The sequence below is a fragment of the Miscanthus floridulus genome, chromosome 5, assembly GCF_019320115.1.
Source record: "Miscanthus floridulus cultivar M001 chromosome 5, ASM1932011v1, whole genome shotgun sequence".
NCBI classification, from domain to species: domain Eukaryota; kingdom Viridiplantae; phylum Streptophyta; class Magnoliopsida; order Poales; family Poaceae; genus Miscanthus; species Miscanthus floridulus.
Genome location: NC_089584.1, coordinates 7953580 through 8025668, shown reverse-complemented (window position 1 = coordinate 8025668; position 72089 = coordinate 7953580). Strand labels below are relative to the sequence as shown.

Sequence of the window (72089 nt, the reverse complement as noted above, 5' to 3'; positions counted from 1 at the left end):
AGGCCATGATGTCTCCCCGGACCGTGCGCCAAGCTACCTTGTAGAAGCTGGGGCCGATCCCGTTCGGGCCGGGTGCACTGTTGGAGTTCATAGACTTCACTGCTGTCCATGCTTCAGCCTCAGTAAACGCGGAGGTGAGTGCTTCTGCATTCGCCACCGCTCGCCCTTCATATATGTCCTCAAGACTGAAAGCCCAGGAGGTGGAGTCCTGGCGGCCAAGAATGTTCGTGTAGTAGGCGGTGAGCGTGGCGACTTTGTCGTCGTGCGCATACAGTTCCGTTCCATCGACCTCCAGGAGCTGAATGCGATTGTGCCGCAGCCTCCCTGATGCACAGGCGTGGAAATAACGGGTGTTTGCATCCCCCTCTTTCAGCGCCCTACATTTCCCCCGCTGCTTCCACCAGGCAACGCGGTCCTTGATTACCTGAGCGACTTTCTCCCTGCACAGGAGGCGGAGCCTGTATTCTCCCACAGAAAGTGATCGAGTCTCATACAAATCCATGAGTAGAATAGTGAAGGAGCAGTTATGGAAGGTAATGGGTGTCTGAAAGGTCCTTCATTTGGTTTTGATAATTGAGTGACAACCTAGGTGAGCTAATTGCATTTAATGTGAGATACACAAGTGATTAGTCCATAAGTATTTGTGTGTGAGCAATACTTGCCATGGAGGTAAAATGGCTCAAAGATGTTGCAAAGCTCGGACATGTGATGAAGGAGCTCATTGCACATGAGACATGACATTGAGTCATGTGATCAAGGTGGAGAAGATCAAGACATTATTTGGCTCGACGGACCAGTTGCAAGTGTGAAGGGCAAGTTGAGTGATGACTTGGCGCTGATGGACCAAAGCAACGGTGAAGAATAAGTGAAGTCAAGATCGATGAACCAATATGATCACGTGGTAATATGAAGTGGATCATATCATTGTTGATCGTGTTGGTGCATGTGTTGTATCGACATTGGAGGAGATGGAATGAAATACGTAAGACAAATGTATAACCTAGGATATTTTATTTCACTAGTCATAGATGTGTAGAGAAGTTGATGACCGGGTTTAGGATAGATGACCATACTATTAAAAGGAGCAAACTTGTTTGCATATCGGTCATCTAGTGCCACTTGAGCGATCTAACTTTGCATACATGTTAGGATCGAGTGGCGATGAGAAAAGAATGCTAATCCTTTAGAAAAATATTTGTGAAAAGCTAACACACGTGCATAAGGTGGTGATCACTTGGTGGTGTTAGCACATTTTCAAATGAGATGTGTTTGGAGTTGGTGTGGATCAACTCGAAAAAGGAGGCAAAAAGGGCTCACTGGGCTACCTCTAGGGGGCACCGGACAGGTGTCCGGTGGCATCGCCATCCCCAGGGCCGTGCCTGCCTGAGCTGTGGTCGAGAGTAGGAAGTTTGGGGCTTGCACCGTCACCCCTGATCCAGTGGCACCGTCACCCCTAGGGCGGTGCCCACCTGGATTCGATCGAGGAGGGCTGTGTGAGCGTGGCCACCGGAGTGACCGGTGTTCACCGTCACAGAGAGGGCGGTGCACTGCCTAGTCACCGCTGTTGGTGGGGAGGTGCCACTGCCCCTTTATTCCCGAGAGCAACCAAGTAGGGTTGGTCACCGGACAGGGCACCGCCACCCTGTGTCCGGTGCCCCTACGCTAGTCAAACTAGCCATTGGGGTGACCATTGGGGAGGCACCGCCACTCCTAGGGCAGTGCCACCACTGTCGTGTCCGGTGCCCTCGTAGAAAAGGGATCTTTACTCCAACGACTCTATTTAGCTTGGAGGCTATAAATAGAGGTGGAGCTCGGGCATTTGGCTAGTTGAGCACCCTTGGGATTGAGTGTCCATGCTTGGGGAGTGCTTGGAAGCCCTCTAACTCACTTGAGCTTGATAGTGATCATCCGATCGAGTGAGTGAGCGGTTCTAGTGCAATTGCACCATGAGGTCGCATCGAGTGTCACTAGGTGATCGAGTTGCAAGCCAGTGGTGCTTGTTACTCTTGGAGATTGCCACCTCCTAGATGGCTTGGTGGCTTATGACTCTATTGAAGCACATGAGAGGATTGTGCTCACCCCGCGGAGATCGCGAAGAGCAACTCTAGTTAAGCATGTCATTGAGCTACCCTCACTTTTGGGGTAGGTTCTTGCGGTGTCCGACATGCGGGCTTGGCGGGTGATGCCAATTAGCCATCGAACCACCAAGTGAGTGGTCGACACAACGGAGATGTAGCTTGGTGGCAACCAAGTGAACCTCGGGAGAAAATCACCGTGTCAACATTGTCTTCATCATCTTCTCGGTGGTTTACATTCCGCGCAACATAGGTTTGTATTTATATTTCATACATTGTGCTTGTGTAGTTGCTCTTGTGACTAGTTTAGCTTTAGTAGCTTGCTAGTTACCTTCTTGCTTGTGTAGCATAGAAGTAGCTTCCTTGCGTGGCTAATTTGGTTTTAGTAACCTTATTAGTCACATTGCTTAGTTTGTGTAGTTAAGTATTTTGCGCTCTATAATTTGGCTTATGTAGCCTTGTTATTGAGCATTGTTAGTGAGTTAGGTGGCTTTGTGCTTTTGCATCACTAGTTGTGTAGGAGCTCCCCGGTTGTGTGAAGTACTAATGCATAGGTTTGTATGACCTTGCTCTAGAATTGATTAGGTGAGCTCTAACTAAGCCTGACACCTTAGTTACTTGATTAGTATCTTTTTAAGGTGCTTGTGAATTTAGATAGAGGGGTGTAGTCTTGGCTAGACCGATAGTTTTAATTCTGTATTTGTTTCGGTTAGCCGGTACAATTAATTTTATAAAGGACTATTCACCCCTCCTCTAGTCCGCCATCTCGACCCTATAGTTGAAAGCTCTAGTTTGGTTTTGATTAATTGATGAAACCCTAAGTGCCAACCTAGTATATCAAAGTGATTATGAGATAGGTAGCACTACTCTAAGTAATGAAGCAATGAAGATTATGATGATGGTGATGGCATGGTGATGATTAAATGCTTGAACTTAGAAAAGAAGAAAGAGAAAAACAAAAGGCTCAAGGCAAAGGTATAAATAGTAGGAGCTATTTTATTTTAAGTGATCGAGACACTTAGCGAGTGTGATCACATTTAGGATCAATAGTCGTACTATTAAGAGGGATGAAACTCATATCGAAATGCGGTTATCAAAGTGCCACTAGATGCTCTAACTCATTGCATATGCATTTAGGATCTAGTGGAGTGCTAACACCCTTGAAAATATTTGTGAAAATATGCTAACATATGTGCACAAGGTGATACACTTGGTGGTTGGCACATTTGAGCAAGGGTTAGAAACTTCACCAGCGGAGTGTCCGTCCGTAGAGTGCGGACAGTCCAACGGTGCCACCGGTGCCCTAAACTTAGGTGAACATGGTCACTGTAAGTGACCGGACGCTGGTCTCTAAAGGACCGACGCGTCTGGTGTGTAGCAGCAGAAGAAGCACAGCGTCGGTCGTCGACCAGACGCTGGTGCTGAAACGATCGGACACTGACTGGCTGCGTCCGGTCATGAAAAGTCTTCTCTGGATGCTTACTAGAAATGACTAGATGCTAGGGTTCAGCGTCCGGTCACTTTGAGCTGCTGCGTCCGGTCATCACTTGGCCATTGAGATCGGACGATCAACATTTGAAGAGAGGGGACACGTGGCACGCATCACGTGACCGGACACTAAGGTCTAGCGTCTAGTCAATATGACCAGAGCATCCGGTCACCCCGTGTTGTGCCCAGTGAAGGGGTATAATGGCTCTATTTTATGGGGGCTTTTATTTAAGCCCCATGGCCGGCTCAAGCTCACTCTGTTAGCCATTTGCATTGACATAGCAACCTTGTTAGCTTAGCAAAAGCCCTCCTGCTCATCTCCATCATTGATCCATCATCATTGTGAGATTGAGAGAGAATCCAAGTGCATTGCTCGAGTGATTGTATCTAGAAGCACTTGGTATTTGTGTTTTACTGTGGGATTCTCTTGTTTCTCTTGGTGGTTGCCACCACCTAGACGGCTTGGAGCAGTGGAGAAGGATTGGCACGAGTTGGTGATTGTTCGTGGCCATCTTCAGTGATTGTGAGGGGATTTATACCTTCCCCGGTGGAGTGCGAAAGGTAACTCTAGTGGATTGCTTGTGTCATTGAGTTACCTCACTTGTGGGTAGGTTCTTGTGGTGTCCAATTATGTGGACGAGGTTCATGCAACACCTCTTAGCCACTGAACCACCAAGTGTTGGTCGACACAATGGGGACATAGCGTGTTGGCAAGCACGTGAACCTCGGAAGAAAATTGGTTGTCTCTTGCCCTTTGGTATTCTCCCAGTGATTGATAAAGTATTCATCTTGTGATTGGTTCACTCCTCTACGCGACGGTATAATCACCTCACTTACTCATTTATATTTCCACAAAGCTCTTTAGTGTAGCTAGAATTGAGAGCTTGCTTTGTAGATTAAGTTCATCTAGTGAAGCTCTTTAGTGTAGCAATCATGAGAGCTCTTAGTGAGTAGTGACCTTGTAAATTATGTGTCTAGTGATCATAACAACTAGAATTGTTGGATAGGTGGCTTGCAACCCTTGTAGAGCTACAACAAGTTTGCATTTCGCTATTTGTTATACTAATCAAATTGCTCTAGTCAGTTTGTAGATTTTTAAATAGGCTATTCACCCCCCTCTAGCCATATTAGGACCTTACAATAGTGTGGAGCGATGCTTACGTGCCTAGTCCCTCGCCGCACACCGAAGAGCCTTGGCCCGAGCCACCAGGGTGCCTGCGGCGTCCAGGTTGGGCGACACGGTGGATTCCCATGTCAAGGTGACAGTGGGGAGGAAGTCGGGGTGATTGAGCCAGGTGTTCTCTAGCTGAAAGGTAGCAGGTTTGGGGATAGCAGTTGGGATAGTGGTGACTAATGGGACATGGTCAGAGGTGATGCCCACTCGTGAGTTGAGGGAGGCATTGGGGAAGGTGGAGCCAAAGGTGTTGTTAACAAGAGCGTGATCAAGACGTGCATGGGTGGGGCGCTCGCACTTGTTACTCCAAGGGAAGGAGCGATCAAGGAGTGGGAGCTCGAGGAGAGCCATAGAGTCGATGGTGTGGTTGAAATGGGCAGCGAGGCCACCATTGAAGCCAGGGATGTTCTTGTCATCCATAGTGCGTGTGAGGTTGTAGTCACCCACCAAGAGCCAAGGAACATCAGCGTCTACCTCATGCGATGCTAATTCGGTGAGGAAAAGGTCCGTGTCTCTGTGGTCTACCGGTGCATATACGTTGGTGACCGTGAACACATAGTTAGAAATTGTCAAAGTGAAAGGAATGGTTAGAGTGTAACATTTCCTGATTGGCGTACCCATAGAGACCACCGAGGGGTTCCAAGCGGTGACCATGCCCCCTCTGGAGCCATCGATGGGGCATAATTCGTTCATGAAAAGTTGGGCAGAGGAAGGATCTACATTTGTTAGTGTCGAGGTGCTGGAGTTTTGATTCCTAGAAGCATGTGATGTGGGGGTGAACAGCTACTACCGTATCGCGGACGAGGTCACATTTGTCAGTTTGGCCGAGGCCACACATGTTCTAGGACAAAACGATATACTCGACGTGCTTTTGATTCATTAGACGACGATTACAACAAGCCGGCCTACAACATGGCAGGGCAAGGCACTAGACAAGCCTAAACAAAACACAAACATGATGGGGGAACAAAGGTAGCCACAAGCTTGTGGGATAGCATGAGAATCGTGGACGACGTCCTGCATGTCGACAAGAACTAAACTACCTTGACCAGTGACGATGAGGGGGAGCACTTTCGGGATCTTGGGCACACTCACGGGGGGAGTGTGCATGTCAAGGACCAATACTAGGGTACCCAAAGAGGAGGGGCTAATGGTCATCAATATTAATTCATCCGAACAGTCAAGAGCATGACTACAGCTCCAACCAACCCCCAGGCGTGCGGGCTCTGCCTCGACCGACCTCTAGGGAGCCTCTAGAGAAGGACTCCACCTCGCCTGACCCTAAGGCCATAGGCTCTACCTCGCCTGACCCTTGGGTTTGCGCTTCGCCTTGCCCGACCCTTGGGTTTGTGCTTCACCTCGCCCGACCCCAAGGCCACGGGCTCCGCGTCGCTCGACCTCTAGGGGAGGGCTCCATCTCGCTCGACCCTTGGGTTTGCACTCTGCCTCACCCTGCCTCTAGGGGGAGGGCTTCGCCTCACTCGACCCCAAGGCCATGGGCTCTACCTCGCCTGACCCTTGGGTTTACGCTCCGCCTTACCCGGCCTTTGGGTTTGCGCTCTGCCTCGCCCGACCTCTGGGGGAGGGCTCCACCTCGCCCGACCCCAAGGCCATAGGCTCCACCTCACCCAACCCTTGGGTTTGTAATCCACCTCTCCAACCCTCGGGTTTTTGCTCTGCCTCGCCTAGCCTCTGGGGGAGGGCTCCACCTCACCCAACCCTAAGGCCGTGGGCTCCGCCTCGCCCGACCCTTTGGTTTATGCTCCACTTCACCCGGCCTTTAGGGGAGGGCTCTGCCTGGCCTGACCCCAAGGCCATGGGCTCTGCCTCACTCGATGGAGACCCATGCCACCGCCAACCACTCTAGGTCCAAGTGCATGAGCCTAGGTCAAAACTCTAACATCAGGGAGGCGATCGGCATGCCTCGATGTAACCCGTGGCCATGATGGTCCATACCCAAAGATTCACTTTAGGAACAGCGTTGGGCGTACTATTGCTGTTCTACCTAACCCTCGTATGAACACTAACAGATGTGTCAGTTCACCATGATGTTCGCTAGGATAGAGTGGAGTGCCATGACTAGTAGATGATGCCTATGTATGGCACCAGTGACGAACAGGGCCACGACGTGGAGCCATCCCTATTGACATCTGTAGGGTCGGTAGGACCCGCATGAAGGATAAGAAGGACCCGGTGACCCTAAGGGTCTTGGGCTCTCTCTCTGGTTCTTCTCTTTTCCCTCCACTGTAACCCATGCTTTCCCTTGGCCTATAAAAGGGAAAGCAGGACGCCCTATTAGGGGGCATTGGATCGATCCAGGCTAGACCTGATCGAACCACCATGAACCCATCGAACCTCAAACCGACTAGAACACAACACAAGCACATGATTGAGCAGCAATCGAGCTCTCGGCACCCGTTCATTCTTTTCACTAGAGACCTAGGACATGTCCCTCTCTCACCTGTTTGTAACCCCTACTACAAACTTTTAGTACTAGTAATGCGAGTAGCAGCGATGAATTAGATGTAGGGACATTCTGCCCAAACCAGTATAAACCTCATGTCCTCTAAGCACACCATCTGAGCCAGACGCGCAATACTAGAAATTTACTCATTGCTGGTAACTTGAAACATTGACATTTGGCACGCTAGGTAGGGGCCTTTGTGTGTCTCGACATCCACACCAGGCCTCAGATGGCTAGTCACAATGTCAGTTGGGTCCTAAGCGTGCACGTGCTCTTTGGGGACCTAGACTTCTTCATCATGATGGAGGGAGAGTTGGCGCTGGCTCCTGCCACCATCCAACCTCTCCACTCCACTGGCCTCGACACGATCACCAAGGCACTTGAGGAGCTGTAGTTGCATGCACCGGAGGCCCATGCCCCCGAGAGTGACTAGCTCCTTGGCTTTGACTACGAGAGGTTAGAGCACCAGCTCAGCACCTTCCTAGGACCCCAACCATCCTAGGAGGACTTGTGCCACCTCACCTTCTTGTTCGGCAATGTCATTGCGTAGTTTGCCGGAGGAGAGCCGCTCTCTCTGGAATACCTCATCTAGAGCGCCCCAACAGCGCTCCCCCTCGGTCTGCACAATGCCACAGAGACCATTGGCCACCTTGTGGCACAACACACTCCTCTGTTCCTTGCGAACGATGAGTTCATGGGGATGATCGAATATGTCATGGAGTCCTTCCATGACCTCCTCGTAGAAGAATCAGAGTTGCCCTCTAGCTCTTACTCCAGTAGGGGGAGCCATCACTCCTCTCGTGAATGTTTCGTGGCAGGTACCCCCAAGGGACACATCAAAAGCATTTATGAGGAAGAGGCTACCCTAATGAATGACCTTGATGATGAGGCTGAGGGGGATGCAGGGGGCCCACCTTGCCTACGGGTGGAGCAGCTGAAGGCCCGGCACTAAGAGCTTGAGGAAGCATGACTCTAGCTTGAGCATGAACATGTGGAGCTTGAGCGAGAGATCGAGTGCCATGGAGATGGTGAGCACATGTGCCATGGCCCGCAATATGAATCGGAGGATCATTGAGGACGATGAAGCACTCCCACACTTTGCCCGAGCAAGCCAGAACATCACTGCTGTGGCGGCCTTGCTCTAGGTGCATCTGGGGCCCATGACACCCTAGGATCATCAGGCCCATCATGAGATTCGCATGCTACTCGAGCATGTGGCGATGCAGCAGGTCGAGAGCTCACTGTCCTAATGAAATGAGCTCGACGCCAGCCAGCGCACGCCCTCAGAGCGACCTAACAAAGATGCATCAGTCCACCAAGCACCGTAAGGTGGTAGGCCACACACCACGGTCCTAGTGCATGAGCGTCTTGGCTGCCACCATGACGCACGCAACACCCATGATGCCCGTAGGTGTGCCCACAGCGATGAGAGAGGGGGCTAGCCGTGGCTACCACCCTTGTCGTGGCGGACGCTACAACAGAGCGAGGACTGAAGCCCGAGCCTCGGCCTTCTGGGACCTTAGGCCTTTAGCTAAAACATCCTCAAGCCGCCTTTCCACCATGGTACCGACCGCCAACCAACATCTTGAAGTACTTTGGGGAAACGAACCTCGGACTATGGCTTGAGGATTATCAGCTTGCTTGCCAAGCTAGTGGAGGGGATAATGATGATTTCATTATCCGTAACCTTCCATTGTTCCTGGCCAATTCGACACAATATGGTTGGAATACCTTCCGCCCAACATAATCCAAAGTTTTGTAGGCCTAAAAGAGATCTTAGTGGGAAACTTCTAGGGCACATACAAGGGTCCTGAGAACCCATGGGATCTCAAAAACTACCGACAAAAGGTTAGGGAAACCCTTTGTGGATACATCCGATGCTTCTCCCAGCAGTGCAACGAGCTGCCTAATGTCGCTGACACTGACGTCATAGGAGCTTTCCTATCTAGAACCTCCTGTGAGTCCCTAGTCCATAAGCTAGGACCAAGGAGCTCCTTGACATCACCACTAGCCACGCCTCGGGCGAGGAGGTGGTCAGAGCAATCTTTGATCACCTCAAGGGCAAGGTGAAGTGGGACAAAGACGCTGGCGAAGGTGTCTCTAACTGCCCCAGTAAGAAGAGGAACAAGTAGCGGTGTGAGGGCTCGCTCGTGGCCATCGCCGACCGCAAGGGGGGTCAGAAGCCCATAGAGGGTACCTTGAACCACTTTGAGAAGCTACTCAAAGGGCCATGCCCAAACCATGCCTTCCCCGTCAAGCATCTCTACAAGGATTGTGGCCTCATGAAGCGATTCTTGTCTAGAGGCTCCAACAAGGGGGAGCACTGGGGGGACCCCAAGCCGGCTATAGACAACACCGAGGGGAATAATGGTAGCTTTTCGACGCTAAATGGCTGCCTCATGATCTTCGAAGGGTCAGTGTCCTTTGACTCTAAGCACCGCCGAAAGCTTGAGCGCTGTGAGCTCTATACGGCTGAGCCGGCCGCGCCTGCCTTCCTTCGATGGTCAGAGTTCGCCATAACCTTTGATCGAACTAACCACTCAGAGAGCATCCTGCAGCTGGGTAGATATCCGCTCGTGGTTGACCCGATCATCGACATGAAGCATGTCACCAAGGTACTGATGGATGGAGGTTGTGGCATCAACATCATGTACGCTGAAACACTTGATGCCATGGGCATGACCGATTGCACATCTGACCAACCGGAGCGCCTTTCCATGGCATCGTGCCTAGAAAGCAGGCTGTGCCACTTGGACAGATTGATATGCCCATCACCTTCGGGGATCCATCCAATTATAGGACGGAGACCCTCACCTTTGAGGTGGTCGGGTTCCATGGAACCTACCATGCCATCCTAGGACGTCTATGCTACGTGAAGTTTATGGCCATCCCCAACTACACATACCTAAAGCTGAAGATGCTAGGATCATGCAGGGTCATCACCATCGGCACCTTCTTCCAACACGCCTACGAGTGTGAGGTTGAGTGCTGTGAGCACACCGCGGCAATCGTCGCCTCCAAGGAGCTTGCGGCCATCAGGAAAGAAGTCGCCGAAGAAGCGCCTGACCCCAAGTGGTCGGCCTTTCAAACCTGTGGATGGCACCAAGGAGGTCCTCATAGATCCCAACGGCTCTAAAGGCAAAGCGGTGTGCATTAGCACCACTCTTTCCTCTGAATAGGAAAGTGTGCTCATCGACTTCCTTCGCGCAAACAGAGATATCTTTGCATGGAAACCCTCGGATATGCCAGGCATTATGAGAGAAGTCGCTAAGCATGCCTTGAAGATCTGGCTAGGATCCAAGCTGGTGAAGCAGCGCCTGCATCGCTTCGATAAGGGAAAATGCAGGGCCATCAGTGAGGAAATTGTGAAGCTTTTGGCAGCCAGGTTCATCAAGGAAGTATACCATCCCGAGGGGTTAGCCAATCCTATTCTTGTACGAAAGAAGAGTTGGAAATGGAGAATGTGTGTTGACTACATGGGTCTTAACAAAGCATGTCCAAAGGATCCGTTTCCTTTGCCACGCATAGACCAAGTAGTTGACTCAACCTCAGGGTGCGAAACCCTTTGCTTCCTTGATGCGTACTCCAGGTACCATCAAATCACGATGAAAGAGTCCAACCAGCTTGTGACATCTTTCATCACCCTATTCAGATCGTTTTGCTATGTTACAATGCTGTTCAGTCTGAAGAACGCTAGGGCTACGTACCGGTGTTGTATGGTCAAATGTTTTAGGGCCTCATCGGGTGAACCATTAAGGCCTATGTGGATGACATCGTGGTCAAGTCTAAATGGGATGACCAGGTCTTAGCCGACCTTGAGCAGACCTTCACAAAACTCTGAGCAAATGGCTTTAAGCTCAACCCTGAGAAGTGCATTTTTGGGGTCCCAAGGGGTATGCTACTGGGTTTCATCATCTCTGAGCGTGGCATCGAAGCCAACTCGGAGAAGATCTCGGCCATCACAAGGATGGGCCCGATTCAGAACATAAAGGGGGTAAAACGAGTTGCCGGGTGCCTCGCTGCTCTCAGCCGCTTCATCTCGCGCCTCGGTGAAGGAGGTCTCCCCCACTATCGGCTTCTAAAGAAGGCCGACCATTTTGAATGGATGGCCAAGGCCTAGGAGACACTTGACATGGTCAAGCATCTTCTGACGAAGGCCCTGATCCTGGTCCCTCCAACTGATGGAGAACCGTTTCTACTCTACATTGCGGCCACCACGCAAGTGGTCAGCGCCACTCTGGAGGTGGAGCAAGAAGAAGAGGGGCACACCCTCAAAGTGCACTGTCCCGTATACTTTAGTAGCGAGGTCTTGTCTGATTCCAAAATCCGCTACCCCCAAATCCAAAAGCTCCTATACGATGTCCTTATCGCCAAGAGGATGCTGCATCACTACTTTGAGTCACATACGGTGATGGTCGTGATGTCCTCCCCCCTTGGTGAGATTGTCCAAAACTAAGATGCCACGGGAAGAATCACAAAGTGGGCACTTGAGTTGATGGGTCAAGGCATTTCGTATGCCCCCCAAATGACTATCAAGTCCCAAGTGCTGGCTAATTTCATTACAGAGTGGACCGAGGTCCAAATGCCATCGACAGTCGTCAACTAGGAGTACTAGATGATGTACTTCGATGGATTGCTGATGAAGAAAGGCACCGGCGTGGGGCTGGTCTTCGTTTTGCCCCTTGGGGTATGCATGAGGTATATGGTTCACATCCATTTTCCCTCCTCCAAGAATGTGGCCAAGTATGAGGCACTCATCAATGGCCTATGCATCACCATCGAGTTGGGTATCCGATGCCCCGACGTCTAGGGTGACTCCTAGCTAGTCATTGACCAAGTCATAAAGGAGTCGAGCTACCACAACACCAAGATGGCTGCATATTGCTGAGAAGTCTGCCAGCTAGAGGACAAGTTCGACCGTCTCAAGCTCAACCACATCCCGAGGCATCTCAATGAGGCGGCCAATGCGCTAGCAAAAGCAGCGTCTGGCCAAGAGCCGGTGCCAATAGGCATCTTCGCCAGCGATCAACATAAGCCCTTGGTCCGCTATGGAGGAGCCGAAACAAGCCAGTGATGGGCCGCCTAACCTAGGCTCAGGGGCTAACCAGCCATCATCTCCATCTGACCCCAAGGCCATGGAGCTTGACAAGGATCCGGCGATAGAGTCTGATCCTCTAGTCGACTAGAGGATGCCTTACCTTGACTACCTCCTCCGTGAGGTGCTGCCAATGGACAAGATAGAGGCTTGGTGGCTCACGCATCACGCCAAGTCCTTTGCCATTGTTGATGGTGAACTTTATAGGCGGAGCCACACTGGGATCCTACAGCACTGCATCCCCATCGAGTAAGGGAAGCAGTTGCTGAGTGATATCCATGGTGCGGTCTACGGTCACCATGTCGTGTCTAGAACCCTAGTCAAAAATGCATTCCAACAAAGCTTCTACTAGTCCACCATAGTAGCCGACGAGTGAACATATTGTGTGCACCTATGAAGGGTATTAGTACTATGCCCAACAGACCCACTTATCGGCCCAAGCACTCTAGACGATCCCCATCATGTGGCCATTCATGGTCTGGGGGCTCGATCTGGTCAAACCTCTCAGGAGGGCACCCGGGGGCTATACGCACTTGCTTGTCACTGTAGACAAGTTTATAAAGTGGGTAGAGGCTCGACCGATCTCCGTGATCAAGTTCGAGCAAGCCATGCTATTCTTCCTTGACATCATCCATCGCTTTGGGGTCCCAAACTCCATTATCATGGATAATAGCACGTAGTTCACCGAAAAGAAGTTCCTCTGATTCTGTGATGAATATCATATCCACGTCGATTGGGCTGCTGTGGCGCACCCCCACACGAATGGGTAGGTCGAGCACGTGAACAACAAAGTCCTACAAGGCCTCAAGCCTAGGATCTTCAACTGGTTGAACAAGTTTGGTGGATGATGGGTCGTAGAACTTCTCGTGGTGCTCTAGAGCCTAAGGATGACCCCCAGTCAGGCCACCGGCTACACACCATTCTTCATGGTCTATGGTTCCGAGGCTATCCTCCTGACTGGCCTTGACTATGGAGCACTAAGGGTTAGGGCATATGATGAACAGGGAGCCGAGGCATCCCTCGAGGATGCCATGGACCAGCTAGATGAATCGTGCGACGTCACCCTCCTCCGCTCAACCAAATACTAGCAAGCATTGTGTTGGTACCATAGCCGTCGAGTGTGGGGTCGGGCCTTCAATGACGGGGACCTGGTGCTCTGCCTCGTCTAGAGCAACAAGAACCGCCACAATCTCTCTCCACCATGGGAGGGACCATACATCATCATGGAGGTGCTCTGATCAGGCGCCTACAAGCTCAAGACCATCGACGGCGAAGTCTTCGTCAATGCCTAGAACATCGAGCAGCTACGTCGCTTTTACCCTTAATAAACGCACACTTTCTCTTATAAGTTTCACTTTCAAACTCCCCAATCTTTAGTGACACCCAACCCCAGCAAGGGCAAGGGGCCGGGCCTCGCTCAGGGGCTAATAAGAGCATATCTATCTAGTAAACATTCTCTGTGCCCGACCCTTTCTCACATATAGACCTAGAAGCGAAGTTTGTGGAAACAAACTCTGAGTAAAACTGGTCGGACTGTGAGAAACCTACTCCTCGGCGGCTATGGTGTCTTTGGTCACCAGCGTGATCAGAGTTTTTTTCGTACCCTAGGCTTTTTAGCCTTAGCTATGAAAAGAGCCGGTACGCATTTAAGAGTCTATCCGCTTGGCAAACATTCTCCGTGCCCGACCCTCTCTCGCGATGAGACCTAGAAGCTAGGCTTGTGGAAACAAACTCTGAGTAAAACTGGTCAAACTATGAGAAACCTACACCCCAGCGGCTACAGCATTTTGCTCACTAGCGTGATCATAATTTGTTCACTCGCACCCCATGCTTTACGGCCTCAATGATAGAAAGGGTCAAAACGCACTAACCTTTTTATACAAAAAAGGGGAGAAGGGCTAAAAAGCTATTTGGCCATAACAAAATCTAAGAGCATGTTCACTTGTTACGAGTTCGCCACTTGGCTCATCTGCCTAACTAAATTCTTGGGTGATGATCTCATCCTTTATCTCCACAAGTAAGTCCTATGGCAGTGGGTCACACAAGTCAATCGGACGGCTTGGCTGCCATCGATCCTATTACAAATGATGGACCTAGGTTCCACCCAGCCATATCTAGTAAGAGCTCCCCGAACCCATCACTTGAGCTATCTAGGTAAATCCTATGCCAGTGGGTCACCTAAGATGATCGGAAGGCTCGAAGCCACTACCGAGAAATGGGTCACCCTTAATTTATGCTTGTTTTCTCCTATTAATTTCCCTATCGAGCCCTTGACCCTAGCAACAGCAAGGGGTCGGGTCTCACTCGGGGGTTGGTAAGAGTGTCTATTTGGTAGACATTCTCTAAGCTCGACCCCTTTCTTATGCTAAAACCTAGAGGCAAGGTGTGCGAAAATAAACTCTGAGTAAAACTAGTTGGACCACAAGAAACCTATGCCCCAGCGGTTACGGCATTTCTGCTCATAAGCATGATCAGAGTTTTTGTCCTCGCACCCCGAGCTTTAGTCTCTACCTTCCTTGGAAGGGTTTGGAGGGGCCCACCTATAGAATCTCCATCGAGGAGAGGCCGGTAGGTCACCCAAGTCGATCGGACGGCTCGGGCCACTGTCGAGAGATAGGTAGGCAGAAGTAGGATGCCCCATGCAGGTTACACCAACTCCATCATGAACGATGGACCCAGACCCCGCACGGACATATCTGGTAAAGAGCTCATTGAACCCATCACTCGAGCCATCGAGGTAACTTTACCAACCCCTGTTTCTACTTTTCCAGTGCATGATCATTCATTCATCCATTCTCACGCATGCATTCATACATTCATCCCATACATCTAAGCATTGCATATGCAATTGCTACATCACAACGCTTCGTGTCTCATCACAAAGCAGTAGTCATCTCATTCGATATGAGCGGCGACCAACCGAGGTTCGAAGGCTAGCCCACGAAGGGCTTGAGGCCGCCTCACGTCAAACAGAGCTAGGGAGAAAAACATAGATGAACCCTAGTGGCCCTTGCCTGACCTCACTTAGAAGCGAATAGGGACATCTCAATCTTCTCGTCTGATCCTAACCTTGAGCCGATCCCACAAAATCTCCATCGAGGGAAGGCCAATGGGCCACCTGAGTCGCTCTCCGGAGCAAAATGGGCATCTATCGAGAGGCGGATTAAGGAGTAGTGGAATGCCACATGAGGGCTATGCCGACCTCATCATGAACGATGGACCCAAATTCTACTCGAACATGCCCATTAGTGAGCTCACCGAGCATGTCACTCGAGCCATCGAGGCAAGTGACGTCAGCTCAGCCCCTCTGGTTGTGGAAACCATAGATGGGGTAATGATCACAAAGAGGAGCCGACCCTTGACTGGACCCCTACTATGCGCAGGGGCTCGAGGAAAGTTAGAGTCACAAGGAGACCGAATGCACGATCACAAAATGCTGGCTCTGATCCTAGGGAGGGGGTACGTGTGAAAACTAAGACTAGTTTCGCTATCCTCTCCTCGATCTTCAGTAACACCCAACTCCTACAATGGCAAGGGGTCGGGTCTCATTCTGGGGCTGATAAGGGTATATATACACCCTTTTTGAAATAGTTGCCATGCCCGACCCCTTCCTCATGTTAGAAAACCTAGTGGCAAGGTTCACAGAAACAAACGACTGAGTAAGGCTGGTCGGACTACGGGAAACCTATGCCCTAGCAGCTATGACACTCATGCTTACCAGCGTGATTAGAGTTTCCCTCCTACACCTCAAACTCCATGGTCTTAACAAATGGAAGGGTCGGGGCACATTAATCTCTTTTCACACATAAAAAGGGAGAAAAAACAAATTTGTTTGCACCGAAACAAAAGAACAGATTTGATCAAACAAAATGACAATTTTGTTTAAATGATACAGAAGGGTCAGAACTTGTCTGCTTGTTATAAGAATGACCACCCGACCTATCTAACTAACTAGCCCCTCTGGGGGAGAACTATGTCTTCTATCTTGTCCGCTAGGTCCTACGAAAGGGGAGTCACCGCTGTCTCCATCTCCTCCAGCTCGTGGACTTCATAGCCCGGCGCATAGCCATGGCTCATTGCCTCCAAATTGATGCTGTCCCCATAATGAGAATGAGCAATCATGAAGGACTAATTGACCCCAGTGCGAAGGGCACTCCTCTTGAGCTAGCGCACCCGAGCCGTGATCTCAATGGCACGAGCCACGAGCGAGCTGGTCCCTCTGACCGCACCACCTAAAGGTCATCGCAGACCACTCTGAGGGCGGTGGTCAAGATACCGAGCTCGTCACTCTCCACCTAAAGATTCCTCCTCACCTCGGTGAGGTCCACAGCCAGCCCGGTAGAAACGCTCTCAGCCTCTAGCTTCTGGGTCATCGCGCTCTCAATCACGGCCTAGAGTGAGCCAACCTTCTGTTGTGCGTCGTCGCACTCTTGGCAGGCCTAGTCATGCTCTCGAAAAGCCTAGTCATGCTCCTCACGAGCCACGCCACATTCCGAGCAGAGCCTCTATGTGGTTTGGAGCAGTTCATCCTGCTTCTTGCATAGCCGAGTGACCACCACGGCCTCTAGGCTCACCCTCTTCTCTAGGGTCATGAGCTTCTCCTTGGCCCCTAGCTTTAGTTCCCTTTCCTTCTCAACCTTGGCTAGAAGGTCAAGGATCTACGGGCGGGTCTCAGCGTCTTTCTAGAGCAACTCATCCCGCTCCTTCCTGACCCTAGTGGCTTTCTCGTTGTCCTTCTATGACCTCGCTGATAGGGCCTCGAATGCCTTCTCAGCCTCGTCAGCATCCTGACGGGCCTTGACCACCCACAACCAAAGATTGTCCGCCTCCTTGATGAGGGGAGTCAACTCAGCCACCCTCTACTAGGTGAGGACAAGCTGAGCTGTTACCTCCCCACATAGCCACACCTCCTCGGTGAGGCAGTCCTAGGCCTCCTTCAGCTAATGAAGGAACTAAGATTCCCCCAGCTACGAACTATGAGGGACTGTAGGAAGATGATGGTCAGGATATAGAAAGCATATAAAGAAGGATAAGGGCAAAAAGTAGGACCAAACAATACCCGACTGAAGGGGACGATGATGTCGCGCAATGCACCCATGGCGTGGTTCAAGGCCTCGAGCATGGATGCGATCCCTATGTCAAGGCTCTCCCCCTCCATGCTCTCAGTGGCGTCATCAAGGGTGAAAAGTGTCAACGCTGGATCCTCTAGAGTCATCCATCGGAGCAGGGGCTCGCCCCATGGAGGCGAGCTGCTACCCACCAATGTTAGGGCTAGGGATGACTCTCCATCGGCTCAAGGTACCGCCGATCTCTCTCACCATGACGTCCCTACCAGGGTGCCCCCTCTAGCGATGAAAGGGGTCAGCGGTGCGGACGCTGACCCCTCTCTCAGCACCATGACTCTCAGGGACCCCTCGATCACGTCCCCCTCCATGTAGCCTACGCCAGGCGCCATCACTTGGGCTGCCGATGGCATGGGTCACTCTGGTGCCTCAGCCGCTGCTATGGTGGCGCCCAGCTATGATACATCTATCATGGCCACCGCCTCTGCCACTTGTGTTGGTGGGGTCATGACTGGCTGCGTTGCGCCCGCCATGATCAGTGCCACGAGCATGGTCGGCAGCCCCATCCACCCCATCATCGACAGCGGTATCACGGCCATCACCGGCTACTCTTGTGACCTCCAAAGCGCCCCTTGAGCCCCTGCATCCGTCTGTCCCACCGAGGGCACGGGCACCACTATAGGCAGCACTTGACCGGCCAGCGACGTAGTCACACTGGTGCCACACCTACTCGAAATGGGTGTGACACCAGCCGATGGCTGCCACCTCAATTGGAGGGCGACGCTCTTCTTCGGTGCTAGCGCCAAAGGATTACGCTGCCTGCTAATGCTGCAAAGGACGAAAAGCACAAGTCATGATGAAATCCAACCAAAACAAGAAAAATAGAGGAACTGATAACTCACCGTAGTGCCGTTGGGCGGCATATGCGTTTGAGGGGTGAACCCCCTGACCTTTGCTCTGCCTCGTCGAAACAAGGCTATTTTGAGCCTACCCCTGCTCCTGGGCAGAGGGGCTTGCTCCCCTTGGCTCTTGGGGCAGACAGCGGAGCCACCCGCCTCCACTAGCACCTCGGGTGTGACGGCACAGCTGCTCGCCTTTGTTGGCTCCTAGGGTAGGCCAATGGTATGGCCCACCTTTGTTGGCTCCCTAGATGTACCCTCCCCTCTATGAAACAAGAAGGGTCCCGATGCCTGTAAGAATGAACCGATACCTATCAGCACATCCTCATTCTTCATGTTGTCCCACTCAATGTCATCAGCTACCTTATCGTCATCACCATCATCACCACCATCAGTGTCCTCCCCTCGTTCCCATGCCTACAGCTTTCGCCACTTCTTCCTCTCCTTGTCTTCTGTCGCCCTCCTTAGCTACTCACCCTCAGCATGATTCGTTGTCCTCATGGTCAAATCCCTCGGCAATGGCACTGGGTGATCCGTGAGGATAAGGTCCCTCGATTGGTCCTGCCCCTCTCAAAGTTAGTATCAAGGGGTTGGGAAATCGATTAAAGAGAAGGCAAGAGAAAGGGAAACTTACAAAGACGACGTGGCCTAGCTCTAGCCACATTGGAGGATGCCCTGGCGCTAGGTAAATGAAATTGAGGGGGCACCCGCATCATCCTACGAAGGATCCATTGCCTCCTTGATGTGTTGTGTGATCTTAGAGTTGGGGAGCGTCCCCTCCGCAAGCATCATTCTATCAAACGACACCTCGGGCGCCATCGCATATAGCAGGAGCACGCGCGTCATCAACGGTGCCACCCTCCTTGTATGATAGGGCTCGATAATGCCTGACCCCTTTAGGCTATTCTCCTTTAGGACATGGATGGGTATGATGTGGTCTTGAATCTTCATCTTCTCCTTCTCTAGGATGCCCCACTTCCTCCACAGCTCTAGGGCCTCTTCGATTAGGTGCCCGGTGAACTCTAGCAAAGGAGCAGTGGCGTCGTTCTTGAGGTAGAACCACTATGAGTGCCACCCCTTATTAGACATTAACAGTCGCATCGACAGGTACTCGCCGACCTGATTGTTTTGGAGTTGGATGCCACCGCACCTCATTGGCATGTGCAGCTCCTACCTGCTGCTCTTCTCCCTCTTCTTCTATAGGGTGACAGCAAAGAAGTACCTCCATAAGTCGAAGTGGGGGCTGATCCCTAGGAATCCCTCACACAGGGCGACGAACGCCGCCATGTGATGGACCCTGTTGGGATTGAGATGCTACAGCTTGATCTTGTAGTAGTGTAGCAGCCCTAAAGAAATCTGTGGGAAGGGGGTCACAAACCCACACTCATGGAAGTGGGCGAACAACACCACATAGCCATCAAGCAGCGATGGCAAGTCCTCCTCACCGGGCAGCAGCCACTCCTCGACCGAGGTTCGTGCGCAGAGAAGACCATGATGGATGAGGCCCTCCATGTACTAGAAGGTGATGTCAGAATGGCACCATGGAGTGAATGGAGGTGGGGCAGATGGATGCGGGCTCAATGGTGGCAGAGATGCAGAGGCAAAAAACCTAAGCGATTGGCGGTGCTGGTCGTGGCTGCGGAGGCAAGGATGCAAGGTATGGAACCCGAAGGGCTAACCCTTTGATTTTATAGGGGTGACGGGTGCGAGGAAACCAACCGCCCACCTAAATCTCCTTGCCTACCACGATCTGCCACCACGTCTCTCTATGGGGGGTGTGCACGCAACCTCTGTCTGTTCCCTCAAAAAACTCGCTGGATGTTTTGCCTCTCCTGATGGGCCATGACCCATCACAAGTAAGAGGAATACGAAGCTAAAAACGCTACTACGGTCCGTCTAGGCCTAGGAGTTCAAAGGTTGGCCTACCGATGGGTTGGGCAACCACTCCAGGTGCCTTTTAAAGTGAGGGGTGAAAAAGGATGGGCCCACTAGCAGCCAGAACCTGGGCGCGCGAGCGCCGTGGGCATCCTAGCCCATGTTTGAGTCTCGGCCGAATTTGATCCATGGTTTTTCCTCGAAGAAAGATATAGAGCCCTTAGGACTGGTTGAACGGACCCAAGAACTATATGAATTGACTGCTAAGAATCTAGAGCCGGTCACTAGCTAACCCAAGCTAGATCCCCACAAACAGGATGTCAGGGCCCCACTCGGACTAGCCTGTTAATGACTCACCGAACACCATGATTCATCCGTAGAGGAAAATCATGAACTGGCTCGGCCCCTCCATTTTTATCAAAAAAATTCTTGAGGGAACCCCTACTACGGGCAAGGGCTTGAGGAAAGTTGGACTCACACAAAGGCCGAACGCTTAGTTTTAGAACGATAGACCCCCATAGGGGTTGAAATTAGGAAAGACCTTTTCCAAGGGGCCTGATCTTGATGAAAGGGAATCACTATCCCCAGGTCACGCCATGGGCGACAAAAGAAGGCCAAGGCCCTTAGGGTCCTCCTGTTCGGAAAAGCCTCTAAAGGAGTATTCTACTCATCCATAGGCTCAGGGGCTACTATTGGAGACCAATACTAGGGTACCCGAAGAGGAGGGGCTAATGGTCATCAACATTAATTCATCCGAACAGTCAAGAGCGTGACTAAGTCTCCGACCGACCCCAAGGCATGTGGGCTCTGCCTCGACCAACCTCTAGGGAAGGACTCTGCCTCGCTCGACCCTAAGTCCACAGGCTTCACCTCGCCCAACCCTTGGGTTTTCGTTCTACCTCACCTGACCCTTGGGTTTATGCTTCACCTCGCTCGGCCTCTGGGGAAGGGCTCCACCTTGCCTGACCCCAAGGTCGTGGGCTCTGCCTCACCCAACCCTTGGGTTTGTGCTCTGCCTTGCTCGGTCTCTAGGGGAGGGCTCTGCCTTGCCCGACCCCAAGGCCATGGGCAACACCTCGCTCGACCCTTGGGTTTGTGCACCGCCTCGCTCGGCCTCTAGGGGAGGGCTCCACCTCGCCTGACCCCAAGGCTATGGGCTCTGCCTTGGCTAACCCTTGGGTTTGCGCTCCACCTCACTTGGTCCTTGGGGTTTACGCTCCACCTCGCTCAGCCTCTAAGGGAGGGCTCTGCCTCCCCTGACCCCAAGGCCGCGGGCGCCTCGCCCGACCCTTGGGTTTGCGCTCCGCCTCGCCCGACCCTTGGGTTTGCGCTCCGCCTCGCCCAGCCCTTGGGTTTGCGCTCTGCCTAGCCTGGCCTCTGGGAGAGGGCACCACCTCGTCCAACCCTAAGGCCATGGGCTTCGCCTCATGCCGACCCTTGGGTTTACGCTCTACCTTGCTCGACCCTTGGGGGAGGGCTCCGCCTCTCCCGACCCCAAGGCCATGGGCTCCACCTCACCTGACCCTTGGGTTTGTGCTCTATCTCGCCTGGCCTTTGGGGGAGGGCTTTGCCTCACCTGACCCCAAGGCCACGGCTCCACCTCGCCTGACCCTTGGGTTTGCGCTCCGCCTCGCTCGATCCTTGGGTTTGCACTCTGCCTCGCCTAGCCTCTAGGGAAGGGCTCCGCCTCACATGACCCTAAGGCCATGGGCTTTGCCTTGCCCAACAGAGACCCATGCCGCCGCCGACCACTCTAGGTCCAAGTGTGTGGGCCTAGGTCAAAACTCTGACATCAGGGAGGCAACTGGCATGCCTTGATGTAACCCACAGCTATGATGGGCCATACCCAAGGATTCACATCAGGAACATCGTCGAGCGTACCGGTGCTGTTCTGCCTAACCCTTGTATGAACACTAACAGACGCGTCAGTTCACCACGACGTCTGCCAGGACAGAGTGGAGCACCATGATCAACAAACGACGCCTGTGCATGGCCCCAGTGATGGATAGGGTCATGATGTGGAGCCATCCCTATTGACATCTATAGGGTTAGTGGGACCCACATGAAGGATAAGAAGGACACAGCGACCCTGAGGGTCTTGGGCTCTCTCTCTGGTTCTTCTCTTTTCCCTCCGCTATAACACGTGCTTTCCCTTGGCCTATAAAAGGGAAAGCAGGATCCCCCATTAGGGGGCATCGGATCGATCTAGGCCAGACTCGATTGAACCACCACGAATCCATCAAACCTTGAACTAACCAGAACACAACACAAGCACACGGCTGAGCAGCAACCGAGCTCTCAGCACCCGTTCATCCTTTCCACTAAAGACCTAGGACCTATCCCTCTCTCGCCTATTTGTAACCACTACTACAAACTTTTAGTGCTAGTAATACGAGCAACAGTGACGAACTAGACGTAGGGACATTCCACCTGAACCAGTATAAACCTCATGTCCTCTAAGCACACCATCCGAGCCAAACACGCAATACTAGAAATTTACTCGTTGGTGGTAACTCGAAACACCAACAGTGCACCGCTGGCGTGCGGCCATCAATCATCATGGGCTAACGGCGCCGGCAGCAGCCACCGCCATGGAGCGATGGTTGGAGCAGGAGAATCTGGTAGCCTTGGCAAGCCAACCGAGGTCGAGAGCCCCTAGAGGCTTCTTCCTCTTTAGGAGCTTGTGCCCTTTCACCTGCTTGCGTAGGTCCTCCGAGCAACTCTCTCTGACAGCCTTACGCTGCATCGCCTTTGAAGCCACTTTCTCGGTGAGACGTTTGCTGGTGCATTTGGGCGCCGCCACAGGCTTTGGGCAGCAGCCATGGTGGCTTGGGGGGGGCTTGCATGTAACACCCTCAGTGTTACGCCCTAAACAAATTACTAAAACATGTCATGAGCATCATGTTTATGTGATAACGCATGTGGTAGAATGTGTGGATGATTTTTTTGTAACTTAAGATGAACAATAAAAAGGTTAAATGAGAGGCTATTTCATAACCCATGTATATCAAGTAGGGTTTAAAACCAATTTTTATTGAACAAAAATACTATAGAACATATATGTGGCATTTAAATAAAGTTTGAAGTACAAACTTTGTAGATGACAATGCAACTTTTGTTGTAGAAAAATAATATGACTAGCTAGTATTTCTAATGGCTTGGAAATGGAACTTGAAATCAAATTCAGCTCAAGATTTGGAAGAATTTTAAGTTTGAAAACAGTGTGACAATGCCATGTTTGTGAATTAATTTTGGAAAATTTAGCTTAAGGTCAGTGCTATGTTTTTGTTCCTTATAGTATTTTGATGTACCCTCTTTAGCATAGTAAAGGCGGTTTAGCTCCAACTTCATTAGTTTATTTTGTATCAACGCTTTAAAATTTATGCACGACACAGCCTCGGGATGTTTGGCGTCGTGCGCATGGCCACCCCGCGCCGCGCACATGCCGCGTCCTGCGCGGCCACCCCGTGCCTCCACGCTGGGTCGGTTGAGCCCACCTGGTGATGCTTCTAGTAATTCTTTTCGCAAACAAAAAGAAAACAACAAACCCATATTGCCTATCATACCCTTTGGAGTCGAGAAACTATTCTCACTAGTCAGGTAAGTCTTGCGAGTATAATGTGTACTCAGGGTTTATTTTATCCTATTGCAGGTGTAGCTTGAGGAGTTGCTCTTGTGTGGAGGATTCTTCTGGTGGTCACAGATAGATCCTTGTATCGTTTTCACTAGATATTTATTTTTATTCTGCTGTTTAATTATCGCACTCTGAACCCTGGTATTGTAATAAATAATTTCCAAGAACTCTTGTTGTATGAAATAGACTAAGTATTGTAAGCTCGTACCTATTATTGGATTCTAGAGGTAAAACGTGGATTGATTCGAGTTCTCCTGTGGGGCGTGCTCGATGGAACTGTTCGATATAGCTAACTTTCGAGGTGCTTAGTGTCTAGTGAAAGACGAGTGCCTCCAAAAACATGATATTTTAGGCGGTTCTGCCACATTACGCGGTGCTGGTGGGCAAGTCAACGGTAGGGGAGGGTGGTGGAGGTGGTGGAACGGGGTGATCATCTCCTGTGGGGTGCCACAACAGAGCAAGGAGGCGGCGACGAGGGGCGAGAGGGGTTGGTAACATGGGGGCGGTAATGACAATGGGGAGGCGAGGGAGATGAGGGAGCGAAAAAACATTGATGGTCATGATGAGCGCGTAGGCAACCCCCTGGAATTGGAATACGTTGAGCGGCCTAGGAGGTGGAGCTTCTCCATTAGGAGGGGTCGGGCCAAAAGCGCCAGGCAGATGCGCGCCCCCAGGGGCTGGCACATTTCCAAAGCCACCTCTATGCGGCTGCTGGAAGAAAGGATGCAGACGGCCCCTGTCGTCGAGCTGCTCACTCCTACGCCAGATGCGCAGGGTCTCAATGGTGAAGTGCGCTCCCAAGGTGGTGGCGTCCCCCGAGTTCCCTAGGAAGACATCGTCGGGGGCTATTCAGAGCCCATCCCCCGAGCGAGAACCACGCGAACACAGGAGTAGTCAGGCTCCTTAGGCTCCTCCCAGATGTAGTCGGGGTTGATCTTCACCACCAGATCGAGTTTGCGGAAGGTGGCCTTGATCCCGAGCTCCGTGCAGTGCTCCGTAGGGAAGTTGGACGTAGAAATAGCCGTGAGCCAAGGCAGGTGGATGATGAAGCGGTTGCACGTCTCCTCCGATCGCTCCATGGTGACCCTTCCGCCATCATGAATGATGGGGCAGAGGTCCATCATGGCATCCCGGTCAGCCCTAGAGTCGAAGCGCAGGAGAATATGCCCCCTAGAGGAGGGGAACATACGATAGTGCATAGGTCCGGCCACCAAGAACACAATCGAGTGGATGAACGACGTCGGGGCAAAGGTGGGGGCATCTTCGTTGAGGAACGCGTAGGCGATGCATCCAGCCCGCTCCATGTCGCCCTCCGTCATCCAAAGCACCGAGTGGATCCCAGGGGGGCACCCTCGCTGCCCGTCAAGAGGAGTCCGCGCGGAAGGGGAGCCGTCAGAGTCCACTTCCTCCTCCTCGGAGTCGTCAGGTACACCGTAGGACATGTTGCGGCGAGTAGGGGGGCACGGCGTCATCAATGTCGTCCATACCCCCGCGCTGAGGCACAGGCACCGGGGAGGGTGGGGACCGGGCCCGCCCCGAGGTTCCTGCGTCATTGACCACCGTAGGACGAGTGGGGGAACCAGGCTCCTCTAGCCACATGGAGCGTTTGTGCAAGTCCTCTTCCCCCCCCCCCCCGCACCCTTGCGGTCGCCGCCCCACCATCCTGGTTCCTGCATCGAGGATGCCGGTGCAGCCCGTCCCCTTCTCCCCCCGCTCTGGCTCTCCTCCTCCGCCGACCACCAACCCCCCTCTGCCCTCTCCGGCTATCCCGCCGGAGGTACGCGACTCCGCTTTCCACCCTGTTAACCTCATTGCCTCCTCTAGAACCACCCTGCCGGACTTCCAGCTGAGCCCCCAGGCTCTGGCTGAAACCACCCCACCGGTGACCATGGTCACCGCTGTCCCCAACTCTGACAGCCCCCACCACCCTGCTCCCCCCTACCCCCCTACCTAGCAACCCCGACAACCTCTCCACCCCATGCCTGCCTGCTCCCCAGCCTCCTCCCATCCACCGCTCACCTTCCAGTGCTAACCTACCTGGGCAAGTAAAAGTTATGAAGGGGGAACAGTCTTTATGGACAAAGTAATCTTGGAATTCTTAACAGAAACATCCACCAAAATTATGGTTTACTTTGTTGGATGGGAAATTCCATTGTCAGCGCTATAAACCAATCAATGTTGGAGTACCACTGAAGAAATTAATAAGCCAAAAGGAAGCATAACAAAACATGTGAAATTGCATCTTCAAAGTTTCTATTGGATGTTAACTAATAATGACATGTTTCCTGAAATTTGTACTCCATCCAGTGCTGATCTCCATCTACTTCTGAGAAACGTAAAACAATACAGTATGAAAGTAGTATTTTTAGTCCTAGAGGTGTAAATATATATTACATTGTTCTAATAAAGTTCATTCTGAAGGGGTGGCAAACCAGAGCACACCAAAAAGTGTTCTTGTTGAACTTAACCGCGAGCTGTCAAAGCTAATTACAGAGTTAAAGCTACCGCCATTTATAATCTAAATAAACACTTCTGATGGTTATCTTTGCTCTAAACTAGAATCAAGGACCATGTCTGCAGTCCCAAGTTGCTCTTATGCACTAAGATTTTCTATGATACGTTGTATATTCGGCTGTTCTATAGTTTTTCCTTTTGCTCTAAACTTAAAACATGGACCATAAATTTCAAAAAAAGAAGAAGAACATGACCCATGTCTGCTGTATAGAGTTGCTCTTCTACACAGCGTGTTTGGATTTCTTACCCTGTTGTCTCTCTTCGATTCTTACACCGTTGCCTTGCTCGGCCTCGCTGGGCAAGGATAGCCTCGCCAGCTTAGGCGAACCACAAAGCAAGCAAGGTAAAATCTTGACTGCACAGAAACAAGACAGGTGGCAAAGAGTCCAAACGCTGTGAGTTTTGCTCAGATAGGCAAGGCAAGCGCTGGCCAGGAATCCAAACGCAATCCTACTTTCTGTGATCTGTGAAGCGCTTAGTGCTTACAAGTTTGTTTTTATATAAGGAATGGTTTTATTTTCTTGATGCATATATGAAACAAATCGTTGGACGTGAAAAAGTTCATGCTAACATTTTTTCGGGACGTCTAGCATCCGGACGTACGGCCCGAAGCCCGCGTCCAGACGCCCGTGCTGTAGTTTCCCGCGCTCGGACCAGCAATCCACGCCCGCGCTCGCACAAAAAAAACAACACGCCCCCGCCTGCGCCTAGGTTTCACTTGCCCATGCAGGGCCTGCGCCGCCAAAACACGCGTGGGGACCGCTTGCGTCCCCTCCGCTTCTCACGTGCATTGCAACATGTGCAACATCCGATTTACTTTTAAAACATCCAGATGCAACACTTGCAACATACGTCTAAAGACAAATGAAACACTTGAAACATGCTTCCGAAACACTTGCAAAAACACATGAAAACACTTGAAAAATCATTGCAAACATACGCAATATCTAGACAAAACACTTACAACATATGTGTGAAACGTTGCAACATCAAGATAAAAACACTTGCAACAATACGTCCATAAACACAGATAAAACATTGGGAACAGACCTTTGCAACGTACGTGTACAACCATTGCAACATATGCAATATTCTGATCTACTTTTGCAACATTCATCTGAAACAATTGAAACATACCCCTAAAACATCCGAAACACTTAAAACATACGCTTGTAACATGCGTTTTCAGCAGATCGCAAATGGAGGCTCGCCGGTGCGTGGACTTCACTGGAGGCAGCCGCGTCGTCGCCACCATTGACCAAATGGACTCCGCCTACTACAAGGTCGGCGGGGACCCCTTCGTGGCCGTTGGTATCGTGGGCTCGACATGTAGCCCTGCAGCCGGCATCGTAGTCCCCACCACCATCGGATCTCTTGCCGGCGCAGTGGGTCTGGTGGAAGGAGAAGCAAGGTAGAGTGGGGTGGAGGCGCGCAGTGCACAATGTGGGCGAGCAACCACCCCGCCAGGGGACTACGCGGTCCAGCCGTGTGCAGCACGCAGAGGTGGCCTCGCTTTGGGCCACGTCGGGAGAGAGAGAGAGTGAGAGAGGAAGAGGAATCTAGGGTGGAGACGTAGACGGTGCGAAGCCAGCGACGTCGACCAGCGGGGTGAAAGCGGCGATGTCGCCTACGGCGGCCACGGGTACAGAGCAGTGTGTGGGTCGATGGTTTCTTTTTCTTTCTTTTTTTTGCAATGTTGGCGAGCGGCACGGGCAGGTTGGTCCATCCAGCCGACGCCCAGGTCATTATCGAACATTTTTCCTTCCTTCTCTGCCACATTGAATAGCCGTTGAATTCAGGCCCAACATTGGGGGTTTTCACTGCACGCAACGAAATCTCCGCTACTCTAAAAAAAATCTCTGCTAACATTTTTTTCTTCCTTCTCTGCCACATTGAATAGCCGTTAAATTCAGGCCCAACATTGGGTTTTTCACTGAACGCAACAAAATCTCATGTGCCACAACTATCACTGAAAAATCATAGGGGGTGATGTTTAGGGGGAAAATTGCTACACTGCAGTGATAGTTCATTAGTAGTTCATACTCATGCTCTTGAGATTTCGTGCCATTCCTTTGGGCCTCACAACTCATGAGGAAGCATAAACTTTGAAATGCTTCAACTTTGTGGTTCTCCTTTGTGTATCTCTCCCTCTTCAAACAAATCGTCATAACCAACAGGAACGCGAATTCTGTCCGCTAGGGGTTTGCGTGTTGAGCTTTATTGTCCGATGCAGGTGTCTCCTCCACATCATCCAACTGCTCAGGATCATCCAACACTTCCTTTTGCTCTTGCGATTCAATTTCATCATCGATTAGTGCACTGCCCTGTGAACTTGCATCTTCGTTTCTGCTAATCTGTGGCCGTTTTGTATACCTAAACTGCTTCTGCATTGGATGGCTTGTTGCATGATTTTTTGGAGATAAACTTGTAGTGGAGATTAGCTTTATACTCCCTCCGTCTCAGGATAGCAGGCGCGCGCATCTAGGCTAGGTAGTGCTAAGGAAACAATCAGGAGAGTTATCATGGGGATTAACTTTTAAAACAAATCAGGAGAGGTGTCGATTATATTAAAAAAAAGATCCTTGGATGGGTAGTGCTAAGGAAACAATCGAGACAACTGACTCAACTATGGACAATGGTCGGTTGGACTAGGACCTCATCAACACGCTCCACACAAGCACAAGATTGTCTCGTACTCAGCCCTACCGAAAACCCAACCGCTCTACCACTCCACAAGGTCCAAGCCATACATATATACCATTTCAATAACTGAAAAAGATCACCCATGCATGTCATGAGATGGAATAGATCAATGAGAGGAAGGAAGAAGATAACAATCCAATCATTTAAGAGGCATATTAGTTTGGAGGTGAGATCTCATAGTGGGCCCCATTTACATATGCGACAGCTGATCCCGTTTCATGTTAAGACAAGAGCAGGGACAACCGTCCAGGGAAATTTCGGTTTGCTCATTGGACATTCACGGTGACTAACTTGTCCTTTCAAGAATTTTAGAATTATCCTTTGTTTGTATGGCGGTTTCAACTCACCAAGTAGAAGAAAACAATACAAAACGGCAAGCTAGCGTCGCACGTAGCTTAGCTGACAGTTTGTCTCTCTCTCCCCTTCTTGAGAAATTGAAGCTGCTAGCTGCTGCTACTAGGCAGTGTCCAGGTGAGGAGCATTTATCTTCGGTGAAAAAGGCAGAAAGCTAACAACGTATACGATGTTTTATAAGACAAAAAGCAGGAGCAAGTGTATATATAGAACTGTGTAGATGTATATATATGAGAAAACGGGAATTTGTCTATGAGAGAGTGGCTCACACTTGACATATATATTTTTCCATGGAAAAAGCTATAGAGTATTTTTCAAGTAATAGAGGAGGATGGTGCACAATCTTTCCCATGCATATGTAGGTGTCCATGAATCTATACATACCAACAGGCAACCGGCAATGAGTGGGTACTAAACAGTAATCCTTTTGAGACGACCGAGAAAAGGAGGTGGAAATCTACCTAACAATTGGCACATTTTAGGAAGTGCAACTTTTCAAGCTATTTTCTTCAGACAGGCGTGTAAATATCTTAGCTAGTATTCCTCCGAGCATGTTATTGAAGACTAGAGTTCCTCGTCATCATGGGTCTTATTAAAAGTATGACGTACTAGAATGGTATCTAACTTAAATGACAACTACTGTACTTTATGTTTCATTAAAAATAAATAAATTTAGAGTCTTTTAAATGCTTACTTGAATTAAAAAATAAATAAAAGTGTTGATACTAAATGCGGTCACATATCAGAAAGTGCTAAATCTCCAAGGCCACACACGCCCGATATACATAGCCGAGGGAGGTCTCCACAACGTGGCCGAGACTAGCAAGTCAATGAGGCCGATTTGACGCTCATTCTTCACACGAAACACCCACAAACACCTCCTGGGAAGACTTGCTGGGGAGACGCACAACGGGGTTATCATCGCTACACCAAAAGCGAGTAGCATTGTAACAATTTCAATGATGTTTCAGGGGGGAAGGAAACTATGAATCAGCAAAAGTATTTTTTCAAATAAAAACCAAATGGTACAATGAGAAAATAAACTAGATACTCACGTTATTTGCATAGATCACCTTGTTGTTAAGCCTTAAGCATTCACTCGTGAATGTGAAGGCTGGGATGTTTTATTCCGTAATCTAAAATAAAAGCTATAAGAACATTTAGTTGTGTTTCTTCGCCAACGTGTTGCCGCACGAAGTTACAGGCCTGAGTTTTTTTCTACCTTCCATAGAACATTGGAGTGAGAACCAAAAAAAAAAAGAACCACAGGAACGTGTCGTGTTTCTGCTTGAAACCATCCAGCAGGGTCAGTGCCGGTGGGCTAGCTAGCTAGCTGCGCCGTCGTGCCGTCCGTCGCGCGGGCGCACTCGGCGTCGGCCAGCAGGTAGCTCTGGAACCGCAGCCGCGTTGGCGCTGCGCCCCGCCAATTGCAGACAGGCCCGTTTGTCCGCGGCTCTCCGCCGGCCTCGGGATCCTTACCTAATCAGTGATCGCCACTCGCCGGAAGCAGCAGCCCTTGGCCTATTGGGTCGGTGGTGTCTGTGTTTTGCGCCCCATCTCGAGCCAACCAGATCCTTACACGTGTTCGGACCGTCCCTTGTTTTTTTTTTTTTTTTGAAAGTCCGTCCCGTTTTGCTTGCTTGCAGTTGCAGTGGTGCCGCCTTTTGTTCTCGTCTCCTACTCTCCGTCACTTGCAGTACTAGCTAGTTTATTTCACTGCTATTGGCTGGTTACCTTTTCTTTTCAAAATACTCCTTCCACTATAAATTATAAAACATTTTGACATTTATAAATACGTAGTTTTTGTTATGCACTTGAATATATACTATGTCTAGATATACAGTAAAACTAACGTATATAAAAAAGGCAAAACGTATTATAACTTAGAACCGGGAGTACATAACAGAGGTCGTCCACCTTTTCTAATTAGCTTAAAATTTTGGGTTGAACTAAACGATAGATGCAACTCAACCTAGGAAAAAAATAGGGTATGGTCTCCTATTATTTTATTTGCTATATTGCAGTAAAGCAGCCAAATGTCGTTAGAACTTGAACCGGTGGTGAAGATGGATCTATGGCGAGCGCGTACGTCCGTGAAAGATTCCGTGGTGCGAGACACGACAACACCCTTGAAAGTGGTCCTTAATTAAGTTGATGATGATGGATGGCAATAATCGTGTTGGCTTTCCATGTGTGCGTATTAATTGGGGTGCCAATGCGATTTTTTTTAATTTTAACACTTTTTAAAACTAATTTTAAATCTAACACTATTTTTTTCTTTAAAACTAACACTTTTGGCCGCGTCTATTATCATGGCGCGGCGAAACGCCTATGCCGCGCCATGCATGGTGGCGCGGCAGGAGGGTAACGTGACGAAGACCGGGGCCGCTGTCCGGTGACGTGTCAGGTTCTACCGCGCCACCGATATTGGCGCGGCACTGACGCGCCATGGAGCATGGCGCGACAAGATCTGGACGCAGACAGAAGATCGACGGCCGTCGGTGAGGATCGGCAGCGACGCGATCATGGGCCGTGAACCCCGGCTTCCTCGATCCCTCGCCGGTGGGCTCCGACCAGGCGCTCTAGTCCGACATGGGGTCGCGTAGCACGGTCGACTACTACGCGTCTAACCAGGGTGCCTTCTTCGACGATTTCATGGCGGCGATGACCAATCTCGAGAGGATCGGGGTCAAGACGTCGGCCACCGGCGTCGAGATACGCCGGGACTGTCGGTTCCCGAACTAGTTGCTACTTAATCTCGCCGGCAGTGCTGCCGCGACGCATTGAAACGAATATGAAGCAAATAAATGAAGTCCGTGCGCAAGTTGACAAGCTACCACATAACATTTTCATTGGGTTGACATAAGTTCGATATAACATAACCAACTAAGCCTGGAAGTTTTGGACGTCAATATTTGTTCGACCTAACAAACTAAGACCCAGGAGTGTAAGGATCCCTCGGGTGCCTCTGTCTCTTTGGATTTGTTGACAACACATTGGGAGTGTAGCCAACGTCGGTGTAATCGCGCTGCCGGTGCGTACGGCTCGTACCCTGCAAGTATATGATATGCACGATTACTTATAATCTTTATGATCGTTAGTTCATGGAGCCTACGTATTTAAAAAAAAACTACCTTTGTTAGTACCTGTGAGGCTTCTTGGGTACCAAGCGGGGCACCACCTAGCTGAGACATGCCGATCTCGTCATGCGGCCAATCGTCCCACTGGTCGTGCTATCTGCGGAAGCCCGGGGGTTTGTCGTCGTCGTCCTCCTCGGTTGTAGGGTCCTTCTCAACGCTATGATGTGGTGGTGTACGCACTGGGGAAGTGGCACCTGTCACTGGCTAAGAAGAGTCAGCTGATGTCCTCAAAGAGGCCAAAGACGTGCCACCCGACCGCGCCGGGAGTGGCTGTTCCACCCAAGTGTCCATACAGCTCAGCTTCTGAGCTAGCTTTCTACAACTCTTCTTCATCTTCTGCATAAATAGACGTTAAAGTTAGTGCATTTCCCAAACGCATATACACTAAAGAAACATTTTCGAAACGAACAAGTTTATGTTTACCTCCACAAAAGCCTCGAGAACGCCTGGCCCCTGCTCTCTAGACTCGTGAAGCCAGAACGCTGCTTCGTTGGACATCCTTGACAATTGTGTCGCCTGGGTACAGAAACGCGGTTGGACAGTTTTAGTACACATACTTAATACCAAATAAATAACAAATTGTACCATTCAAGTATCTTACCATGTATCTTTAAAGCAGGGCTCTCTGTAGCTGTGTGTCCTCCCTATTGGCAACGTCGTACAAATCTTCGATCATATCTTCCTCCGAGTCCTCGTCAATCGCCTGCTCAGTGTATGGGGGCTTGATATGTGTCCTCGTAGACCTGTGAAGCCACCGCAGGTACTCGTCGAAGGTGTGCTGGTCGTGTGGGGGACCCGTATGGATCGGCTGTCGTTCCTGTTCTGCCACAAGTCGATGTGCGCGTTGTGTGTCACGCGCCAATCCTTGGTCTTGTACCTCTTCCTACGGTCATACCTACAACAAAACTATGTTAGTTGTACCACACACACCTCTGAATTATAGCTTTGTTATTAATCGATAACGCACCCATACAATTCTTGGTTGGTGGAGTAAAGCGGTGGTGGGCAACCTATCATTCTTCCAAACTATCTGCAGACCCTGATGGGCAAGTGAATCTCAACCACGTGGAAAAAAATAAGAGGGATGTTGCAGCGATACTCGTCTGACTCATCCCTAGTTATAGGACTCAGATAGTACTCGAGCTCCGAAGCATCCTAAGGACACCAATGCACCTGGACATTTTGTAATTGAGTTAGGTTGTGATATAGTGTACATCGAACAAGACACATGTATGATAGTAAAGAGATTGTAACTTGGTGCTATGTCAGGACGTCGAGACCGTCCATATACTCCCTGTACTTGCGTCTCGCATTCCCTCTAACTAACTCTGCTTCCGTCCAGATATACAGAGCTGTAGGGAGTGTATCATGCCTATTCCATTGCTGCATTGAACATGATAATAAAATAGCCATCAATAATTTAATCATATGTAACTGCCTCGAAGAATATAGTGAACCGAAATACTTACCGGTAAACCAGTATTAAGGGGCCTCCCAACGGGCCATCGTTCCCAACACCAAACCTATAGTAGGTAGGAGCAACCCCCAAGGTTCGCATACCCTGAGGTGCGACGGTAGGCAATGCACAGCTATCGATACGTCCATGCCAGGACTGCGTTGCCCCAGCTGTACGTCGCTATGTTCTCCCATAGTTGGCGTAGTATGTCAAGGAAGATCCAGCTGATGGTGTTGCCCGAGGCGTCTAGGAAGAGGAAAGCACCAAGGAAGTGCCAGAGCCACACTCTAGCGAACCTGTCGATCTGAGCCTCCTTAGCCTGTGGATCCAAGTAATCGTAATCAAAGCACTCTGTGATCCAAGACGACAAAACTCCAGAACTTTTCCTAAAATTCATCAAAGAAAATGAGACCCGATGGCTGCGAGAAAGTAATGCAAGTATTAAATAGGCTTGAATTGCTCACTTATTTTTCTTTGAAACCTCGTTGTCCGGTGGAAGAAAGCCAGTGAACTGAGCCACCAGCTTCCTCCAGTGATTGTTGTCAACTATACCCATCACTGGAAGTCCTCCCAACTGAAGACCAAAGATAGCCTTCACGTCCTGCATGGTTAAGGTCATCTCGCCGCAAAGTAGGTGGAACGTGTGGGTCTCAGGCCTCCACCTATTATAAGAATAGAATAACTGTTAGTTGACTCAAATTTATTATAAGAATGTTTACGTACAAACAAGACACTCGCACCTGTCTATAGCTATAGTAAGTAGTGCTGGGTCAAGGGGCGGAAGACCGTAGTTGACAACACGGACAAGCTCAAGGAAGCTGGCACGCCATATATACGGCGCGTAACACTCGCCCCACCGGTGCGTCCTGATGTGCGTGCGGGGCCTCAAAGTAGTCAAGGCCACCTGTGCGTCGGTGTCACTCAAGATGTGTGCTCGGTGCTAGTCGTCGTATTCCACCTCAAGAATGGGATACAACGGGTGTTGCGTGGGAGGGGCCATCCTATTATAAATTGATAAACAAAGGGTTAGAGTATTCAAATTAACAATATTCAAATTAACATTATGTAGCATTGCAAAATTTGAACTACTTGTTATGCAATACGAACACAATATGAAAGCACATGTATATATTTAAAGTAACATTAACAGACATATTAAACAACTTCACTAGAAAAATAAGTATTTGACGAAACTTCATCAAGTCATCCAAATCACCATATCACGCACTACTAAGTACCGACAATCAATCCCTAAACCCAAAATCCTAACTAACAGTAACCTAAACCCTAACTACCTAACCAAAACAACCTAACCTAAACCCAAAATCAATCCCTAAACCCAAAATCCTAACTAACAGTAACCTAAACCCTAACTACCTAACTAAACCTTAATTATCCTAAATCACTAACAAATTCTAAATCACTATCCTAAATCACTAACAAATCCTAACAAATTCACTAACCTAACTATCATAAATCACTAACCCTAACTAAAATAACAATCATAATAACATGAACTCAAGAGAGCCTACCTTGATATGAGCGGGCGGGCGACGGCCGTGACGCGCCGATGTTCGTGGCACGGCCAGAGTGGGTGGGCGCATGCGGCGTGGGCAGGCGGCCGATGGGGCTCTGCGCGGCGTGCGGGCGGGCGGGCGCAGTGGTCGGCGTGCAGGCCCCGCGGCAGCAGGAGCTGCGGGCACGGCGACGGCGGCGCTTCGGGTAGGGGCGGCAGGCAGGAGGCAGGGCGGGCAGCTCGGGGGCAGGGGCGGCTCGCGGACGATATTTATCTGATCCTGCCGTGCCAAGCGCCGTGGCGCGTCAGGGCCGCACCAAGATCGGTGGCGCGGCAGACCCTGCCACGTCACCGGTCAGCGGCCCCGGTCTTCGCTACGTCACCCTCCTGTCGCGCCACCATGCATGACGCGGCACAGACGTTTCATCGAGCTATGACAATAGACACGACAAAAAATGATAGTTTTAAAAAAATAGTACTAGATTTAAAAATAGTTTACAAAAAATATTAAAATTAAAAAAAATTCGCCAGTGCCGCCACTAGCCTGGCCTCCCCTCCCCTAAGCCCAAGGAGAGGCGGGAGGAGGAGTACGTACGAGCTAGTGCCCTATTCATTTAGCTGATAAGTCATGACTGAAAATACTATTGATTAATTTGTTATGAGAGAAAAATACTGTTTATTAGCTGAAAAAGTTTGATTTCTAAGCAAGTGAACAGACCGTACATTTGTCACTTGTGTCGCGGCAGCAGCAGCTGGGTGGCCTTTTTGGTGCTCCACATCGCTCCAAACCCCTCCGTCTCTCACACCGCATTTCCCTCCATCCACTCAATTTCCAAAAAGGCCATCGCCTCATCAATACTGAATTTTAATTTCATTTTTCAATTGCGCATCATCCCATCCCTCTCTCTCTCTCTCCTCTAGCTAGTCATCCAGCTCTTTGTGGTGTGTGTTGTGTTCTCTCTCCTGATGGGTCGGACCGGACGGATCCACTACTCTCCAAAACTTCTCCCCTATAAATACCACGCCATGTACTTCTCTGCTTCTTACACTTCTCCTTCTCTCATGCCATAGCACTTGGTGCTACAGCTCCTTTGCTTCTTCCTTCCTTTCCTTCCGTCCTCTCTAGGCAGCTAGCAGCAGCACACGCACACTGCTGCAATCTATTGGCCGGCCGCCTTGCCTTGCCGGGGATCCATAATTACTGCTAATCTAGCTATCGGCCAGCATCATGCCGACGCCGTCGCACCTCAAGAACCCGCGCTACTTCGACTTCCGGGCTGCGCGGCGGGTGCCGGAGTCGCACGCCTGGCCGGGGCTGCACGACCACCCCGTCGTGGACGGCGGCGCGCCGGGGCCGGACGCCGTGCCGGTGGTGGACCTGGGGGCGGCGGAGGCAGACCCGGCGGCGGCGGTGTCGCGCGCTGCCGAGCAATGGGGCGCGTTCCTGCTCACGGGGCACGGCGTCCCCGCAGAGCTGCTGGCGCGCGTGGAGGACCGGATCGCCACCATGTTCGCGCTGCCGGCCGACGACAAGATGCGCACCGTGCGCGGGCCTGGCGACGCATGCGGCTACGGCTCCCCGCCCATCTCGTGCATGTGGTCCGAGGGCTACACCTTCTCGCCGGCCAACCTCCGCGCTGACTTCCGCAAGCTCTGGCCCAAGGCCGGCGACGACTACACCAGCTTCCGGTACGTGCGTGCGTGCACCCGCGCCAGCCGCGCGCGGTCACACCACCGTACCCACACGTGCGCGCGCCTAGCTACTAGCTGCTTTGCTTTGCTTTGATTCTCGCCCCGCCATGCATATGCATGAAGCATGATGCACGTACAGGTACTGGTACAGCAGGTCACACGCACGCAGGCACCGATAGTCCGATACGATACATCATCGACGTGTCGTCCCCGTCTAAGGCCATGCATGCATGCAAGCACACGCCTAGCAGCCCTTTTTAGCATGCTAGCTGACGAGGGGCATATACTTACTGCGCGTCTTGCTTAATTACACTACTACTTGTTACAGTGATGTGATGGAGGAGTTCCACAAGCACATGCGTGCCCTCGCGGACAAGCTGCTGGAGCTGTTCCTCATGGCGCTGGGGCTCACCGACGAGCAGGTCGGCGCCGTGGAGGCGGAGCGGAGGATCGCCGAGACGATGACCGCCACCATGCATCTCAACTGGTACCCGAGGTGCCCGGACCCGCGCCGCGCGCTGGGGCTTATCGCGCACACCGACTCAGGCTTCTTCACCTTTGTGCTGCAGAGCCTCGTGCCGGGGCTGCAGCTCTTCCGCCAAGCCCCGGACCGGTGGGTGGGCGTGCCGGCCGTGCCGGGCGCCTTCGTCGTCAACGTGGGCGACCTCTTCCACATCCTCACCAACGGCCGGTTCCACAGCGTGTACCACCGCGCCGTCGTCAACCGGGACCTCGACAGGATATCGCTCGGCTACTTCCTCGGCCCGCCGCCGCACGACAAGGTGGCGCCGCTGCGGGAGGCCGTGCCACCAGGCCGGACCCCCGCGTACCGCGCCGTCACGTGGCCCGAGTACATGGGCGTCCGTAAGAAGGCCTTCACCGCCGGCGCATCCGCGCTCAAGATGGTCGCCCTCGCCGGCGCCACCGAGCTCGAGCTCGACGACGCCGGCGCCAGTGCTGGCGCCGACCCCGCGGTCGTCCATCAGCAGCTACTCGTCTCGTCGTAGCCGATCGATCGCCGGATCGATCGAGACTGATGATGATGCATATACTCGTCGATCGAGTAGACAGACTAATGAAGCAACCCTGAGACCTGGACATGTATGCATGCATGCGCTTCGTTCGTTCCACTCGTGCTTGCTTGCGCATGCAGCAGGCTTCATTATTCCGTTCCGCAGCTGCTCTGCTGGATCGATGTATATGGTACAAGAATTAAGAGATCGATGACGACGGAGGAAGAAGACGAAGACGCCGACGAGGAAAAGGACACGCTGTGCGTATAGCTGTTTCTTCTAGTACGTCTAGTTACAGCAGGCCGGGCGGCCGGCTGCTGCTTGCAATCGAGTTTGTCGTTACTGGCGATTGTTAGTGGATCCATTAACTAATCTGGCATTCTGGATTAATATAATGCATGTGGTTTGGCATCTGGCGTCAAGCAGGTAGGGGTACCTAGCCAGTAGCCAGTAGCCAGTAGCCAGGCTGGTCAATGATAGGTCTATAACCTGATCCTGTACTGTTGTTTCTTTCGGTCTGATCCGAGGGGGAAAAAAACGGAAAAAAAATCCGCCCCCGGCTGCTCAATTCATCAATTGAAACGATGGGTGATGCAATGCAAGAGGGCTGCAGTGAGCAGCAGTGGAGATGTAAATATAAATAAATATATATGTATACAGTACTGTACATATACGGAGTATATCTCTTCTGGTTCTAGGTCATGGATGTGCAGTGCAGCTACGACTGTAGTCTGTAGAGGACACACCTGGCTCGTACCGTCGTACACGGCCCTCAGAGCGCTAGCCAAAGAGGACGAGACACGGGCTCATATGTCTGAGTCTGCGCTACTACGTACTCAGCGTGGCCTGGGGGTGCTCGCCCAGGCAGCTCGATCCGGCCGTCAGGCGCTCAAATTCGACGGCCTAGGGAGCTGTCTGGCCTAGACGCCTTCACCAGGGTCCGAACCAAACAGGCCCGCTGCGTGCTTTGTTGCCTTGCCTGCTTGCTTTCAACCAACAAAGTTGCATCATGCTCATGCATGGAATGGAACAAACCATCATGCTTCCAATAAGTTACTGCGAGAATCTTTGCCTGCTCCAGTAAATTTTTATCCTACGTACTAGTAACATACTATTTGTAACAGTGGTATTTGTCTAAATCGAAAAGAAGATGTTTCTGAAAATTGAGTCAGTGATTTCAAACGGGACCTTCGATCTTCCGAATGAAAATTTTGGTTTTGTTCGTTTCCTTGAAATTTGGCTTTATGCTGATGCTTATGCTGATTTGTTGTGAGAGAAAAAATAATACTGAAGTAGTGCTAAACTAGTAATAACGTGTAATGTATGTAGGGTTGAGCAGTCACAACTCACAAGGGGAACCCACCAGTCACCAGTACCTGCTGGGGTTTCATTTGCATTTGCAAGCGGCCAAGTGAGCCCCTTCTGTGTGGTGCCGCCGTGCCGGCCCTGCTTACCTGAAGCAACGAAGAACTGGGGATCCTGAGGAGATCTGCAGTGAGATGGGGAGGGGGATCCGCTTTTACCTTTCGATGAATCCTGCCTGGCCACATCCCATTCTGGCTCTGCAAGGAGGAAATAGGTATACAAATTAATTCGATACAGCAGATACCAAAAAAGACCAGTGAATTAATAGAAGGATCACCAAAACATGTAATTTACTGCCAGATGTCAAAAGAAAAATATCAATGCTAAGTAGTACAACGCTCACAATAGATTCTTAGGAAGAAAAGAAAACAAGGGAAAAGGAACAGCAATTTAGTCTCAGTTCTCGACAAATGTAGTGGGGTGGGGGGAGGATCAAACTCACAATGATTCCTCTAATTATTTTCATTAACGAGGCAGCAATCTAATACTGAACTGAATTCTAGTCCACACAGGCGGTGATACCAAGAAGAAAGCAATACCCAAAGACTTTGATCATTGCACCCCTCACCCCGGTTCTATGATAATGATGGGCATGCACATTGAATCAGTGACTCAGGTTGTTTTGGAAAGGCAGAAGAAAATTGAGGAAAATGACAAGTTACTTGATTTGAAGACAAGATTACTACATTTATCTCCTGTACATAATTGCTAAAGCATATCTAGGTTGCTTCATTTTTCCACTTTTGTGGGTATTGCTTGGTTTCATCTATAGCCTACAACAGCTTGCTTGGGACTAAATAATTTCGTACCTTTTTTTGTTGTTATTATTTTCGTAGTGTAGGCATCATACATATAATTAATCCATTCATAATAACAAAAAATTGTACCTCAAGTTCCTTCCCCTTTGCCATTATTTCCTTGTAAGCCTTGGGTTCCCGTGACTTTAAGATGTTCCAGAGAATTCCACCACCTGTGCGGAAACGGCTTCCATCAGCAATAGTCTGCCCACCACACTTCTGAATAGCCTCCACCTAGAATCAAATATATTTAGGATAACAACTACGGCGGAATAAACATCCAAGTATCACAAACTACCGAATTTTTTTACTATTTGGCTCTTTTTTTAAAAGTTTCTCACAAATAGACCCCTGGCGGAAAGAATTCAGGAAATGGACCCTTGGCTCGGCGCCAGAGTGAATGGCGCCGAGCTCGGCGCCACCGTCACTGGCGCCGAGCTCCTGGCCATAGGGCAATGGCCTACCAGGGGGCTCGGCGTTATAGTGACTGGCGCCGAGCTCAGCGCCGTAGATCTTGGCGCCGAGCCCCCTGCATTTAACCCCAGCCCAACCTTCTTCCCTGAGCGTTCTTCCTCTTCTTTCTCCTCCCTCTCGGGTTTTTCTCTCCCCACTTCACTCTACCTCACGAATCGACATATTGGACCTTGAAAACCTTGATTTGATCCATAGATCTTCGAGAGCAAGGTATACTCGCTCACCTTCTTGTTTTTTTCGCATGGATTCGGTACATATTAGTCGGATTTTTGAACCTAAGAATCGTCATCACTTAGGGTTTCATTGTATCCCTCAATATATGTATTATACGACCATAGGTTGATTCCAAGGCGTAAAAAAAGCTAGCAAACCAAGCCGCATGTAGTTATGTTATGGGTTCATTGTTGTGGATGAAATGAGAAACCCTAGGTTTAGGGTATAATGTTAACTGCTTTTGGTTCTTAGAACAAAATTTGTTGTATTGTAGTTATGGTTCTCATTGATATTTTTTTGTGATGTTTTTACTTATGTTTGTTAAATTACATCCGTTTTGTTAGATGCAAGAAATGTTTCAAGAGGAGTTTTGACGAAAACGGGGTCGTCCTCGAGAATTATACCCCGACGCGTCTAGCAAAGATGCCCCTGTCCCTCCTGACCTTCCTGTCCCTAACTGTGACTGTGGTTTGCCGGCTCATGTTTTTCAATCGAAACATCCGGACACAGCCGCGCGTTGCTTCTACACATGTAGTCGGTTTAATGTAAGAAATTGTTTGTACTATCCTTTTTCTTTATTTGTTTAAGTATGGTACTAATATTTTGTTGGAATCTCGTTGTGTAGGACCATGAGAGGTGCTTTTTCTTTCAGTGGATCGATGGTGCAAACAAGTTTGATCCTAGGTACCTCTTTTTCGACGATTAGTTTAGAGGGAGACATCCACGTGAGCACTTCAAGCGGTGGGTTTCACCCCCCTAACCCTCCGGCAATGACAGCTAAGGAGAAGCACCTAGTCGTAGTTAGACGACTCGAGGAACCTCCTCTGTGCGATTGCGGAGATCGAGCTGTGATAAACCCTGAGAATACGTTGGAGTTTGTGTGTCCAAACAAGCATGAAGTAAGTGCAAAGTGTATGTGTTAAAATCTTGAGCTATATGTGTTCATGTACTAATGTCTCATTATTTAGGTGTATTCAATGACGAAGTGTCATTTCAAGGAGTGGTTGTATGGTCCTAAGAACCAATGGCTGGAAGAACCGTGGAGGGTTAAGGAAAAGAAGAAAGAACAGGTAATCTACAAAGCACCTCCTGTCATGTGTGAATGTGGTGTAAAATCCAACTATGGCCTAGTCCCTTCGGAGCTTGGAATAGGCCATTATTGCGGCCATATGATTGAGTATGATGAGGTTCGTTATTTTTCTGGTAAACATGAAATCGTATTTTGTTTGTTTTGCTAAGACATTTATGATATAATATTTCTTTTGAACAGAGCACTAGGAAATACAGTTGGGAATGTTATGATGGTCAAGCTAAGTTCTTGGATGAACTGAAGAAGAGGCAACTAATTGCACGGAAGAGGAGATATGGACCTGACTACGTCAACCTATTCGTTAAACATCACAAAGAAAAGATGCGTGAGTTTGCTAGATAGCGCGGTATTTGTAACCCGATCGATGTTGGTCTTAACAAATGGGGATTAGAGAGGCAGATGACGTTAGAGGAGGAGAGGGCAAGGAATGAGGCAAGGGAGGAGACAAGAGTACAGGCCTAGGTCTTGAACGAGCATGTTGCTATATTATGTGTCAGTGAGTGCTTGAAAACCTTTTTTTCGTTGCCTGGTTTTAAATGTAATATAATCGCGTTGCTAACTGATTGTATTTTATACATGAAGGGATTGGTTGCAACGGGGAACATGCTACAGAGGTGGCTCGTGTAAGGTATGAGGAGAAGAAGTTAGATGGCCATAGATCACGAGCTGATCGCACCGTTCAATCACCGATTGTGTTGGGTGATGATGGAGACGAGGATGAGGACGACACTGGCAGACTGAGTGAGCTCATTGCTCTAGCAGAGGCGGGCATACAGGCGTAGGAGGCTGAGGATGACACTGGCAGATTGAGCGAGCTCATCGCTCTAGCAGAGGCGGGCATTTAGGCGCAGGAGGCTGACAACAACACTGGCAGACTGAGTGAGCTTATCGCTCTAGTAGAGGTGGGCTTACAGGCAGAGGAGGATGACGACGCGTTCTTCACTCAGGCCGCAGCGACCGCAGATGAAGCGGAGGCCGCTTACTACAAGCAACAGGCAGGTCAGAGCAACGCAGTTAAGCCTAGCCACAGCAACAGGGTTGTAGTAAAGGACTGGTACTCGGATAATGAGTTGCTTACTCAGTACGTTTCAGACTGAGGATTTGGAAGTGCATTTGCCCCTATGTCTACTGTCGGCACGTAGTTGTAGTATTAATATGTTGTGTAATGTGGCATAGTATCGAACTTTTCATTATGTGGTTGTTTTCATTATCAATGGTCTTAATATTCCGCTTAATGATACAGACGTATTTAAATTTGAACACATGCTACAAAAACACTTAACGACGTACGACATTATAGAAATCAACACACGAAACACATTAAATGGCATGTGACTACATGTACCAAACCTGGGTACATAGTTTTCTTTTACTAAACCTAACATGTCTTAAGTAATTAAACCATGCCTTTGGTAATTAAACCTAATATGCCTTAGGTAATTAAACTTGGGTACATGTGAAAAAGATAAAGTCATCCTAGTAGTGTGGCCACATAGCAAATTGTGTTGCACCTTCTCCATAGTAGCCTCCCATTGTTGGTGGTGGTGGTGGCGGGGGTGACGGGGGAGGCCCCTTCTTCTTGTGGTTAGGGCAGATGCAATATGGATCATTATAGAGTGCCTCCTATGAATCGACACCATTATTGTTGTCGTCCTGTTCGTTGTCCTTGTAACCGCTGCTAACTTCCCTTTCTAGATCAAAGATACGGTCCTGTAGGTAGTAGATGTACTCCGCATGCGGATAAATAGGTCGAGGATCAACCCACCTACTGAACCCATAGTTTTCTTCGGCCAAGGAAGACTACAATAAGTATGTCGTGTAAGTGATATACAAGACAAACATATTGAAAAAACAAATAGTAATAGCAATTACCCATGCTCGCGAGCATTTGAAGAAACGACGACCTCCATCTATTCCCTCGGTGAACATATGCACTAGGTAGTCCTCACCATGCATGCATTTTGGCCACTCTTCTTTCCTTTCATCGTATCCTCTCAGTGGTGCCTCTTTGGTGAAATCACTTTTGCTCTCAACTAGGAACCTCTCATAAAGAGCTTCCTCAAAGAAATCGGGACCAAGAGGACCCTCCCACCCCCAAGTAATTTCCTTCCCCTTTCCTCTCCCTCTGGACGACCCTCCAGACATTGGTACTGCAACGAAAGCAAATGCTGAGGAGTGTTCTTCTTCCTTATTGTTTGTGTGAATGAGAGGGAGTGAGTGGTTATTTATAGGTTGAGAGGAGGAATGGAGGCCTCTCAATGTGCCATGTCAGCGATCCGTGTGCCTCTTCACCTCAGCCCTTGGATCAAGCAGTAGCGGTGCGGCGCGGCGCGGGCAGACGCGGGCGCTGGCGTGGCGCGGGTGAAAGCTCTAGTGTGGTTTTGGTTAATTGATGAAACCCTAAGTGCAACCTAGTTTATCAAGATGGTTATGAGATAGGTAGCACCACTCTAAGTGATAAAGCAATGGTGAAGATCATGACAATGGTGATGGTCAAATGCTTAAACTTGGAAAAGAAGAAAGAGAAAAACAAAAGGCTCAAGGCAAAGGTATAAAATATAGGAGCCATTTTGTTTTAGTGATCAAGACACTTAGTGAGTGTGATCACATTTAGGATAGATAGCCGTACTATTAAGAGGAGTGAAACTCGTGTCGAAATACGGTTATCAAAGTGCCACTAGATGCTCTAATTCATTGCATATGCATTTAGGATCTAGTGGATCACCAACATCCTTGAAAATGTTTGTGAAAATATGTTAACACATATGCACAAGGTGATACACTTGGTGGTTAGCACATTTGAGCAAGGGTGAAGAAGACAGAAGAGATGCCAGCATCGATCAAGTGATCGGACGCTGGATCCGAATGCACCGGACGCTGACTGCCTGCGTCTGGTAGCACTGACCTGGTGGTACAGTAGCTAGGGTATACCACCGGACGCTGGGCTATGTCCGGTCGAGGTGGACCGGACGCGTCCGGTCGAGGAAAAACAGATTTGGACCCTTACTGTACTCGACCGGACGCTGAGGCTCCAGCGTCCGGTCAGTAATACCGGAGCGTCCGGTTGGCACTTAGCCGTTGTGACCTGATGGTTCAGTTTTAACTTAGAATGACACGTGGCATAAATCAGTGGACCGGACGATGAGTCCAGGGTCCGGTCAGTCTAACCGGAGCGTCTGGTCAGAGCGCGTTTTGCCCAGTGAAGGGGTATAACGGCTCTATTTGATGGGGGCTTCTATTTAAAGCCCCTTGGCCGGCTAAAGCCCAAACTCTTGCACATTTTCATTGACATAGCAACCTTGTGAGCTTAGCAAAAGCCCTCCCACTCATCTCCATCATTGATTCATCATCTTTGTGAGATTGGGAGAGAATCCAAGTGCATTGCTTGAGTGATTGCATCTAGAGGCACTTGGTATTCGTGTTGCGCTGCGGATTTCGCTTGTTACTCTTGGTGGTTGTCACCACCTAGACGGCTCGGTGCAGCGGTGGAGGATCAGCACGAGTTGGTGATTGTTCATGGCCGCCTTCGATGATTGTGAGGGGAGTTGTACCTTCCCCGACGGAGTGCCGAAAGGTAACTCTAGTAAATTGCTCGTGTCATTGAGTTACCTCACTTGTGGGTAGGTTCTTGCGGTGTCCAATCGTGTGGATGAGGTTTGTGAAACACCTCTTAGCCGCCGAACCACCAAGTGTTGGTTGACACAACGGGGACTAGCGTGTTGGCAGGAACGTGAACCTCGGGAGAAAAATCGGTTGTCTCTTGTCATTTGCATTCTCCCGGTGATTGGCTTAATCTTTATCTTGTGATTGGTTCATCCCCTACACGACGGTATAATCACCCTAGACACTTATTTACATTCTTGCAAACTAGTTGATACAAGCTCTTTAGTGTAATTAGAATTGAGAGCTTGCTTTATTATTTACATTCATCTAGTTGATAGCTCTTAGTGAGTACCTACATAGCTAGTTTGGGTGCCTAAGTAATCATTGCAACTAGAATTGTTGGATAGGTGGCTTGCAACCCTTGTAGAGCTAGAGCAAGTTTGTATTACGCTATTTGTCATACTAATCAAATTGCTCTAGTTGATTTGTAGATTTTTAAATAGGCTATTCACCCCCTCTAGCCATATTAGGACCTATCAGCGGGCACGGCGGTGGAGCGGCGACGGCGCGGGCAGGGTCGGCTAGGGCGAGAGGGAGAAGAAGAAAGGTGGAGCGGCGGCGGCGGCAGATATTTCCGGGCTCGGCGCCAGAGTGACTGGCGCCGAGCTCGGCGCCAGGATCTACGGCGCCGAGCTCGGCGTCAGTCACTATGGCGCCGAGCCCCTTGGCAGGCCATTGCCCTGTGCCCAGGAGCTCGGCGCTAGTGACGGTGGCGCCGAGCTCAGCGCCATTCACTCTGGCGCCGAGCCAAGGGTCCATTTCCTGAATTCTTTCCGTCAGGGGTCTATTTGTGAGAAACTTTCAAAAAAAGGGCCAAATAGTAAAAAATTCGGCACAAACTACACATATACAAACAAAATGCCAGATTAAACAGAACAATTGATATATTAACTCCTAAAATTGAATGTTAATGACTTTGCATTACAGAATACAGAGTATGATATAGGGAGGTCATAACATGGTAGCAATGAAATAGAAACTTAACTGCAAATTGATAGGTCACCAAATCAACTATGTAGATGATAATATTTTTCAGAGATTCTTCTGAAATTACTCCAAACCTCTCAAGTACACAAACAAACAAATCCATGGAACTGCAAAAAGAACCAAGGCAGTGATGCTTGTAAAAGCAGTGGGCAACAGATCTCCAATGAAAAGATAGGACGATTTATACTGGTCTATCATTGAAGTGCCATGCAAAACAAAAGGTCAACAGTAGCTTAAAATACAAATATTCAATGGCATTTATACTGTTTTAGTAGAAAAGAAAGAAGCCACTTATTAGTTAAACTATTTTTTTTCTAATAAACTTATCCAGTGACTAAATAAACTTTTAGCAGTAGTGCAGCACTGTTCAACATAAGCATTGCATACCTCTCTAACAAGATCAATGACAGCAGTGACACCAAGGCAGCCAACAGCATTCCAGACAAGGTACGACTTCTCCTTCAAGCGCTTGCAAGTGTTAAGAACAAATCTGCATCAAGGATAAAAGGAGTTTGTGAAATTCAGCAACCTAACATATACTGGATGCAAAAAGAAAACAGACTCCTGGGCCAAATCAGTGGTAATGGAAGCCTGATTCTGAATATCAATACATGATAAGAAATCAACCATGGCTTAAATAACTACAAATTGTTTATAAAACAAAACAGTCTGCCAAGAAGACATCTCAAAAGCTAAACTCTGTACCTCTTGAGATCAAAAGAAGTAAGGCACAACAACCTAAACATATTCTTTAATTTAAAGCAATTATGCCTCCAAAGCTATTATTTTGAATTCTTTTTTATATCAGATAATAAGAATGCTAATTATAAACACAAATCTATGAACATGTAATGTGTCTATTAAAAACATGAGCAGTGTATCTTTGTTACTTCCACCAGACGAATCAAAACTATTTATCCATAAAGCAAATTTTCACTTGAAATAATTAACAGTTTTTAGTTCGAAATGTCTAAATCGGTTGTTGGGCTCGATATGACCCTCTGCAACGGTTTTTACCGATTAATGTCCGCGATGTTGGTGAGCGGCCCATCCTACCTCCCTTTGTTCTTCTTCCCCTTGTTCCTCTTCTTCTTCCTCTTCTTCTTTCCCTCTGGTCCTGCCTTCTCCGCCTGCCCGCCGCTGGCGCTGGCGGAGACCTCAGCTGCTGGGGCTGTTAGGATGATCTCCACCAATTGGGCCCTTGACTCGCGCCCTGATCGGGGCGCCCAGCCGCTCTCCTGGCTGGTGGGCCCCCATCGCGCAGCGCTGTGTAAAGGAGGTGGGAACTAGGGCTCGACATTAGGTTCACCGCAGCCACCACTCCCCACCTAACCTGGCTCCGATACCATTGATGGACTCTAAGGATCAACTAGGTGTAGATCTAGTGGGTTTACTTCACTATTGCAAGTGTATAAGCCATGGGAAAACTGAGAAGACTTGGAGAGAGAGAGAGAAAAGGACTAGAGGGCCATACCTTTCGGGCTTGGCTGAGAAGGAAGAAATCGCGAGAAGCAGTTCTCGGGCCGTCGTCCGGGGAGGCCACACCACCGCGGAGCCTCTGCCTCAGGCTCGGGGATCAAGGGCAACGTCGCAAGGCCGCTCGCCGGTGGCGAGCTCAGCCTTGGGTGAGCGCGCTCGCCGACGAGGGCCCCCACGGTGGTGCCACCACTCTTTTCCTCTAGCCGCCATGGCGGCAGCCGCCGGTTTTCCATCTCGGCACTAAGAGAGAAGGGGAGGGAGGAAATGAGGTTTAGGGTTTTCGAGGTTGACCGGCGAGGGGGCCCACGGCGGCGCCATCTTCCTCCTATGATCAACTGGGCGGCCGTCGCTCGGCGAGAGAGGGTCGAGGGGAGAAGACTGAATGTGGTTAGGGTTTGGGGGAGGCCGGCCGGGAGGGGATGACTTTTGATCTCCCGATCGCTGCGCACAACCGTCGGATCAAGACGGCAGGTACGGATTGCGCGGGCCGAATTCAGCCCAGGCAGGCGAGAGAAATCCTAGCCTAGGCCTAGGTTGCGACCTGGGCGCGGGGAGGCACCGTGAGCGCGTGTGTAGGTGTTGCTGGGCCGCGCGCTGCAGTGCGTTGCTAGGCTGCACGCTGTTGCTGCGTGCTGGGCCGCGCGCGAGTGCTTGAAGGGTCAGGCCTTATGCACGATAATGATTATAAATTTGTTTTTTTATTTCCAGAAGCGAATCTTGATGAATTTTGATTAGTTTTTTATCTCTATTTAATTTTAAACCAACGGGATAAAATGCTCATAAAGTAGAGGAGTACAATGAGATGCTTCTGAAAAGTAGATAAATAATTTATCAAGTTTCCACTACAAAGTTTAATGTTGATTATCTTCTAATTAAATTCGAACCAACGGAAGAATTTAATTTGAAGAGCAGTTATATTTAGTAAATTATGATCATGTTTATCCTCTAATTAAATTGGAACCAACGAGAAAATTTCATTAAAGAAGTAGTCCGTTTTATTTAAGTCAGATTATGGTATTGTCATTTTTTAACCAACGTTGATGATGATAATATTATATTGAGTTCAAGTTTGAGTTTTAAATCTCTGATAAATTTCACACCAACATGGTCAATTTTTTAGAGAGTAGATAAGGACCAAGAAATGTTCCTGAACTAATAGAATGTATTTTATTAATATGCTTCTGCTGCGATGAAGTGATGATTATCTTCCAATTAAATTCAAACCAACGAGAGAATTTAATTTTGAAGAGCAGTTATATGGATTTCGTGTTAATTTATGAGTTTTATGCATTAATTCTATTTTCTGTCCAACGCTAATGTAGAATTGATGCAGAAGCATATTATATGTTTTATTTTAACCGACGAGATCACTCGGTTGCATGCCAATAGGCTACAATGCTGGGGTATGTGAATGAAAAGGCTTGAGTCAAGCCAGTTTAGGATAGTTTTTTATTAATTTACCAATTTTCTGATTAAATTGGAATCAACGAGAAGATTTAATTGGAAAATAAAGTATAAGTGAATGTTTTAGTCGTCATGACTAAGTTTTCGTATAGATATATCCCGCATGAGGAGAAATTTTGGCATAGTACTTATGCTAGTTAATCCTACATGTCGAGAGAAGTTTTATGATGATTCACATGTTTTTTTATCCCACATAGCGAGAGAAGTTTGAATAGCTCTTATGCTGTCATAGTATTGACCTTGACACAATAGAAATGTATTGTCATGGTCAATACTAACCAAAAGATAAGAAAAGATACAAGCGTGACTTATAAAAATACTGCTAATGAAAGACCGCGTTGAGTTCTTAAAGTGAATTAAGGAAAGTGTACTACTAAACGGATCAAGAAATAACTTTGTTTACATAACACAATCATGTGAGTGAAGTAAGTTATAAGTGTCTCCTCATTTACATGCTTTCTGAAAAGTTATCGAAATTATGACAGTAAAGTTCATGCCATATTTTGAGGGGGAGAATATTAAGATCAATTAAGAAAGATACTCTTCATTAAGAGTGAGATAAAGATTAATTAAGATGAAATCATTGAAGGAGTACAACGTCACAACAATGATACCCCTAAGCAGGGAAATAGCTAAATTCCTGGACCTTTTAAAGTTTTGACAGGAAGATAGCGTAGTCAGCCTCAAATATGTTGAGGTGGTGCTTAAAGTGCCATATGAGATTTTAACAGATTGAACCCAAAATAAGGTATTTGAAGATATACCATCTTTAAAAAAGATGAGAAGATCTAGGGAAGCATGGTATGTAGAGGTATGTAGAGATCTAAGTCTTGAAGAAAAGAGGGACTGCGTGCCCACTCCAGTGACTCAGGAGCAACAAGTTTTTCAATACCTGTTGATGTTGTATGACTAATACAACACATGTTGTTGACTCTTCGAAGAAGATGAAAAATATAAACAATGATGTTGTAATATAGGAGCCTGTAGAATCAATTGCCCCTTGGCAATAAAGAGCAACAACAGCCCCATATGAAAGTGCCAGTAGCTGAGGCCCTAGAAGGTCTCAAAGAATTAATAAACTAGTTTTTTCAATGACTATAAAGTCTATGTTAGTAAAGAAATTCAAATGAAGGGTGATCCCACCTCACTTGAAGAAACCAAGAGAAGCGTTTACTCGTTTAAATGGTAAGAAGGTATGAAAGTTGAAATGAATTCGATGGATACCAACGATGTTTGGGACTTAGAAGTAATTCCTAATAGAGCCAAAATAGTAGGCTGTTAATGGGTCTACAAGACAAAATATGACTCTAAAGGGAATATAGAAAGATATAAAACACGACTTATAGCAATATATTTTACGCAAAGAGAATAAAAAGATTACAATGAGAGTTTTCTCTCTAGTCTCATGTAAGGATTCTTTTAGAATCATAATGATATTAATGGCACATTACGATTTAGAGTTACATTAGATGGATGTAAAGACGGCATTCCTCAACGGAGATTTGTATGAAAAATTTACATGGCACAACCGAAAGGTTTTGTCATGGAAGAAAAAGAATGTATAGGATGTCGCCTATAGAAATTCATTTATGGATTAAAAGTAAGTCTCTAGACAGTAATATTTGAAGTTGATGAAACGATGAGAAAGTTTGGATTTTAAAGAAAATGAGAAGGACAATAGCATTATGTGAAGATCAAGAATGGAAAATTTATTTTCCACATCCTGTGAATAGATGACATTCTACTCACTAGTAGTGATGTTAATCTGTCATCGGAGAAGAAGTTTTGTTCTCAAGTTTCAATGTGAATGATCTTGGTAAAGCGGCATTGGTTCTAGGAATCAAAATTCACCGAGATAGAAGAAAATAGGGTATTAGGACTATCGCAAAGACATACTTAGAAAAGATTCTAAAGAAATAAAGTATGCATGTAAGTAAACCTATGCCTGCTCCTATAGTCAAGGATAATAGTTTTGGGAACTTTAAGTGTTTCAGGAACCGATATGAGATCGATCAAATGAATATGGTTCCATATGCTTCAGCTGTTGAAAGCTTGATGAGTGTACAAGTACAAGTAAAAACTTACCCTGACGTAGTTTATGTATCCGAGATATTTTAGTAGAAGTTCAATTTAGATATAGATCACTAGAATTGAGTTGAGATTGCCTTGCAATTTTGCAAAGTATCATAGGTCTCATGCTGAATAAGAAAGAATAAGTACACTCAAATAGTTGAGGGTACACAAGTTAAGTCTTGGCGAGATGTGTAGTAAAATCCACAGCAGTTGCTAACACTCGCAGTTGGAGTATTATTATGGAAAAGCTCCAAAGAAACAGTTGTGGTATCATCAGTGATGCATACCATAGTATAGCTTGTCATGAGGCTTAAAGAACAGGCAAAAGGAGGTTAAGAAAATTTATACCCGAATTTAACAATGGTAGACAATAGCAATAACCATATAAAGTAAGTTAACTCCTAAGATAAAAAGTCAAGTGTGCTGCTAAACACGTTGACACTAAGGTATATGTTGTAAATGAGAAAATAAAAAATCATTTTGAAAGCATTGAGCACATAAGTATCGAGTAAGTACTTGTGGATCCACTTACCAAAGGCTTACCACCCAGTGCGTTCAGAGAACACACAGTCGACATGGGTTTATGGGAAAACCTATAATTTCTGGATACTAAGGGTCTAGTTGAGTATCTGTTTTAAAACAGAGAGGTGCATTGTAGATATTTAATCTAGTGGCAACTGACCGTGATGATGAGACACGCTCTATGCACTGATCTGTGATGGAATAGGAAAAAGATAATGTAAGTTGAGTTTAAGTCATAAGGTAAGATCAAGGGGGAGAATGTTAGGATGATCTCCACCAATTTGGCCCAACGACCAATTGGGCCCTTGACTCGCGCCCTGATCGGGGGCACCCAGTCGCTCTCCTAGCTGGTGGGCCCCGTCGCGTAGCGCTATGTAAAGGAGGTGGGAACTGGGGCTCGACATGAGGTTCATCGCAGCCGCCACTCCCCACCTAACCCTAACCGATCAAGGGAGCGCTATGAGCGACGGGAAGCGCCACTACCTTCACCGTTGCCACTAGACCACGTCTCCACCGCATGGCATTCGACTACGACACCGCGTCACCGTCACCCCTCACTGCATCACCACTCCCATGGCGATTTCTTCCTTCTCTACCAAGCCCGAAAGGTATGGCCCTCTACTCTTTTTCTCTCTCTCCAAGTCTTCTCAGTATTCCCATGGCTTATACACTTGCAATAGTGAAGTAAACCCACTAGATCTACTTCTAGTTGATCCTAAGAGTCCATCAAGGGCTTGCTCCGTGTTCGAGTTCGCGTCGGCCATCTCGACGTCATCGTCGTCATAGTTTAGGGTTTCCTCGCCTACCGCGGCGTCGCCCAGGGAGCATTTGCCTCCCCCATACCGAGCCCCACTAGTGGATGCGGTCAAGCCTCTCGCTCTCCCTTCCCCCTTCCACAGGACGCGAGGAAGAAAAGAAAAGGACACGACACGAGACGCCAGCGCGAGGAGACGGAGCTCGGCGGTGGCGTGGGGAGGGGGATAGCTGCCAGTGCGAGGAGGGAGAGCCGGCGTCGGTAGCAAGATGGAAACGACGAGGCAGGGGGGGAGCGGTGACGGCAACGACGAGGACGGAGAAGGGGGAGGGCGCTTGCGTCGGCAGCCTTGTGCGTCGCTGAGACAGGGAGGAGGCGAGCATGCGAGGGGCGGCGCGCGTGGGGAACCCCTACCTACCTACCTGGGTGGCAGCGAGCACCGCGTCGACCCCTGAAAATTATTTTTTGCTGTGTGTTGGGCCTTTTCTTTTTCTTTTTCGGTTCAGGCCCGCGCCCGCTCCCACCTGCTGCCTCGCGCTTTCCCCGCCAGCTACAGTGCTACGCTTTCTCGCGCTTGAGGGCCCGCCCGCCCGCCCGCCCGTTCGTGCTCGCCGGTTCATACGACGCATGCATCTTGGTTTTGACCGGCGCAAGAGACGCTCACGATGCAGTGGATGAACGTACGGAGTACTCATATCTAGTGCAGTAGTACTACGCACGTCTGTAGGAGTCCAGCCCCACTAGGCCACTACTACTGTACCACTACTCCAAAAGTCCAGGAAAAAAACTAGAAAATAATGATTCACTTTCTTCAGGAAAAACAACTAGAAAATACTGATTCACAAAATAGTAATTACATAGAATTGAACGTAAGACTGGTCTAAGATGTAAATTCCCAACCATTGCACCATATAAGTGTCTTGTGATAAATACAAAATATTTTCTTTATTAAAGCATATCAAACCATTTAAGTTCAAAAAAATATCATCTAAATATTACTTGAAAAAACTAAAATATTTCATAGAACATCTCGCAAGTATCATGTCAATATTCAAAGATAATAATGAAACATCTCTCTTATACTACTTGAACATCTGTAAACATATCTTAGAACATCAATTGTATATTACACGAACATCATGTGTATAGTACACGAACATCAGTGAATAAAAAAGTGAAAACTATGTAATAGGAAAAGAATAAAAATTCAATTGTAGTTAAATAAATAAGAAGAACAAACGAAATAAAATGATAAAGAAAATGAAAAGAACAAAAATTCAAAATAATATTGAAAGGGAAAAAACAAAAAAGCAAAAAAAAACAAAAGAAAAGGTATCATAGAACGTCACATGATACATATATCATAGAACATCCCATGTATACTATGGAACATTAAAAAATACATCATAGAACATCGGATGTATACTATGTGAATATCACATATGTACTGCACGAATATCACAAAGTACATCATAGAACTTCACATGTATACTGCGTGAATATCACAAAGTACATCATAGAATATCACATGTATACTACATGAGCACGATAAAATTAATCATAACATTACAAGTATACTACGTGAACATCACTTGTATCTTGAAATAAAAAGAGTAAAAGATGAAATTATTAAAGTAAATAATTAAAGTAAAATAACAAAAAAAAGAAAACTTAAATAACAAATGCTAAACATACAGAAAAATAAATAAATAACTTAAATAAGGAAAGGAAAAAATAAAAAAGATCACACGTATACTACGCAAAATATGACATGTTTCTCATGTAACATATGAAATGGAAAAAATACAAAATAAAAACTAAAGCATGAAAATGATTAAAAATAAAAAAAATAGAGTAAAAGAAGAATAGAAAATGAAAAACAAAATGAAAAAAACAACATGAAACATAAAAAGATAAAAGAGAAGTAAATAGAATAAAAAGAAAGAAAAATAAAACACTTGAAAACAAACACATGAAATTAAAAATAATCAATTAGGGCAAAAGAAAAATGAATAAAATAAGTGAAAAGATGAATAAAAGTCCATAAAAGGATAAAGAAAAATAAAAAAGAAATCAATGAACGGAAAGAAAAATACATCGTAGCATCATAAATGTATACTATGTGAACATTATATGTATGTCACAAAATACTAGAAATAAAAGAAATAAACATATAAAAATGATAAAAATGGATATAAAGTAAAAATGTAAAAAGAAATGAAAATAAAAAAAATTATAGAAAGTAGAAAAGAAAAGAGAAAGAAAAATAGAATAAAAGAAAGAATAGAATAGAATAGAATAAAAAGAAAGGAAAGAAATGAAAGATAAAAAGATAAATAAATGAAAATAAAGAATAAAAAATCACTGAAACAAAAAAATTAAATTGAAGCAAGCAAACGAAACCAAGAAAGGCATCATACATACGTACTTGTATATGTTGCTGCAGGAAGTGGACCGCTAGCGTCACTTGGGCCTTGGCGAAGAGGGGGAGGGGGGCGCGGGGGTCGGCGGAAGGCTGCTGTCCGACTGGTTGGCAGTGATGCTTTCCGGCGCGCGTGAGGCTTCCTGATGATTCTGAGTAGATGGGCCCCTGGCCCTGGAGAACGTATGGCCCTCTACAGTTCCTGGTCCTCCACTGGGCATCAGACCGACCGGGCCAAGTTGTTTAGTCCAATGAAACCCTACTCGTAAACCTCCTGAATGGGCTGTCAACGAAGGAATTGGACCAAAGCGTGACCTCCTCAAATATCTACTCGCCTCTCGTTGCACTTCCGCAGAGCAAGTCGTTGTCGTACTGTGACTGTAGGTGTACATCTAAAAATCTAATAATAAGTTAATTCTGAAGGGGTGAAAAAACCTGAGAACGCCCAAAAGTCCTCATGCTGAACATAAGTGCGAGCTGTCTAAAGCTAATCACGGTGTTAAAGCTACGGCTATGTATGTATAATCGAAATAAACTCTTTTGTAGAGTAGGTTTTCTTTTCTCTAAACTAGAATCAAGGACCATTTCTGCAGTCCAAAGTTGCTTTTCTACAGTTCTTTCTGTGATGCGCTGAGTGGGTATACATTCTCTGTTTTTTTTTTAAATAAGAAATCGTTTTGTTTTCTTGATGCATATAGTATATGAAACGATGATTGCTACGGGGGTTGTACTTTGACGTGAAAAATGTTCCTGTCAACAACTTCCCCCTTCCTTCTCTTGCGTTTAGTGTCATACAGATCTCACTGTTTCTAGAAGTATATGCTCTTTCTGTTTTGGACTGTTCTTCTTGTTCTTCTTAGATGAAACGCAAAGTGCAGGATAATGTGCTCTTTCTGCCCATGGTTTCTCACTTACATTGTTAGTTCTAGAATGATGGATTTCATATTCAGGCACTCAAACAAGTAGGCCTGCTATGTTGTACTTACAATCAATGATGAGTAGGATTTTTAATAGGGACAATTGTCTGGCGGACATCCAAAGTGATAGTCCTTTGCTGACGGATACTCACTTTGGAGCATTTTGCTAGAAGACACTCTGGTTCGATGAAATTAGGTCACAGGGCACCGCGGACCGGCTGCAGCCGGTTGAGGAGAGAGAACAGTGATGAAATGACATTCTTGCCCCTATCGCTTTCTTCTTCCTCTCTCCCTTTCTCTTTTTTTCTGTTTCCTGTCCCCGCCACCCTCTCTGCCTCCCACACCCGCCATCGCGCATCACGCCATTGCGGGCGGCTGCGCCTCCGATGCCCACGCCTCCGGCGGCGCTGCTCCAAATCCGGCTGGCACTGCTGCTGCTGCTACGCGTGCGCCGCTGTAGCCCGCTGCCACACGCCGCCACTGCCCTGGCTTGGTTGCTCGCGCCACCGCCACTGCTGCTTGCTTGGCTCCTTCTTCCTCTCTCCCTTTCTTTTTTTCCTCACCTCGCCTGTCTGCGCCGTGGACACGACGGCCACCGCAGACTCCAAGAGCAGAGCACAGGGCACAACCGGTGGCCAAATCTGGCCGGCGCGGACTCCGCCTGTGGCGTGGCGGGGCTTCGCGAGCCTGTCTGCACGGCGACGGGCGAGGCCGGCATGGGCGACACGCACGTGCAGCAGCAGCCGGTGCGACGGCGGCGGCACATGGACGAGGAGGATGCACGCGTCCAGCCGGAGGTATGGTGACACGCGGCTGTCCACGAGGAGCACGCGCGCGCCCCGGACCTCCATGCGCGCCGCAAACGCGCGGTCGCCCACCCGCGGCTCGCCTTGGCGTTGGAGCGCCACGTCTGTGCCAAGCCCCACCACTCCACGACCCCCTCTAACCCTCCAATCACGTTCGTTGGGTTCAAATCGAGGCTTTCCCCATGGCTAGTAGTACAGTCATGCGCCATTGCCTGCATGACGACGCCCGACGCTGTTCTTGCGAGGGAGAAAGGAAGGGCGCCATCCCTACACGCTTGTCCGGAAGCCATCATCGGTCGCGTTCACAGAGCCACGCGGGGCCGCCAGCTCGGGCATGCCACGAGCAGAGGCTGCGCGAGCCATGGCGCATGGCTTTGCCGGCGTTTGCTGCGTCGTGCACCACGCGCACGAGCATAGGCGCGATTGCGGGGCCAAGGCCCGCGCAACTTGACGGGGCCGCTAGCACGTCCACGAAGACGGCTGCGTCCACCATGGCCGGCTCTGGCGAGGCCGCAGGGCCACCCTCGCTTGCCCCAGGCCACGACCTCTGTCCGCCCGCCTAGGCCGCAATGCCGGCCGTGACCTCCATTCGCCCAGCTCGTGCTCTGTCCGCCCACGCCCAGCACATGCACCGTCGGCACACGCCTGCCCAGGCTACGAGCCCGGCACCGACGCCGACCGCACCCACCATGCCAGGCTCCGGCCGCGCTGGAGAAGCTCGGGAACGCGGCCGCACTCGCCACCCGCGTGCACGACGGCGTGGAGCGCGCCCGCGGCCACCTGCGCGCTGTCGAGGTCCTGGGGTTCCTGGACGCGGCCAGCGACGGTGGCGGCGACGGCTATGGCAACACCGTGCCGTGGGAGCAGAGCCCGTGCTTCTGCACGTGGATGCTGGCGTTGGGGTACAGCGGCGCCATCCCCTCAGTTGGGTCCAACCAGACCAGGTTGGGGCGGACCTAAGTGTGGCTTAGGGGCACCAGATGTCCAAAACAAAATTTTCTCTCTTCTCAACCGGCTGAAACCGGGCCGTGGTGTCATGTGGCATAATTTCAACGAACCAGAGTGTCTTCTAGCAAACTGCTCAAAACGGGATATCCGCCACTAAACGACCATCATTTTGGACGTCCGCCAGACAATTGTCCCTTTTTAATAAGGCCTTTTTAATAAACGGTAGTTCTAACTTTAAAAAACAACAATGGCAGTTCTTTTGTCTACCAAAAAAGTAAAGGGCCTACATGTAATTTTGCATTGTAATGCGTTTTTCATTTCTCAGCAAATTACAACTAACTTAATTGATGCAGTTGATTTGAATTCATGACGACTTGTTTTGGCTTTCGTATGCTGGCGAATGATTTACTGGAACCATATGCGGTCCGTACAGAAGGCTTCGAGATGTTGAACCCAAATCCAAAACTCCGTTTACTGCAACACAACTTCATGGTAAGCTATCTTAAGTGTTTATGAATCTTTATGTAAGGACTTCTAGTCCTACTTTTTTTCTTCTTTTTCTTTCCTATTTTTTAGCGTTTAGTTCTTTCTCTTTACTCCTGTAATAAATACTTTAACTGATTTCTCCTATAATGAAATGGCAGAGCACCTGCTCTGTTCCATTAAAAAAAATCTTTATATAATAGTTATTTTTTTCTTGGCTCATAGAGTCCTGGATTTACAATTCTAGTCATATATAGTTGCTCTGTTTTTTTTTTTTGAGAATTCAACGGAGGGGGAGAGGACCCCCACCTGCTTTCATTTCAACATTAGTTTGCCCAGGAGGGCTGAAGGGGTTCGAAATACATAAGTTTTTTGCGCCACCGCGCTTCACAACTTCGCCTAGAATTTACATTGCGCTTGTAAGCAGATTACACCACGCAGTTCCAACATGTTTGTCCTTCTGAGGCAACCTTGCCGCCCACAGGTTGGCTTTGCTCTGCTATTTGAGTTCCCTTTTCAATAGAAATTCTTCAGATAAAAACTAAGTCTGTCCACTACACAACCATATGTTTTATGCAGTTTCAACACATGAAATTTTTTGTACCATAGGATTAAGATCCAACAGCTTTCACCCTTCTTTTACCTTTAGCCTTCAGCCTTCTTCTACCTCTAGACAATCATAAATCACAAGATCACAGATCCACAGATCACAGATCACAAGAAATAATTTTTTTCTATGGAAAGACAAACCACATATCGCAAAGGAGGAGGAGGAACGCGCCCCAGATCGCATTCGCGGCGGCCTGCCTTACCAGCTCCTGCGGCGCTTCCGATGCCTTGGTGGTGGGGTGGAAGGCCCCAGCGAACAGGGTGAGCGTGACGTTCCTCGGCACGCCCGTGAGGAGGGCGGCGGCCTTGCCGGCGTCGCCAGCGACACCGACGGTGAGCTCGCCGTCCCGCTGGGAGAAGAGGCACGGAGACGCGGATGACGATGGGCTGGCCTTGGGTGCCGCCGCGGTGCCGGTGGTGCTGGTGAGCTTGGGCGCGGCGGTGGCAGTTGCGGCGATCTTGGGCGTGGGCTTCGACTCGTTAGGCGGCATCAATGGCAACGCGATGGTCAACAACGATCAGAGGATCACTCTCAGTCGGACGGTGTATGGCTGTTGTTCTCTATGCCAAAGCTCGCTGAGAAGAACAGAGCGGGTTCCATGGCGCGATATATAGGCGCGGGAGCGGGGAGGACAAAGGTGGCGGGGCCCTTTTTTCATAGATAAAAAAAATCCATGTGTTTTTTTATGCTAAAACACACGTGTGTTGTATAACATTTCTGAAACTAAAATATACCACCGGGCATTGCAGGAAGCAAACACTCATCAATTCAATATGTACGATTTTCCCCATTTCTCAATAAGCCAGTAAACATGATTAGCATGGTCCTATGATTAGTTTCAGATTTTCAGTCATCTATCTAGTATTCTCAATTTCTCATGTAAATAAGAATCGATTCATTGTAATCTGAACACTGATAAGAGAACGACAATGAAGTGTTTATTTTCTTTCTAACTCCATGAACAGTAGTTTGGGAAATGACGAACTCAAAATCCTTCTGAAAAAATTCAAATGCCAAGTAGTTCTCACTAATAGTCTCATGTCCACTTTTACTACGTTAAGAGCATGACTAATAATACCCAGCGTTCGTTGTACGTGCATTTAATTATTGGAAACGCTTAGACACGGGCGTCAGCCCTGTCGGACGCGGCATCCCACTCCGCTTCGCCCGCCCCTCTCATAAAAAAACAAAATTCCCAATTCCACCTTGCGTCATGCGACTGTCCGCCCACCCCACTCCGCCGCTCCGCTGTCGCCATTCTCCGCGGTGCCTCTATCTCGCGCCGCCCAGCCCCGTACCCCGTGGCACCTCCATCCCCCGCAAAGAGGAGGAATCCTCCGCCAAGGTACGCTGCTAGCCGCCCCTCCGCTCCAAGCTCCATGCGCATGCTCGGCGACTGTAGCGGTGCCTCCGTCCCCGCTGCGCCATGCCGTGCTCGTCCTCCGCTGCGCCCAGGCCAGGTGACAGAAGAGGGGGCCGTCGCTGGCTGGGCCCAGGGCATGCGTAGGTGCAGTTGGCCGCTGCCAGGCCGCGCCACCATCCTCTGCCATCGGTGGCCAGAACCGCCAGTTCTCCGCTATGTTATGCGTCGCACGGAAGAAGGGTGAAAAACGCATGTTGCAAGCGTACATTTCAAGTGTTTCAGATGTTTCCGAGGTATGTTGCAAGTGTTTCAGATGGATGTTGCAAAAGTAGATCGGGATGTTGCATATGTTGCAATGGTTGTACACATATATTGCAAGCTTCTGTTATCATGTTTTATTTTTTTCACATATGTTGCAAGTGTGTTTATCTAGACGTTGCGAATGTTTCACACATATATTGCAAGTGTTTTATCTGAATGTTGCATATGTTGCACTGACTATACACGTATGTTGCAAAAGTATATTTTAAATGTTTTAGCTATTTCAAACGTTGTATGTTGCAATTGTTTTATCTGGATGTTGCATATGTTGCAGTGCCCATACACATATGTTGCAAGCGTATGTTGTAAATGTTTCATCTGTTTTGGACGTATGTTGTAGCAAATGCGTTATGTTGCAAGTGTTCCTTGAGAAGGCTTGGCAAGGGGTGGTGGTGGTCCCCTTGGGCGCAGCGGTCCTCACGTGCACGCGGGAAGCGAAGTCGGTATGGCAGCAGGCGCGGAGCACAAAGCTATATCCATGGGCATGGCAGCAGGCACGGAGCACGAAACTGCATCCATGGGTGGGCAGTAGGTGTGGAGCACAAGGCGAAGCAAAACACGAAGCTACATCCATGATCAGGCAACAGGCACAAAGCATGAGGTGAAACGGATCACGAAGTTGCATCTATGTGCACCATAAGGATATCATTATTGAAAATGGGTAGGCAGTAGGCGCAGGCGTCCGGACGTCCAGGCGCTAGTCTCTTCGTTTAATTATAGTCCATTTAATAACCTACTCAGTTAGCTACTAGAACATACTTCAACGAGTACGTTCGAGTACGTGACAATGGTGCATGGTGTAGATTTGTGGGCAGAGGTTACTGACGAGATCTTTTGGAAGCTCTCTGTTGATGGTGAATATTCTGCAAACTCAGCTTACAAAGCTCAATTCTTGAGGTCAATGACAACCAACTTTGACACGCTCATTTGAAAAGTTTGGACATTGCAATTTCTTTGATGGCTCGCCATCCAGAATAGACTATGGACGCCGGATAGGCTCTAGGCGAGAGGTTGGCCCAACAATGTTGTTTGTCCCCTCTGTCGTAGAGAGCCGGAACTGTCCTCCACCTCTTTGCTCATTGCAAATACTCCATGCGTATTTGGAAGGAACTTGCCACTTTGATAGTACTCAATGACCTCGTTCTGCCTTTCTAGTCGCAAGTTGACTCACTTTTATCAGTGGTGGACCTCCCTCTCAACCGTATCTTGCAACTCCAGGAAAGAAATGTGTTCTCTGATCATCTTTGTCTTATCGGGAATTTTGAATGAAAGACATGCTCGAATTTTCAATCGCAAAGAGTTAGTTTGTAATCAGCAACTACAAAAAATAAAGAAAGAAAGCGGAGTAGTGTGGATCATGGCTGGAGCAAAACATCTTGCGATTTTGACATGCCGACAAGAGAGTTTTTTACACCCTTTTTATAGTTTTTTTTGTACAATCTTGTTTCCGGCCTATGTTGGCTTACATTCTTTTTAATATAACAGACAATCCTCATACCTCATTCGTTTTTTTAAAAAAAGAACATACTTTACTACTAATATATGATTCAGTTTCTTCTCTCATAAAGTTTTTTTTTTGAGCTTGTGCATGAGCTATCTATAAACTTATAACTCTCTTCTTTTTCCTCTCTCCCCTGTCTACTCCAACTCATCATTTAGCCTACTTACATTCACACGAGCTTCGGCTCGATTGGGCAGGAGGTGAGGCTTAAGGCCTCTGCCTGTCGACCGGAGTTCAAGGCCCGCTGTGGGCAGAATTTCCAGTACCCATCAAAAAAATTCCCTCGTCTGTCTCGACTTTCCCAAAGCACAGGCAACGGACCGGTCCACTCACAGGGTAACAGGCCCCTGTGTAAGGGCGGGACACGGTGTTCGGGGGTTTTCTCGGCTTGCGTGAGAAGGTCTTCTTTCTTAAGCACAAAGTTGCGGGGGCTGTCTGCCCAGCGTAGGCCGAGTTTTTTTTACTATACTTACTCTAAGTCATATAAAACTTAACAAAACATTGGTTGCGCTTCCTTATGTGCCACACTCTTATTGCGGGGAAAAAATGCTTTCTTTGTCTTAGTTTAATATACATGACAAATGAGAATTTAAGATATATGATGGGACTAAGCTTCAAACTTTTTTCTATTGTCAATTTAAGCATGTGGTTGTTGGCTACTATCTCATATTCATGTTAACTCTTATGTTAAGCAGGTAAAAAGCTACGCTCCGCAGCCACCGCTTGGTTGACGCCGTTCGGGAGGACTCAGCTCCCGTCGCCTCCAAGTGGTTTGGGTGGACTCGGCTCTCCACACGATCTGCAAGTGGGTTCCACGTGTCAATCATGTATTCTCTGTCGCACAAGGCACACTTTGCGGCGGTGTCGCAGAAAATTTTATTCCTAAATTGGGTTCCTATCATGTGCATAGCTTTGGCTCCTTAGAGCAAGTATAATAGCAGGCTGTAAGTCGACTAAATGCTGAGGTGGAGGAAAGAGGGGAGGAGAGAGAGAAGAAGCGGGCTGTAAGCTTACAGCTGGCTTGGGCACAAGAATCAAGAAAGTCTATGAGAGAGACAAGTGTGTCATATATTAATTGTAAACAGCTAACTACTGTATGAGTGGACTGAGAGAAGGCTGCAAAGAACCTTATAGCCAGCAAGCCGGCTGTATTATTAATCTTGCTCTTACTAGCATAACACTGACGAGGAGCATGATAGAAAACAAGTTACCCGTTACCCGTGTTATCTCAAACTTACTCTGCTCCCTCCACAATTCAAGGAGACAATTGTGGAGTGGGCTTGCACCTTGCCTCCCACCCATGCTTGTAGGTGTGAGCTGTTCATTAAACGTCATGCAAACTGGCGACATACACTTGGTACATAAACTGACTCTAACACATCTTTTTGATGGAATTGGAGGGGTTTGCACCCCTACAGGAGTTTTATTGAATTGAAATCATAAAGAGTACAGGAAGAAAAAAAACAGTTACAAGAAGACTCTAACACATCTTACATTCTTAAAGTTTTTTTTCTATTACAATAGAACGTTCCTATCACAACTACAAACACATGTGTACCATACAAACAAAGCATCCTTCTTCTTTAGTTAATTAATTAAAAAAGTTGGCACTGTCAGTCATCAACAGCGTCCAGCTAATCTACGAAGTTGACTGTTCACTGGCCAACAGGGCATCGTCCGTTCCCCGGTGCCGCCGTGCAGTTGCTGTCAAGGGATGGCGACCATTCCAAGCATCCATCCATCCTGAAACCGGAGCTATCACTGCTCTTCTCCTCCATCTCTCCCAAAACAAACGTGATTAGCACTGACTGGGCTTGCAGCCTGCATGCTAACACTGATGCATGCCCGCTTTAATGAGTGTGTTGACCTTTTGTTAATGACTCCGCCGATCCCGATTAACCAACCCCCGTATCTTTTTAATCTTTTTTTTTCACGCGTAGAATTAGTCAAACACCCTCGACAACATGCTCACCGACACCCTCCCGGTTCTCTAATCGCGTAGTACTGTAGTACGTTAGCGTACACTTGCTTTGCTGGTTACAAATTGGGCAAGTTGGAAATTCAAAACAGAGCAAATTGAACAAACACACAACACAAAAATGGAGAGAGTACAGTACTACATTGCATGCCACTACAAATTATACATTCGGATACTTTGGATTACATGGTTAAAAGTAACAAACCACCAAATCGTACTTGCACTACCAACAAGAAGATGGATGAAAAATAAAAAAATGTCACTACAAAAGAAAAGGAAGAGAGAGAACAAATCGTTCAAGCCTCACACTGCAGAACAGAATGAATACCCTCCTTTCACTGGCTCCAGCACGTCGCTCCTCCGACCCCGACGACCTCCCCCGCCAAATTTGGTAAAATTCAAACACAAAAAATTTACAGCGGCCGGCGTTTGATTCGATTCTGTTTCCTTGGGTTTCTTTTTACCCGACTGGACTGAGAAACTTCATCCGACGTGAAAAGCAAAGCCACCTTTTGTTTTTACCCGAAATTTTTTTTGCAATGCGGCCCCTCGGAGGCTGGCGACGTGACTAGAAGGTCCACTTCCAGATCTTGACCCGGATCCTGACCTCGCACACGCGCGCGACGGTGGTCGCCGCTGCGGGCGGCGCCGCCGCGTCGTCGACGGCCGCCGCGGGGGCCGGAGCGTCGGCCGCCGCGGCCTTCCCTAGCTTCTTCTTCTTGGCGGCCGGCGCCGCGGGCGCGGCCACCTTGACGCCGTCGCAGTGCACCTGGATGCCGATCTTCTTGGTCTTGAGCCCGCCCACCCTGACGCCGGCCTTGGTCTCCAGGTCCAGGGTGATGGGAAACTCGCCGGACTTCTTGATGTCGGAGGCCGCCGCGGTGGGGTCGACCGTGAGCGCGGACGCCGAGACGGTGGCCTTGATGACGGTGATGTTGCCGGCGTCGGCCGTGAACCCGGGCACGGTCGCCTCGCCGAGCGGGACGGCGTTGGCGGCCGTGGCGGCCGTCACGGTGAAGTCGTCGTAGAGGTAGACGAGCTTCTTGTTGGGGTTCTTGGCCGTCAGCGTCACGTCGATGGCGTCGCTCAGCGCGGGCGCCGTGGCGGACGACGACAGGCTCAGCTTCGTCACGCGCGCCACGGTCAGCGTGAAAGCCGGCCGGTGAGGGCGGTACAGGAGGTAGAAGGCGCCGCCCACCACGGCGGCCAGGAAGGCGAGGAGGAGGATGACGAGCACCGTCCAGAAGAAGCAGCAGCAGCAGCTGAACGGGCAGGACCGCCCGCCGCGCCGGCGCTTGGCGGCCGCCTGCTGCGGCCGGTAGATGGGCCGCTGGTACATCTTGGGCGGGCCGCCGGCGCCGGCGCCGTTGCCAGCCGCTGACGCCGCCGGGGGCTGCGGGGTGGGCTTGCCGTTGGAAGACATTGCTCTGCTCTGCTCCGCGCGCCGCAGGGGACGGACGAGCTCCGCAGGCGGGGCGGTGTGGGGTGGTTCTTGGAATTGGAAGCTGCGGTGTCACTGCGACTCCGTGAGTTTGGCGGTGAGGTGTAATGGAGGAGAGAGATCTATAGGCGCGAGGCGAGGAGGGTAGGGGAAGACGAGGAGGAGGGGGAGGTGGAGAAGGTGAGGGATAAGGGACAGGGCACCTCACGGATGGTTCGACCTCACCAAATCATTTGTTGCTGCCGCTGCCGCTTTTCCTTGTCCTCTTAGTCTTCTCTTCCTTCACCTCACCTCGCCTGATTGGTAGCGGGTATTTTTCCCGGGAATTTTTTCTCTCGCTAATAATTGCTAAACAAGTAGCATTTTGCAGATTAATCACTGTAGTATTTTCCAGCACTGCCTGTTCGCTCGCTCGTAAATGATCGTAAATTTCTAGCCGAAAACAGTATTTTTCTCTCACACCAAACCAGCCAACAGTAAATAATCCACGATACGATACGGCCTCCCGAACAGGCTAGCATCAGGTTTGGTTGGGCAAGTCAACTCAGTGCTGATGCCTTGCCTTGTCAAGTGTTGGTAAAATATCATCGGAATGTATTATGAAACACACACAGTTTGGTACAACTTAGACATCGTCGAGGGGGAAAAAATGGTTTGGTAAAACTTGCCTTAGAAAAATTGCGTGCTAAAATAAAGGCCAGTTGCGAAGCATGAACAGCTCTGCAAACTGTTCGTTTTCAAGCAAGCAAGAGTTGCCATTTGTTGCCATGTTTTGGTGGCTCGGATAGAACGAAATTGGCAAGGATGGATGGAACCCAAAACACTGTAGTTGATTGTTTCTGTTGCTTGCAAAGTCCACCAAATCTAGTGCATCTTGATGCCGTCACTTGAGTTGTTGTTTCTATAGGATCAATCTGCCAAGTAGGCGTCACCTTTGTGTTCTTAGATCAGAGAAGCCGGCCGGTAACTGGAGATGCAGATGATTAAGACATGGCGCCAATGTTTGCGGTTAAAGGCTTAAGGGAGTTAAGGCTAACTCCAGAAGTAGCAAAAGCTGTATCTTTAGCTCCAAAACTAACTTAACTCGACAAGTGCAGTTTTGTCTTGAAACATTGGCAGAAAGAGGACGTGAAAATTCACTGGCTGCCGTGCTTGACCTGCTGCATCCTTCAAGTTGCAGAGGAATCGTAGCAGTAGTATAGTATTGACACGTGATACGAGCCTGGGTAGAAACTTCTAGGATCAAGCACGCAATTAAGAATTAACAAGTCTACGGATGCTTGCTTAATTTGGCCCTTTTTTTTTTACTGGCATGAGCCGAGAGCAGAGGCCTTTCCAATCTCGCTCGCTGTGTTCACTGTTCAGGCATGATGGGCAAGGTCGTGTGCCCGTGCACTACCGTCTCACCGGTCCTTAATTTTTCACAAATCTCCTGGACATTAGAAAGTATCGTGGAACCCATCGTTTGCCCATGGATACATCAAGAGAAGGATGAATGACTGTTGAATTGTTGTGAGAGAAAACACTATTCCGGCTAAAAAAAAAAGTTGAACAAGTTGAATATAGGGTAAGCCGAACGGAGCCTGTGTAATTCATAATAAATAAATAAAAATAAAATATATGGATGCAAATACACGGACACGATTCATGAATATGCACGCACATTCTATCTCTATAGTCGCTTCCGAGAGTAGTTATAATATTTTCTCCATCTCTAAATAAATTAATTTTTAGAGTTGTCTTAAGTCAAATATTTTTTTAAAAATGACCAAATTTATAGGAAAGAACATCAAGACTTATGACATTAAATTAATATCATTAATTACACCTTGCACAATGTTTTCATAATATGCTCATTTGGTGGCACAAATGTTTATATTTTTTCTATAAATTTGGCCAAACATAAAAATAAGTTTGACTTAAGATAGCTCTAAAAATTAGTTTATTCAGGAACAGAGGGAGTATGTTAAATTCTTAAAAGATTATATATGCTCGATCAATATTAATTGCTTCAGGTTAAAAAAATATTCACGTAAGAACTGGTCCCGGCTCATCTTAACTGTATCGCTACTAGTACGAAGCTTCTAAGCCTTTTATATTTCTTTATATATTTGAAAAAAATGCTAGTACTCATATCTCCTCCGTCCAAAAAAAAGAATGTAATTCTATGATCGAAGAGTAGTCAAACTTTCTTAAATTTAACCTATTTTATAAGAAAAAAATATCAACATTTGTGTCTCCAAATAGATTTAATATAAAAATATATTTTATAATACATCTAATGGTACTTATTTATTGATAAAAAAGTTAAGTTAAAATTGTATTTTGTGAGACCTACAGTACAGGCATAGGCCCTCAAAACCACGGGTCACACTCAGCCACTATAACACGCACACACCCTAACCTCTACGAGCACCTCTAAAATTATATTTTGTGAGACCTATAGTACAGACATAGGCCCTCAAAACCACGGGTCACACTCACCACTATAAACGCACATACGTACACCCTAACCCTACTGAGCACCTCCGAGGAATTGAGTTAATCGGCAACTCTGAGGCGCCTCGCTATCAAGAGACACGTCGCGTACCACTGAAAGAATAGCATCGTTAAATCCTAAAATAAATCTAGAAAAATAAGAGCACTCATATCAAGTTGGGTGGCCAGGCTCCACCACAATCATTTCGCTAAGTTGAAATTGTATGACTCCTAGATAAATGAGAATTTGATTCTTTTTTTTATAAAGGAAATTCTAGATAACCCAGTAGCCAGGCTCAGTCTATATATTGAGACAATGTATGCAGTGTCGAAGGGGGTAGACGGGTAGTTGAGCCCAAGTATGAAATTAATGGAAGAAGAAACTAATCTCGTGCTTCTGCCTCCCATCTCCTAGTCCTTGCAAAGAATTCAATGAACATAGCAAGTACAAATTCATAGCAGGCTCCCATATATCCGTGTGCACTGGGCAACATCCATGCAAAGCCTTTGCTTCGGTCTCTTGTCATGCATGCACTCTGGTCCACTGTCCAGCACGTTCGGTCGTCACGTACACACTTGTACTGTATCACATGAGCATTTCCCTGCTTCACAGGGTATATGTATGCATGGTGGGGACACATGCATGCTTTTCTTTCTCAATGAATTTTGCATAGAACACACACACACACACACACACACACACACACACAGAGAGAGAGAGAGAGAGAGAGAGAGAGAGAGAGAGAGAGAGAGAGAGATTACTGCTAATTAGTCGTGTAATGTTTGGTAGAGTCAACCCGATGTTTGCATTAGTTAATGCCCAAGTTTTAGGGTGATTAAGCTGAGCATTACATGTATTATCTACTATAGTGTTGCAGGCTATACAGCATGTGCTGATGTGATGGGCGTCCACGTCATATTTGGCGTCCAAATCCAACCAGCAGCAGCGGTAATTAAGCAGACACGCTTACGATACCCCAGCAATCACCGTCACACTAACTACCGGAGCGAAAGTGACGCAGGGAGCCAGACAGCCAGTGACATCTGGCATGCTTGCTTGCTTGTTTTTGTTGCTTCCATTCTCATACGCTCGTACTATATGTGGTGTGGCGGTTATGCTATTTGTGTGTTGGCCGGGGTTCTTGTCCTTGCTGGTGCGACGTCCCCGGCAGTCCAGCTGTAGCGTGGCTCGATCGCACCCGCACCTGAAACTGGGCCACACACCAGGCCCAATATTAACGTCGAGGTGGTTGCTTGCGACCTCTACTCGCTTTTTTTTTTCCTTTTCTTTTCCTTTTCACGAAAGGAGAGAGCTTTGTTCAAACTAACAAGTCATCATGGCCTTGTTTAGTTCCCTTCAAAATTCCAAGTTTTTTCACTCTCTCTCCATCACATCAATTTTTAGCCGCTTGCATGGAGTATTAAATGTAGGTAAAAAAAATAACTAATTACACAGTTTAGTTGGAAATCACGAGATGAATCTTTTGAGCCTAGTTGGTCCACGATTAGACAATATTTATCAAATAAGACAAAAGTGGTACTATTCATCAGGTTGAAAAAACTTTCAATCTAAACGTGGCCCATGTCTTTATTCACACACCAGAGTAACAGAGCTTCATCACAATCCGCATCTTGGTAAAAGAACACACGACTTTGACGCAAACTCATTCGTTAGCGGATGCATCAACAAAATTGGCCGTCTTACCCTCTAATCTATCCATGCGTGTCATAAGCATATTAACAACAGTCAAGAGATTATTATCACTAATCGTTCTTTGATAATGCAACATCTTAGCATAATCAGCATGAGTAGGGTAAGGATCATCTACCTCTTCATTAATATTTACCTCCGGTGCAACGGATGTAAACACATCAGGATCACCGAAGATGAGCTCACGGTATTGAGAAACCTTGCCTCGCCGATCCTTAACGTAGCTCGCAAGGAACACTTGAAGATCGGCGGAGAACTTGGCCTCAATCTTTTGACGAATATCCTTGGGAAGCTCTTCGATAGATGTCGGATTCTTGATGTTCCCTTAGTTGAAAGGATTGGTGTGATCCCCCTTCTCCATGGTCTTCTCGTTGTTCGACATGCTACTAGTAGATTGAATCTTATTTTTCTTCTTCCCCAGCGGAGGCGCCAAAAAGTATGTTGACGCCAATGTGGGTTATGTACTAACAAGGGCTAGCACGCCCAAGGTCACACAAGGACAGCAAGAACGCAACGAATCGACGAAACCAACCGAGATATCAGTTAGGCTGATTTTGAGCCCTGTTCTTCGCATGGTAAACTTCCGAGTGCCTCCTGGGAAGACCCATCAGGGAGGAGCACGTGGAGGTTGTCCTAGGATCGGCAATGTCACTTAGAACACCGCCAAATCTCATCAAGAAACGTGACGAACATCAAGGTAGAGAGAAAGTTAGGGCAAAAGGGTAGGTGTTGTGTTTTTTTGACGACTGAAAGTTGGAATACTCAATAGCTGAGGGGTCTTGTACTTTTTATCAAAACCAACTAGTTGAGGGGCTACAATTGGGGATACATTATGTGTTGGGGACCCAGTATCATGTTTAAGGCCTAATTACATAGCCTAAGGGTTCGCAAAATGATATTTGGAGGGCCATTTGTAGCCTTTGATGGCACTTTTGTAAATACAAACCCCTTCAGATCCATTTGTAGCTCTACCATTTTTGTAAATACTAGCCCTATCATAAAAAATAAAGAGAACCTTCCCTCCCACCTCCCCTATAAAAGGGAGAGAGAGGCAGGGGGAGAAGAGACTCGACCTTGGCTTATCACTCGCTTAGCTCTCTCTCTTCCTCTCTCATTCGCTCTCCCATGTTTGGTGGCTAAACCAACATCATGCACTCCTAGTACTCCTAAATCTCAACAGAGTACTAATCCCACTACTAGTTTTACATTTCCAATAACAGAGTACTATAAAGATCCAGAACGGAAGAACCTTAGAAACCTCAATCCCCAGATATTAATCTCCAGCTTAGAACTACAATATGCTCCTATCTGGTTGAAAACATTGACACTCTAAAACTTCCATTGCCCTATTTACCGTAAGGGTAGTACTCCGCTAAATACGATAGTAGTTGTGTGCTTTCACCTTGCAAAGGAAGGCCTACCGGATTAGTGGTAGGGTTAGGCAGATGTGGGGTTTGGGAGCGAACTTCTGGCACAATGATTGAAGAGAGGATTAGAGATTTGGAACAAACCTCAGCACCCCTTCTCGCACCCATGTGTACTGAAAGGCCGGTCAGATGACCATTGGTGAAAATTGTCCTCTGCCAGATGTGGTAGAAGTAGCGCACTCCAACACCAGCTCTGCTCTACCCTTGCCAAAGAAGGTCTACCGGATTAGGGTTAGGGTTAAGATATGGAATTTGAGAGTGAAATTTGGGAGCGGCGATTGAAGAGAGGATTATGTGGCAGAACCGCCCGAAATAACGCACTTACAGAAGCGCTTGTCTTCCACTAGACACTAAGCACGCCGAAAGTGAGCCACATCAGGCAGTTCCATCGAGCACACCCTATGAGAGAACCAAAAAATCCACATTTTTCCATCAGGATTACAAATGAGAGAAATAAAGCTTACATCATTCTTAACCATTTCTTACATCACTTTTAATGCAACATCAAAGTTATGAACAATTTAATTTAACAGCGAAATATAAACATGTGATCAGAGTTACAGCGAAAATAAATAGCTATTCATGACATGATGAAGCATTGATATATAAACTATGACAACAAATTATAAAACTTCTATTTATAAAAA

The 72089-nt window shown here is 48.2% G+C and overlaps 3 protein-coding genes and 1 pseudogene across 3 annotated transcripts; 1 reads left to right on the top strand and 3 right to left on the bottom strand.

The window, feature by feature from the left end:
• Positions 1-4728: 4728 nt before the first annotated feature.
• Positions 4729-5157, bottom strand: LOC136454205 (uncharacterized). The gene has a single exon (XM_066454714.1). It carries the CDS (start codon positions 5155-5157, stop codon positions 4729-4731), a length of 429 nt encoding a protein of 142 aa, XP_066310811.1.
• A 23239-nt stretch (positions 5158-28396) lies between these two features.
• Positions 28397-57226, bottom strand: LOC136454204 (uncharacterized; annotated as a pseudogene).
• Positions 36679-38149, top strand: LOC136451447 (gibberellin 3-beta-dioxygenase 2-like). Its single transcript, XM_066452148.1, has 2 exons — positions 36679-37139; positions 37471-38149. The coding sequence occupies exons 1-2, from the start codon at positions 36679-36681 to the stop codon at positions 38147-38149; spliced, it is 1140 nt and encodes a 379-aa protein (XP_066308245.1).
• A 7281-nt stretch (positions 57227-64507) lies between the features above and the next one.
• LOC136451446 (NDR1/HIN1-like protein 6) lies at positions 64508-66051 on the bottom strand. The gene has a single exon (XM_066452147.1). It carries the CDS (start codon positions 65806-65808, stop codon positions 64954-64956), a length of 855 nt encoding a protein of 284 aa, XP_066308244.1. The 5' UTR covers positions 65809-66051; the 3' UTR covers positions 64508-64953.
• Positions 66052-72089: the final 6038 nt, after the last annotated feature.

What these genes read in the sequence shown, in the direction of transcription:
- LOC136454205 (XM_066454714.1), bottom strand. Translation starts at nt 5,157, where the DNA reads ATGGATGACAAGAACATCCCTGGCTTCAATGGTGGCCTCGCTGCCCAT.
- LOC136451447 (XM_066452148.1), top strand. Translation starts at nt 36,679, where the DNA reads ATGCCGACGCCGTCGCACCTCAAGAACCCGCGCTACTTCGACTTCCGG. An exon ending in GACGACTACACCAGCTTCCG is followed by an intron (nt 37,140 to 37,470) that starts GTACGTGCGTGC and finishes TACTTGTTACAG; the next exon opens with TGATGTGATGGAGGAGTTCC.
- LOC136451446 (XM_066452147.1), bottom strand. Translation starts at nt 65,808, where the DNA reads ATGTCTTCCAACGGCAAGCCCACCCCGCAGCCCCCGGCGGCGTCAGCG.